At 51.3% G+C, this 60,948-nt stretch overlaps 1 protein-coding gene across 3 annotated transcripts; it reads left to right on the plus strand.

Annotated features, from left to right (window-relative positions):
• The first annotated feature begins 19,772 nt into the window (after positions 1 to 19,772).
• LOC114852981 (cadherin-6-like) lies at positions 19,773 to 60,679 on the plus strand. 3 transcript variants are annotated; one of them, XM_029145742.3, is made up of 12 exons: positions 19,792 to 20,236; positions 36,556 to 36,922; positions 45,347 to 45,641; positions 47,992 to 48,111; positions 50,798 to 50,965; positions 52,868 to 53,055; positions 54,867 to 55,120; positions 56,963 to 57,099; positions 57,197 to 57,318; positions 58,032 to 58,149; positions 58,231 to 58,482; positions 59,146 to 60,679. In XM_029145742.3, the coding sequence occupies exons 2-12, from the start codon at positions 36,686 to 36,688 to the stop codon at positions 59,646 to 59,648; spliced, it is 2,394 nt and encodes a 797-aa protein (XP_029001575.1). In that variant the 5' UTR covers positions 19,792 to 20,236; positions 36,556 to 36,685; the 3' UTR covers positions 59,649 to 60,679. The 3 variants fall into 3 exon arrangements, with proteins under 3 accessions (XP_055364466.1, XP_029001575.1, XP_029001576.1); XM_055508491.1 differs by having other exon boundaries at positions 19,773 to 20,236; positions 58,032 to 58,482; XM_029145743.3 differs by lacking the exons at positions 19,792 to 20,236; positions 36,556 to 36,922 and adding an exon at positions 42,189 to 42,229.
• The last annotated feature ends 269 nt before the right edge of the window (positions 60,680 to 60,948 follow it).

A 60,948-nucleotide genomic window follows, 5' to 3' on the forward strand; every position in this document is an offset into this window, starting at 1 on the left:
AGTGATTGGCAGGTTTTGGGAGATGGAGTAGACGGCAGCGATATGTGCATATACACACACGTACACGCTCACGCTGAACTTTACTAAAGAAACTTGTGTTTTTCAGACATTTGGTCTTTGGCAAAAGAAAAACAATCTTCCCGGCTTTTTGTTGGTGGTGGGAGTGTGATGCTGTGGGGACGCAACGCCGCTTTAGAGCCAGGGTGACTCCTAGGAAACGGCTGAGATAAACATAAAGCTGGAAAGAGTACGAGAGATGAACAGGTCTGACCTGAGACCTTTGGGTCATGAACCTCGACAGGTTGGTGGCGTTTAAGCAGCTTCCCCGCATCTGTGAACGTCACATTTCTCCAACAGCGTCGTGGTTCCACTTACGGCCGGTTAACAAACCAAAGTCCTGTTCGTTTGAAACCTGTAAAATTCCTGAATTAACGTGAGACTTGCTGGGACGTAAAATGTGCTTCAGAAGCCTTGTGCTGTGATAATATGAAGAGAATAACCTCGTAATCTGAAAGCCTGAGTGTCATATTGATTCAGCCGCACATGTTCCCCTGCAACAGCAGAATAAAAGACATTTGTGAGAATTAATGAGCTGATTGGATTATGATGCAGTGTAAAGCCCCTCATTCGGTTCCCTTATGAGGTAATAATGACACAATTTATTCATACAGACATGTTGCCAGATTAATTTTCCACCAATTTCCAACAATTATCATTATTGGGGGGATTTTATTCAAGATAAATGAGGCGAAGGAAAGTTTTGTTGGGCTCAGTGCTGATGAAAACAGACGGCGCTTCCTTATTAAGCACCACTTCTAATTTTAAAAGCGTTTCATTCTTCATTCATGAACACTTGTTTGTTGCGGTTGTCGTGTTTGTTGTTTGTTCCCACGGCTTGTTGTCACACAATAAATACGTCTGTTGTGCGCTTAGAGGAGCGCTAGCGCCGCACATGTGGTCGCTGCGAGGCTACGCGACAGCACAGCATCGTGATCTCCATCGGCGCAGGGCTTGGTTGGTTGCCGTGCCAACCGCTATGCTAGCACGCAGCTAATTGGACATATGTGTTGTTCTCTTGCCGCTGCTATGCATCGGCCTGCTGTCAGTCAAGTGGGCGTGCAGCCATGAATTAGAACGTATATACATCAGACGTAATAAGTGCGAGGCCGCTGGACGGGGCTGTGCTTCTGAGTGGGAGCTGCCTAATGAACTCAAAATGTCAGCGCTGGATTTATCAGTCTGCGATACCTCTTTCAGGCCTGCAGCGGTCCAGTCTTAGCGAGTCAAGCCTCTTAACCCTGTTTTGATGACTTCATAAAGGTTTTCCGAGCCGCTGCGCGACCCATCAGCCGCCTGCTCCTTAGGTCTTTTCTCCGCAGCGTTGACTCGCATTGAGTCCGGCCTTGATGTGCGGCGCCGGCGCCGGCAGCCGGAGCGGCTTCTGAACCCTTGTTTGATTCTGTTGTCGGTCTGGTTCTGCCAGGCCCCCTCTTTATTTTGATGCCTTTCAAGGCTAAAGATATTCCACCATTTCAAGACGTTCTCGGGCCTGTGTGTAATAACAGCCTGCTGCAGCTGTCACCAAGCGTCTCTTTGCTCCTGTGATGACTCCTTTAAGCACCTATTAATCGCCGGGCTCTCAGATCCTAATGGATTTCAAACAATCATCACAACCGATGTTTACTTATTTGTGCCATTGTATTTTTAGCGCCAGCGTGTGTTTGTGCCGTTGTTGACCTTCGGAGCTCTGGCTCTGCCCAGACACGGCACATCTTCCATCCTCTAACATGCTGAAGCTGTGTATATTCCCTGAGCCCAGACGCTGTCCAGCATCAGAGCAGATGCTCATATACGCGCTGCCTCCTGAAGCCGCCCTGCGCCGCATCCCCTCTCTCTCTTCCTGTCGTCGCTATAACTTTCATGTAAATGTCAGACAGATAAAAGCTCAGATTGTGGACTGGAGTCAAGGCTCATTCAATGTGTCAGTGCGTGTATGCACGGATGCGAGCGCTGCAGTAGGGTGTGGGACTGAACTGGGACGGCAGCAGACCCTGACTGCTGCGGTGAGGTTCACTAACCAGACCACCGATACAACGCAGAAAGAAAATACACGCGAACACACTCGCCTCCCACTCAGACTAATTAAAGCCATGCTTCTCGCCGGCCGGCCCGCTTCCCTCAGGTCCTCCCGACCCAGACTCGCCGCTAACCACTGATGCCCATGACGCGGCCCTCAGTGAGGGGCCGCCAGTCTGACCCCTGAGATGAGGTCACAGCCTCGCTCTCCGGGGGGTCAGGGCCACAGATGGGGCTCGGTCGCCCACGTCCACTCCCACGTTTGATCTGGGAGCCGCAGCCACAGCCTGAGTGTTTATGTTAACTCACAATGACGCGTTTCACCGAGCGCCAAGGATAATTACCGAGGGTTTTCCTCTATTGAATGGTAATTACAAAAGACAAATAGACTCGAAGCAACTGACTTCCTGAGTAAAACAGCTCTCTGCTGTTTTATGCCAGCGCCTACATTCTTGATTTCAAACTTTTCGTCCTGACCTTTAGATTAATGCTATGAATGCCTCTGACAATCTGCCGTTCCCAGGACCAGCCCAGCAGCTAAGGTACACAGCCTCATCGGCAGATCATCGCCGTAATTGACTTGTGTCCGGGTCTCGACTGAAGGTCACGCAGGCAACCAGACAGATGAGTAATTAAAATCTCTTCTGCTCTTTAAGACACTCATTGAAGTCCACCCTTCATTTGGAGCATCATTAGTCATGCTGCAGCTCACTCGAGGTTTAAATCATGAAACTTCCCTGGCACACATTTGCATTCACACACAATGTATAATCATTAGCAATATCCTAAGTAATTGAAGGTGGCACTTGGGAAATGGTTACCTGACACTGACAAGCGGAGGATAGAGGGCACTGTCAGCGAGGAGCCGAGCCTCGCTTCATCAGTCATAATCTGTCAAAGTGTGAAAGTGTTCACTTTGGCTCCAGCCACATTCACCTCAGGTGAAGTTAGCTGCACCAGGTGGAGGCTCGAGAAGCTCCTCCAGCGCCGTCACTGACCTGAAGCCTGAGACCAGACTGATTCAGTGGTTTGGTAGCGATGCTGCAGTTCTGCTTCATGTGTCTCTCCTTGCGACTAACTCATAAACAGAATCAGAGCACGCGGAGAAACCTCGCCTTCATCCTCTGTGCCGTTCCTTGGGTCCGGCTGGGTCCGGTGAGCGACGGGGGAGCGGTCACGGCACCGCAGCCTGCGGTGCTGATGGAGCGCGGCCCAGCCACTCTGTCGTCCAGCGCATCCTGCAGGGCACGCGTGCCCACGCACGGCCTGCAGCCAGCCCCCGAATCACCGGCGCCGTCCTCCACCAGGGGAAGCCGCTCCGAGGAGCCGCTCTCTGATCCGTCCGGTTCTGGCTTCAGGTCGTCTGTCCCACTGGCGGCGCCTACGTGGCAGGCAGAGCTCGCTCGGTTCATTTGAGCCGCTGGGCGCCATTTTGAGCTGAGGTGGAGTGAAATGACTGCAGCTTGGAGGACTGCTCCAGCTTGATGGAGGAACAAGAACATTGGGGAAATGGGTTTATGAGTGTAAACATGCTGATACGGGCAGCGCGGGAAAAGATCAGCTGAGACGTGGCCAGCGAGCAGCGGGAAACATTCCATAATGAGTAACGACAGGGAAGCTACTGGGAGTCAAACAGGAGTTTATTTGCCTGACCACCCACCTCTACCCCCTGCCGGACCCGCCACATCTCTAACCTGGCAGGATGACAGGTTACCCAAACTTTGTCCAATTAACAGGCTACATGTGTGAGTCCAAACCCTGGCTGGGTTCTAATTGGGCAGCGCCGGCCTAAATGAGCCAAACGCACCAAAGTAAACCTCGACTGGAGCTGACAGGCAAAGAAAACAAGCTGCTGGGCGCCAGTACTTACAGTATCGATGACTTGTCACATTAAATACGTCCCGTTTCGCCGCTCTGTCCACTTCCAGGCCTTCAGGCAAATTTAACAAAGACTTTGGTCCAATGCAGACGACAACGGTGCCGTGACGCATCTCCTTCTCCGTTAAAGACTCTCAGGGACCAGGAATAATATTAGGTCCAATAGCCAGAGTTGCTGGTGTGATGGAGTCACAGTTGATGAGTCATGGCGCATTATGTTGTGTGACTCAGCAGCGCCCGTCCCTGCGTCCGAGCCCAGGAATGGAGCGCGTGCAGTCAAATCACACTCTTGCCCTCTGACGGCCACGGCAGAAACCGCCGGCGCTACCTTCGCCAAGCGTCGGGGGAGGGAGGGGAGGGGAGGGGAGGGGGGGGTCCAAGTCCTTTATCTGTTCTCTCTCACTTAAACAATGTGGCTTCCCCGCCGTCCCCCCGCCATCACCTATGGACTTTCTCCCATGGTTCAGCAGCGGGGAGGTCTGATAATTGGTCGGACTGCTGCACAGTCAGAGAGACACTGTTCTTTTTCCTCCCTCATTAGAGACTTCCATACAGCCGCGCTGAAATCTCAATACGTTTTTGATTCCGCCGGCTTTGGCATTTGCAGATACGTTATTGACTGAATCCGTTCTGTCTCACGCCCGGGGACACGGACTGTATTTATATTTGATTTGTCGGGCGCATCTGGCATCGATCTGAGCAGAGATCAAACATGTTGACGGCGTTCTCTTTAATGTGACCACGCATCTGCATGAAGGTAATTGCTGTAACGTTGTGTCTGTTAGAGACGTTTTTCTCTATTGAACAGACCTCTTTCGTCTACCTGCTTCGTGCCCGCTAGTCCTGATCGAATGGTGGCTATGACTATAAATAGGCCCATAAATAAGCTCAGAGCTCACGGCTGCTCTTTATCACGTCCTATGTAGCCGTGGAAAGTCACAGGCTGGACAGGGACCCACACATGGCAGCTTGGCTTTTATGATAAGTTTTCTAATTATGAGATAATTATGAGGTGGGTGCCAGGGTTCATGGTTCAGTGTCTTGTCCAACCAACTGAGCCACAGTTTAAGGATTTACTCGTGGAACAGGCACCTAAATCGGGCTCCCTGTGGCTGTTTTGACGCTTTCCTCCTACACTATCAAGTCTACTTGACGACACAATGTTTGAAAATTGACCCAAAAAACACAGAGTCTGATCCTGATAAAGTGAAATTAACCAAAGTTGCTCTTTAACACGCGTCGCCCCATTATGATCCAGCCCAACAGCCGTTAGCTGTGATTATACGGGCGAGACGAGCCCCCAGCATGCCCCTGTTTTTGTCCTGCCATTTGCGAGGCCTTGTGGGATATGACTAATGGAGTGTTGTGCTTAAAGGATTGTGGTGTCTGGTGCGAGTGTTCCCTGGGTCGTGGTGAAGTTAATTACCTGGGATTGAACAGTTACTTTGTCCCTCTCCGGGGATCCCGTCAGCAGACAGGAGGGGAGAGCGATGCGTCTTGAACCGGCTGCATATCCAGGTCACTGTGGAAAAAACAACACCTCTTCTGTTTTTTTTCTGCTCGAACCCTCCTGTGTGTCGCTTTGATCTCTGCATATGGCTTAAGAGTCAGGCTCATTTCATCATAGCCATAGGACACCGATACCTCCCCAGGAGGAGATACTGGGAAGGTAATGGCTACTTCCTCGGCTTTGTTTACTTCGTGAAGGAGAGAAGAACTTTGTGCTATTCCCAGATTAATTACTTCACAAGGCGAACCATCGCATACACACAAGATTTTCCTATATAGTAATTAAGTTTTCTACACACGCCTTCATCAACTCTCTCATGATAAATATGCAGTTTACTGAGTTAATAGAGGAAGAGACACAGCTTAACATTATAAGTAATCTCTGCAACCTGACAACTTATTAAATCAGGCATTATCACCCACTATTACAATGCTTCATTTCATTTTAGTGGGATTATTGTCATTTAATTGCTTTTTTATCATTTGTTTTTTTCTCATATTTGACTTTTTATGTTCAACATGTTATTTTCTGTTGTGATGTCTAAAGTCTATGCAAACGACTTTACTCTTGTAAAGCACCTGAGGCATCAAGGAGCTGAGTCCTCCGGTTGTATGTAGTTAGCGTAATGGGTCGGTCCTGTCAGGCTTTGGCAGAGCTCGGACCCACATGCACAGCACAGAGACCACAGGCAGAACGTAGGTTTAAACGGTTTATTCAGAATCAGACAATCCGGGTCATGCACAGTTGATAACGGGGCTTCGGTACCGGTGGGGCAGGCGGGTTCGGATCCGGGGGCAGGCAGAGGTTCGGTAACGGAAGATCGCAGAATTACGGTACCGTGAGGGAGCAGGCTGTCTCGTCGTCGGGCGGTCAGGTTCGTTATCCAGGAGCAATCCAAGCAGCAGTACAGATCAGGGAGTCGGCAGGAATCAGAGGTCAGAAACGGAACAGAGTCAAGGCACATGAACAGAGTAACTAATTGCTGGAAAGTGTAGTCTGGCTTACAACGACCTGGCAAGGTATCCTGGGGCTGAGGGTGCTTAAGAACGCTGAGGATAATTACTGATGTGGACCAGGTGAGGCTAATGACGACCGGAAGTAAAGCTTGAACTCAGGTAGGTGGCAGGAAACCGGAAGTATAATGCAGTAACGCAGGATGTGACTCATAGATGTGACAGTACCCCCCCTCCTAGGGCGGCGACCACGGCGCCCACGGCAACCCCTCCCCCCCAGCCAGGGGTGGGCGGAGGGAGGTCTAGGAGGAGGGACCGGAACCGGACCCCCCAGCGGCAGGCTGGCGGGCCGTGGCGCCCCTCCCGGGGCAGGAGGCATGGGATGCGCCGCATGATATTCCCGGATGAGGGACCTGTCCAGGATGTCCCTGGCCGGAACCCACGAGCGTTCCTCAGGGCCGTACCCCTCCCAGTCCACGAGGTACTGGTACCCCCGGCCACGTCGCCTGCAGTCCAGGAGCTCTCGGACCGTGTATGCCGGAGACCCATCCACCACCCGGGGTGGTGGAGGTGGTTGATGAGGGGGCACCATGGGACAGGAGCGGAACGGTTTGAGACGACTAATATGGAACGTTGGATGGATCCTCAGTGACCTGGGTAGTGAAAGCCTCACCGACACGGGGTTAATTATTTTGGAGATTGTATATGGACCGATGAATCTCGGTGCCAACTTACGTGGTTGGCCCTGCAGTTTGAGGGTCCCTGGTCGAGAGCCAGACCTGGTCCCCGACCTCGTATCTGGGTCCTGGAGCCCTCTTACGGTCTGCCGCCGCCTTGTAGCGGGTCTGAGCCTGCATCATGGTCCGCCTGGCTCGCAACCAAGTCTGCCGACATCTGCGGACCAATGCATGGGCCGATGGAACGCGGACCTCCTCCTCCAGGGCCGGGAATAGGGGAGGCTGAAACCCATACGCACACTGGAAAGGGGTTAGGCCGGTCGAGGCGCACGGCAGAGTATTATGTGCAAACTCGACCCATACCAGCTTCTGTACCCAGGAGCCCGGGCTCCTAGATGCCAACAGGCGTAACCCCACCTCCAGCTGCTGATTAACTCGTTCAGTTTGTCCGTTGGACTCCGGGTGGTAACCCGATGACAGGCTGACTTCAGCCCCCACCAACGAGCAGAACTCCCTCCAGAACCGGGAGACGAATTGAGGGCCCCGATCTGACACAATGTCGCTGGGGAACCCGTGGAGGCGGAAGACCTGCTCCAACATGACCTGGGCTGTCTGCTTCGCGGTGGGCAGCTTGGGCAGAGGAATAAAGTGCACACACCTAGAGAACCGGTCTACCACGGTCATCACCGCTGTCTTGCCCTGAGATGAGGGAAGACCGGTTACAAAATCCAGTGCGATATGTGACCAGGGTCGGCCTGGAACTGGCAGAGGGTGTAACAGCCCGGCTGGCCGCTGGTGTGAGACCTTGCCCATGGCACAGGTTGGGCAGGCAGCAACGTACTCCGACACGTCCCGCTTCATGGAAGGCCACCAGAACCTTTCCCCCACCCGGAACGTCGTCCGAGGGGCACCTGGATGACCGCTGACCGCGGAGTCGTGTGCCCACTGAATGACCTCTCCCCGGAGCTCCGGTGGGACGAACAGGCGGTTAGGGGGACATGCTGGCGGCACCTGGAGATCCCTTACCGCTTCCCTGACGCGGCGCTCCACCGGCCATGAAACCGCCCCCAGTAGACACTTCGCCGGCAGGATTGTCTCTGGTTCCGTGGCCTCTTCCGGTGCTTCGTGAAGCCGGGACAGCGCGTCGGGCTTCGTGTTTTTGGACCCTGGTCGGTACGAGAGATGGAAATTAAAGCGACTAAAAAACAGAGCCCACCTGGCCTGGCGTGAGTTCAGTCGCTTGGCGGTCCTCAAGTACTCCAGATTCTTATGGTCCGTATACACCATAAACGGTTGTTCGGCTCCCTCCAACCAATGTCTCCATTCTTCAAGGGCCACTTTGACCGCCAGCAGCTCTCGGTCCCCGATGCCGTAGTTCCTCTCTGCAGGTGACAGTTTCCGGGACATAAAAGCACACGGGTGTAGCCTACCTCCCGCCGGGTCCCGTTGTGATAGGACGGCTCCCACTCCCGTGTTGGAGGCGTCCACCTCCACGATGAACTGTCTCCCTGGGTCTGGCATGTGCAGAATGGGAGCAGACGTAAAGCTCTCCTTCAGCCGTCGGAAAGCGGCTCCTGCGTCCGTCGTCCACTGAAACGAGGACTTGGCAGATGTTAATGCATGTAGTGGCGCCGCGATGCTACTGAACCGCCGGATGAACTTGCGGTAAAAATTGGCGAAGCCCAGAAACCGCTGGACGTCCCTGCGGCACTGGGGAACTGGCCATTCTTCCACTGCCTGCGTTTTGGCCGGGTCCATCTGGATTTGGCCCTGTGAAACGATGAAGCCGAGAAATGCTATGGTCCCCACATGAAACTCGCATTTCTCTGCCTTCACAAACAGTCTGTGCTCCAGCAGCCGTTTGAGCACCTGCCGCACATGAGAGACGTGCTCCTCCTTGGAGCGAGAAAAAATCAGGATGTCGTCTAAATACACAAACACGAAGCTATTGATCATAGGCCCCAGTATCTCATTGACGAACGCCTGGAAGACAGCTGGTGCGTTAGTGAGTCCGAACGGCATTACGAGATACTCGTAGTGCCCGTTGGGTGTGTTGAAGGCCGTTTTCCACTCGTCGCCTTCCCGAATCCGCACCAAGTGGTAGGCGTTGCGGAGGTCCAGCTTGGTGAAGCAGGTGGCACCAGACAGCAGTTCGAAGGCAGAGGACAAGAGGGGTAATGGGTAAGAGTCCCTGACGGTAATATCATTCAGACCACGATAGTCAATGCAGGGTCTCAGTGACCCATCCTTTTTGCTCACGAAAAAGAAGCCTGCTCCGGCGGGGGACGAGGATGGTCGTATGATTCCTGCCGCTAAAGCTGAGTCCAGGTACTCCTTCATCGCCGCCCGTTCCTTAGGTGACAGATGGAAGAGCCTGCCCTTGGTGGCGCTGTACCTGGCCTCAGATTAATTGCGCAGTCATGCTTTCGGTGCGGGGGAAGGGATGTGGCTCTGACCTTACTGAAGACCATGCGCAGGTCATGGTAGCAGTCCGGGACGTCCTTAAGGTCAGCCGCCTCTTCCCCTTCCATGCCCAACCCGCTCTGCAGGGCCTCTGGCTCAGGGTTGGACTGGAAGCAGGTGCGCCGACACTCCGGGTCCCACTCGCGCACCTCTCCACTCCTCCAATCCAGCGTGGGGTTGTGTCTCCTCAACCAGGTGTGGCCTAAAACAATGGGATGATAACAGGATTCTACAACTAGAAATGTAATTGTCTCTGAATGTCCGTCAGCAAATGACATGGAAACAGGGGCAGTGTGATGTGTGACTCTCCACAGTCTTCGCCCGTCCAGCGCCGCCGTCTCCACAGGTGACGCTAATGGCGCCGTCTGGATGCCCATCCGACCGACCAGCCCTGCGTCCATCAGGTTGGCGTCCGCGCCCGAGTCGATCAGCACCCCCTGCTGGATGGAACGAGCATTGCATGTCAGGGTCACGGTTGGAAGGGATCGTGCGGAGGCACTGCCAAGCATGGTCCGGCTCATCGCTACCCTCCGCGCTAGCGATGAGCCTGGTCTTTTAGCGGGCACCGCGCCGCAAAGTGCCCTGCCTGTCCACAGTACATGCAGAGCTGTTGGGTGCGGCGTCTGCGTCTCTCCTCCTCGGTGAGGCGTGTGCGACCAATCTGCATCGGCTCCTCCGCGTTTTGTGGCGCTCCCGTGCTCCTCTGACCCGGCAGATCAATCGCCTCCCGTGGCGGTCTCCTCGGACTCTGTCCCCGGTAGTGAGGCGGTCCCCTCGCCCGCTCCTCGTTGTGGTGCTCACGTTCACTGTTCGCCAGCCGACGATCGATGCGGATGGCCAGTTCTACCAGCTCATCCAGGCCGCTGGGTAAATCACGGCTCGCCAAACAGTCTTTAACCCGGCGAGATAATCCGCGAATAAAAACGTCCCCTAGAGCCGTCGCGTCCCAGCCGGCCTCCGCCGCCAGGGTCCTGAACTCAATGGCGTATTTGGCGGTCGTTCTCTTCCCCTGTCGGATATTCACCAGACTCTGAGCCGCCTCGCGGCCCGGGATGATCTCTTGAAAGATCTGCTTTAACGCCGCTCGCCGCGGCGGCAGCCACGGGGACCCGAATCGGCGCCTCCTCGCCGACGGTGCGCTGAGCCAGCCGACTCACCGCCTCCGCCAGGGTGGTCATCGCCGCCTCTTGCCGCAGAGCGCAGTCCGCCAGCTTCTGCAGCGCGTCCTGGGTTTTCTCCTCCTGCTCGCTGAGTCGCTGTCCTTGGGCGAGCAGCGCGGCACGGAGGGTCTCTACACTGGCTGGGTCCATGTCTGGCCAGATCGTTCTGTCAGGCTTTGGCAGAGCTCGGACCCACATGCACAGCACAGAGACCACAGGCAGAACGTAGGTTTAAACGGTTTATTCAGAATCAGACAATCCGGGTCATGCACAGTTGATAACGGGGCTTCGGTACCGGTGGGGCAGGCGGGTTCGGATCCGGGGGCAGGCAGAGGTTCGGTAACGGAAGATCGCAGAATTACGGTACCGTGAGGGAGCAGGCTGTCTCGTCGTCGGGCGGTCAGGTTCGTTATCCAGGAGCAATCCAAGCAGCAGTACAGATCAGGGAGTCGGCAGGAATCAGAGGTCAGAAACGGAACAGAGTCAAGGCACATGAACAGAGTAACTAATTGCTGGAAAGTGTAGTCTGGCTTACAACGATCTGGCAAGGTATCCTGGGGCTGAGGGTGCTTAAGAACGCTGAGGATAATTACTGATGTGGACCAGGTGAGGCTAATGACGACCGGAAGTAAAGCTTGAACTCAGGTAGGTGGCAGGAAACCGGAAGTATAATGCAGTAACGCAGGATGTGACTCATAGATGTGACAGGTCCTCACCGCTCATAGCTGTGACTGCGAAAGGTGCTTCCAACCTCTGGACCGGCTCCAAGAACTCTGCAACCCTTGGAGGTGACGAATCAATGGACGGGTGGAGAATACCTGCATGGGCCTGAAAGGTGCAATATGGAGAGGCTTAATTCAATTCATCCCAGATGTGTGACAGTGAGGGGCTAATGTGCCGCCTTTCTATCCGCCAGGCCGTTCAGTTACAGGCCTTAGGTTTGCTCCAGACAGCTTAGAGGATTTAAGGCGCTTGCAGAAAAGCAAACATCCTGATGATTTGTTTGGGAGTCACCTGGATGAAGCACGGCTGTAAATGCCAGCAATGCGTCACCGCTGCCTCAGATCGCGGAGCAGCATCAGACGGGCCGACGTGAGAAGCCATCAAACAGACCTTCAGCCTCCCTGCTAAAAGTGATGCGGCTCGAACATAAAGAGCCTCCGACACGGAAAAACCTGCAAATAATAAATAAAAGGCTGAGAGATGATTTAAAAATGGCTGAAAGCACAGAGCGAAATAAAAAATAAAATAAAATAAAGATGAAGAAATCCCTATGAGCGTTGGAGCGTTTATCAGGGGATATATATCCCCAACTAGTTGGCAAGTGTGCAATGAAGCCTGCCACAGTGTCACGCCGCACTGTGGCTTTTAATAGGAACACGGCTTAAGAGGCCCTTACATCTCTCGTTTCACTTGAGGTTGTCACTCAGTAATCCCTCGGTAAAGTGTAATGCCGCTGGATTAGCGCTGCAACCCCAGATTTCCAAATTATCATCTGAAAAACCCGCTGAATGATGTCGCTAATAGGAAGCAAATTATGCAAAAGGAGAAGAAGGCCATTTCCCTGCCTCCCTCCGCGCCGCTTTCAATTCGTCATGTCACTTCTCCTCCCCCCGCGCCGGAACTTTTGCAACGGGTAGATTAGCGCGCCGCTGTGCTCGCGTCCGCTGCTGCTCGCGACTCAGAAAAGACGGGAAAAACGTCCAGATGAATGTACGGCATCACAGGAGGATTTATTAATAGGGGGCAGTCTCAGTCCATCTGTGGCTGAGCTCAGGCCTAATCCTTCCCTCCGACTGAATGAGACTGTATAAATTCCCAGTGATGGCCCACGTCAACAGCTGCTGGAGTGGGTGGGGAGGATGAGCGCCGAGGGAACGGAGCGCGTCCAAGGCCTCCTCCCACCGTCCGCACTCCCTGGAGTCATCTTCACCACAGCTGAAACCCAGGCTGACCGCGTTTGTTTTGCGCGCTAAGCCCAAAGACTTCCAGTTTGGGGATAAAGGCGATTTCCGGCGGAACCCACACACCGAGCCCGGCTGCTCGCTGCCAAGCGCTCCACGCGCGTCCCTGTCGCAGTGCATCTCTGACTCAAACCAGCCAGAGTCGGCCCGGCCGCGCCCACGCCGCCATCCTGGGCTCTCTGTCCCCATCAAAACGCCACAAAGAGGCGCAGCATCGCGACCGCAGCCGCCGACCCCGCTCACCGGGAGCCCGAGGAGGAGACGGAGAAAAGGCTGACACGCCGTAGCGTTCCACTTCTTCCTCCAGACACAGTCAGGGGACGGGGGGGGATAAGGGGAGCGGCTTCAACCTGCCCTTGCGGCACAATTGGGCTGGCTGCCACGAGCCCTATGATTTATGACACCGTCACCATGTACACTGCTTTTCTCCGTGGCTTCACCGAGGGTCAGCGTGTTGTCTTTAGATGCCTCTATCTCCCGGCGTGCTCACGTTTAAAAAAAGAACAACTAATCTCCGGCGTCGGCGGACGTTTATCTGCAGCTAATCCCGCATTTTAGATATTCTTCATTGCCTTTGTTGCCCTGGACCGAAGCGGAGCGGCGGATGCTGCATGCCTACGTAGTCCTCAGATGTTAGCGGCAATTACCAGAGGAGCCTGCAGAGCCGCGTTCCGCTTTGAACATCACCTGCTGAATTTACACCGCCGCATATGCATGAAGCTGCAGCTCAAGCTCTGCGGAGGAGAGGAAACTCCCACACACCTCCAGAAAGTCTGCGAGAGGCTGAATTCTCCTCGTTTAATGGGACACTTTGTGAATGTGACATGACAAACTGTTTAGCTGTGTGGCTAATTCAGTTACCCCCCCCCTCCCATTCACAGGCTCATCCACACCTCGCGCCCCCACCAGAGCCGCGGCGCCGGCGCTCCAACCAGGACACGCTCCACTCGGCTGATCGGCCACGCTGGCGGAAGGTGGAACGGATGCGGCTTCGGAAAGGGGCCGGGTGGGGCTGGGGGGGCGGGGGAGCAGAGAGGTTCCTGCCATGCTAATAGACACAGGGTGCCACAGTGTCATGCAAATATGAACTCGCTTCGGCAATTGCACCAGTCCGTGCACGCCACTTTCCTCCATTGTGGGGATGGCCTGGAGTCTGCCGCTTTCACTTTCTGTGGAGCACGAGGCTCCTCCATCTGGGTCCGGGTGTTGTTTAAAATGCTTTTCAAACGCTTCACTGTGATTTAGTGAATGGCATAACTGAACTGGCTCCAAAGTGCCAGCTCCTTTTTAAAGCCACTCAGAGCGAGTGAGAAATCGCTTTTTGATGCTCGTCTATTAGCGTCTCAATAAACAGCAGATGATTCTCCTCAGTTTGGGACTCGTGTGGAAAGAACAGTCACATCTTTGCCACATTTCTTGGTCGGGAATGCGAACGCTAGCCAGGACGCTCGCGATGGAGGATAAATCTGTCTCTTGGCCCCGAGCTGCTGAAAAATATCCCCCGTTGACAAATGTGCAGATCAGCATGAGGTGTGGCTGCTTTTCTGTCAGCAGAGAATTATGTTGATTATTGCACAATGTCAGAAAAGCTGCATGGAGCTGAGAAGACGGGGGCAGATCCAGGACCAGCTATCGCTCTGCTTCCCTCTGCATCACACCAACCTCCCCTCAGCCCAGAGTAATCAGAAGGAGGGGGAACTGCGCAGAAATGAGCAGCTTGCGTGTATTTCGTCCCTGTATTAAGAAAGAAAGAGTTGCAACATTACTGGCTGAGAACTTTGTGCTGTGCCAGAACAAGAGTGTTTGGGAAAGTGCTAAAGGTCGCCTCATTATTGGGCATTACCAGGAGAAGGCACATCTCCTGTTCCCCATGTCCACGTACACAAGTGCACAGACCTTATCGGTTTTCCAGATTAGCGAGTGTCTTGCTGCCAACGCGCGGGTCGCCGCTTTAATTGGCTGCAGTGCCACGCGTTAACCACTGCGCCCCAATACACTGTTGGTCTGATTAAACAGTAACGAGTCATTGATCGCATGCACCGGCTGGGATGAGGCCGCCGCCCTCATCCCAGCCGGTGGAGGCAGATGGACGCCCACCCGACACCCTCTCCTCTCACAGGGGCGCCGTCCTCCGCTCTCGCCTCGTGTTGCTCAATCTGGGGTCTGTCGGGTTCTGAATCATGGCTGCAGACGTCGGGTTCGGAGCTTTAACCCTCCACCAAATGACAGATTAACAACAGGCTTCTCCAGTTTCCACCTGCACCCAAAGCGGGGCTTGGATGAGCACTGGGAGCGTTACTCCTCCACGTGTCCTCCTGGTTCCTCACATGTGCCCCAGCGGTTAAATGAGCTGGGAGACCTCCCGCGTGTGAACAGCCCTCTGACGCTCGGCTCAGGCCTCATTTCCAGCTCAGCGCCGGCTGGAAAAGGTGAGATGAGCGCTTCAGTGTCTTCCTGTGGTTTCTAAGCGGAAGGGGGATTTTATAGCTTGAGTCTTGACCCGCTTTCGTTTACCTTGGCTTAATCCTGCTGCAGCTTCTAGTCAGTATTCGACAAAATATCCCATTTCCACGTGTGAAGGATAAAATCTGCTGCTCTGCATCAACAGCTCGAGTGTATCGTCGTTAAAGCAGCGCTAAGAGCAAAGCATCAGGGACAACAATCAGCCATGCACCACAGCTAAACTTGTGACCATCAGCTGTTTTAAGTCCAAACAATGTTCTGATTCAAGTAACGCCTCCACAGATAATTTCATCATTTGCTGCAACGTGCCATGAATGGTTTCCTTGTGTCGAGTGTTGCTTTATCGACATCAGAACGAATAGACGAGCTTATTCAGAAAACGGCGCCTGATTTGCCACATAGTGAATATTTACGTCCTCTGAGGTGAACGGTCCAGACATGCTGCTGTTTTGATTTCTCCTGGGACTTGGGGAACTATGCTGAAAAGAACTTATCTTTTGCTCACAGAACAACAGCCGCGCTGCATCTGTGCGATGGCTGCTCGGGCGCCTGACTCCTCCTGCTCCCTTGTTCAGTTTCCTGTAGTGTATTGATCCTCTTCTAGGATTGTTTATAGGACTCCGTGTGTCTAAAAGGAGACCTATTGATTTCCTTTTTTGGGGTTCTGCCACGGCCAAGCTCTGAGTCCCGTCCATAAAGGATCATATAATAAAATAAGTCAAGCTAACTATACATAATGAGGGTCCGTGGAGAAACATACATTTGATTAGGATCCTGTGATCTTTGACTCGTGGCTGTTTTTCTTCCTGACCACCACTCATTTTAACAACCGGGGTCATGTGCTTTCATCAAAAGACCCTAAAGCACAAATTTGGCCGGTGCGACGTTAACAAAGAGGCATAAAAGTAGTAAACGACCATCCTCCTGTGTAATAGGAGCAGCCGGCATCCAGAGCAGCCGCGGTAATGATGACACACGCGGAGGAGAAAGTTCGATGACATGCGCGGGGCCAGCGAGTCCACGCTGGGAGGCGAGGCATCGATTGGGGCGGATGGATGAGTAACAGAAGCCGGGACTTTCCCACCGGAGACCGTCATCCGAGTCCAGTGACACATTGTAGGTTTCACCCGCGGCTGCTCCACAACCCCCGAGCACAGGTCCAGTTCGCTCATTCACGGCGCTGGGCGTGCGGTTGTGTAGTCGGGCCTGTGCGCCGCTGCTCCACCTGATACCTGCAGCCACAGCGGCGCTTTCCCAGCATGCTTCGGGAGAGGCCCGCCTGCCGCCCCGGGGGGTGGAATTTCAGCATATGCCTCGCGCCATATGGACGTTCCTGCGGGTCACGCGGGAGCGGGAGCGAGCGGCCATATGCCGGTCCAAGGAGGAGGAGGAGGTGGAAAAAGGTGCGGCACACAAAGGGGAGCGAGGAGCGAGAGGAGGTGAAGGCGCCGCTGATTTCAGTTCCCATTAATGACGCGGAGCGAACAGGAGAAGCTGACGCGTGCGTCTCATTCCTCTGGATTGTTGCTCAGAAGCTATTAAAAAGTACATCAGCCGACACGCTCCTTCATCACCCTGAACATGAGCGGGACTTTATTCCAGTCGTTTCCACGCACCCACCCAGACCCCGGCGAACACGCTGTTTGAATAGTGTTTCCTGTTTACTGAGGGGAAAAGGCAAACAGCATAATGTGACTGCTTCTCACAGATTTATGTCCACGCTGGGAACCGGCGGACTCGGGTCCGGAGCGGCTCGGGGCTGGAGAACATTAGCGCGTTGCTGCTTTTCGTCCTTTCATTATTTCGGCCGCCTGCCCGCATTCACTTTAAAAATGATTCACGTCTAAAGCGGCCTGAGCGCCAGGCTGCACATAAATCAGCCCACCTGTAAGCGGCGGGTCCGGCCGAGCGGAGGCCGGGGCTCTCACCAGGCGCCGGGACCATAGCTCATCGTGTTCCCCCTTTATTGTCACTTTCACTGGGACGCTGGCAAGGTGAGACGCAGATTAATGAAACGCCGATCCATAAACACGAAGCCGAGGGTCCCAGCAGCCAACGAGGCTGGGTCTTCAGCAGCGTTTCCTCTCTCTGACAAATCCTAAAGTATCTGAGCTGTCAGAAATAATAGGAGTACAAATGTGTGCTGCAGTCGCCCTCCGCATCCTCTGTCTAGCTCCGTGCCCTATAAATGTCATTTTTCCATAAAGTAGCCGAGTGTGGATGCGGAGGAGAATCTAGGCTGCTCTCGTGTCAGGAAGTACAGATGTTTTAGAATAAATTGCCTTAAAGTGACCATTTTCCTGCAATATAGCGCGCTGACGTTCATCGCGGACGACGCCACATCTCTGCCGCGGTCGGCGTCTCGTTGGACACAATCGCTGCCCGTGCGCCAATTTCCCAGTTGTGACGTGTCTACAGAGACGGGCTGTTAAATAAACTGCACCAAATGCTGCAGCGGCGGCGGCGTGAGCTCGTGGAGCGGCAATGATGCAGTCAAGGGCAGCGGTCGCTCATCCCGGCCTGATCTCCTGATAGAACGCGATGCCAAATGCAGACTTCCCCTTGGCTCGCTGCATTCTGCGCTAAAGGCGAGGGCTTGATGTTTGGTCGAGAGGACAGGGCGGCAGCAAAGTGGATGCTTGGAGCGCTTCCAGGGATTAAACTCATGAATCCAGCAGCAGCCAGTGGTCATCATGACACAACCGCTGCATGGGTGGTAGGGAGCGGGCCGTCGGACGCGTGCCTGCATGGCCTGGACTCAGTTCCAGGGCCGCGACGGGCTGTTCGCAGCATTTATGTGGACATGTGATGGGAATGGACGTGGAGAAAATCACTGCAGTATTTACAGTGTGGGTTGGAAGCCGCGATACAAAACGTTCTCATATCCTGATTTGCGTAGAAGTTAATGTGGATTTCTCTTAAAGGTCAACTCTGGCTTAAAGGTTGGACAAACACTCATGAATCATTAATTTGCCAGCTTCACATGATTAAAAAAGCTCACCATATATTTATATGTTAAACGTCACCTAATATATTTCTATGTCCTGTATAATGCAGCCAATGCTCTTCAGGCTTCATCAAGTGATTTTCGACAGCATCTTAGGCTCCGACAGCGTCAGCAGCAACTGCAGCTGCTTCTATAACACGCTTCCTGCATCGTCCGTGTTGTTACAGCACACGAGAAAGGGAACGGTGTCCAACAGAGTCGATCTCTAACTCTGACTCCATCGATCATCAGCCGAAACGCATTCGACGTTGAACCAAACAAAACGGGAAACTGCTAAAACTGATATTTCATCTGAAATTGTGAATAAGTAGCGGCAGTGCAATCAGTTTAATCACTGGCTTTCACGTTTAATGATGTGAGTAATGAGTGTGCACAGGTGCTCCCAAACCCACATTCTGATGCAACCGCGTGTCAGACTGAGGAACAACAGCGTCGTCTAACCTGTGGCTGCTCGCTGCCACCGCCTCCCGCTTGCCAAGGAAAATAAAAACCCCGTCCACAGAGGAGATTTTTGTCAGATTTCAAAGATGTGACTCATTATGCATTTTGAAAACTGGAAGCATCTGACTCACCCTCTTTGAGCGGAACCGTGCAGCCAGTCGAGCTTTAAAGGCGACAGAGAGACTTTCATGTGATGTCTTTCATGTCAAGCGCTTTATTGTGAAATCATCACATGCTAAATGCTTTTTTTTTACCCCTCAGACGTTTGGAATTTATGTTTGTTTTCATATTTCTCGCCTTGGGAAATATTATAAAATCACATGTCAGCAGCGTGGATTTCACAAAGGTTATTATGGGGTGCGTGTTGGAAATGAGATTGAGACGCATGTGGGAAACAGTACAGTACACGGCGCAGTGTGTGGTCCAGAACAGCAGACGGGTCGTAGCTCATCTCCAAAACGTGGCATCGTGACTTTAACCGAGCAATTTTCTCCACTTCTTAACATCTAATCGTTTAATAAAGACGCGCCTGCATCGCAGCAGAAACAGTGTAACATGTCCTTAATGTAGCAGTACACACACACACAGAAAATGACGGATTACAGTGTAATCTGGTGACGGCAGGACACTGGATGAAGCATTTATGAGCTGCATTAGTTTGATTACTCTTCAACCACAACTGACCGGGCAGTAACTTTTATTTCAGAGTGATATTTTAGTCCGATATATTTTTAGTTTTATAATTTTGCAGTGTTTTGAGATGATGATGATGATGATGATGATGAGGGTGTTCTACATCCCATTATACTGCATTTGCTAATTTGCCGCTCATGCTGCTATTTATATTAAACTTGGCTCTCGTTTAAAGGTTGAGGGGTGGGAACAGCTGGATGGACTAGTTTCAGCAGCGGCACCAGGCTGATCAATGTGCGGTTCCGTGCGCGGAGCTGCTTGATTGAGTCTCCGGCTGCACAGAGGAGAAAGCACAGATAAGGAAATCAGTGGAAAGTGGTGCAGGCTGGACCCGCGTGGCACATGATGGCTCCTCGTGCTTTTATCCACTTACTTCATACAGCGGTGCAAATTGAATTAGTGGTCATACATGATCTATGATCTGCGCGGCGTGAAGCGCGAGGCTTTGGCGTAAAAACACCCTTTCACCGACTGACACAACCCGTGACTTTGCAACTATTAATCAGCGGTTACGCAAACGCAGAATCGGCGCATGCACCGACACAAACAGCGTTCGGCTCCCGGTGAAAGCCAAACTTGAGCCTCGCTCGGCCGCTGACACGCAGCTCCGTCACTTGCGCTCTAACCACTCGTTCTTCCATCTTCCTTTTGTTTTTGTCCGTCGCGCGTGTGCGCGCGCGTGCGCGTGTGTCGGTTATTTCCTCCCCTTCTCCTTTGCCGCCGCGCTGTGCTGGGGGACTGTGAATGGCAGCCAATGGGAGGGTTGAGTCCCCTCAGCCTCTCAGCCTCCCTGACATCCACAGCGAGAAAGTGATGCAGCGCGACTGAGACGCGCAGTTGAGGTGGAACAACGGGCAACAAAAGCTGCAGCGAACGGATACACTTGGCTCCGACGGGCTCCTTTCGCATCACTGGGACCATCTTCGTCTTCAGAATAAACTTCATTATCAGGTGAGCGCGGCGTTTTGCTTTTATTTATTTATTTGCGCCCCGTAACTTCTATCCGCCGTGGAAATCGGCTCGTTTGTGCCACATTCGCCGCTCCAACGCGGAGCACTTGCACTCGCGCTCCGTTCCAGCCCGTCATGAAATGTCCGACCCGGGTTGTGTTATTCTGCTCGTGCGCACTAATTACGCCTAAGCGACACAGTTGCGTCGCTAGGTCTGGCACGAGGCTCGCACAGCTCTGCTATGGATCCGCGCGCAGCCGCTAGTGGACACAAATCCATATGTGTAATTAGAGGAATAACTTCGGGCTTCGAATTGGAAATGAGTTGGAATCGGAAGTTATTTGTATTCACGCTCACATCTGTTCGTTCAGCTCATAACGGGGCTCCATCGATCGCCAGCTAGTTCATTAACTTTTATATTTCCCTCACTGTTTCTGTGCGCTATTTCTCCTTCACGCGTCGATGTGGCTCTCGCCGCCGCCGCCGCCGCCGCGTGCCCGTTTGCCGCGAGGCGATGCGGGCCTGCTCTCTAAACTAAGGCCACCGTCCTTCCTTCATTCTGTCACGTATGAAACTTCAGGCCTTTTTATTTCCCCTCGACGCTCGCCCGAGCGTCCCCGCGCAGCCGGTCCCCCTCCTCCCCCTCTCCAGCTCCATCCCTCTCTCTCCGCCGATGCTCTTGCTGCAGCCAGTGGCAAATCCACGGGATGCGAATCGATGCAGGTGGGACAGCGTGCTCTGATAAAGGCGCTCCACTTGTCTGTCTGCGGTCGCCTGCAGTCGCACTGTGATGCTCTGCTGCTTTGTGTTGTTTTTTTTGTGTGTGTGTGCGAAGGCCCAGCTCTTTTGGAGACGCACTCCTAGACTTGAGTTAAGCTCTGAAACGTGTCCTCCAGCAGTTATTGACAGCAAGATGATATCTGTGATGTGGCTGTGAATATTTATGGGGAGGAGGGGGGGGGGGGGGGGGGGGGGGGGGGGGGCTGCTGAATAATGCAGTGCTGAAGTGCCGAAGAATTAACTTGGCTTCTTTATTCTAAAGTGGCAAAGTGAAAGGAGGAGCTGTGACGATGCTGGGGAATAGATGCGGTGCTGGGAAGTTTGGTGTCCTGCCTGTTGCCTGCAGATTGCTCCACGCTGTTTCCTCGCTGGCTCAATGTGAGCCTGAGGTAATTTGCCCACAGGCAGCCAAGAAGTTGTTCGGGGGAGTTGTCAAAGCACCCGGGGACTGTTGTGCAATGATCGCTCCTCGGCACACATACTTTTTAAATTACAAACATGGGCTAATGCCTGTCAGGGGGGGCCTAGCTAATAACGCGGGCTCCGCCACAAACATTTGTAATGAGCCGGTGAACTCGGCCGCTTTTCAAGGCGGCGGCTCCGTCCTCGCCTTTGCTGGAGAGCGGCATTGGTGGAGGGAGATTGTCTGAACCAGAACAGGTTTTGTGGTCCGGGTTTTTCACAGGCGGGTTTGAAGTTCAGAGATGAAAGGGACAGAGTAGAATCTGTGGCTGATCAAAGTCGTACAGGAAACACGGCAGGTTGTGAATATTTAAAGGCCGTGCAAACAGAGCCCTCCTATTGGTGTGTGTGTGTGTGTGTGTGTGTGTGTGTGTTGTGGGGGGGAAACGTACAGCGCACGGTGTAGGTGTGTTTATGGTCCGAGGATGACGACGTTAAAAGCAATACTGCCAAAGCGCTTTGACGGCGATGGGGATAGACAGATCACAGCTATCAGCGCTTTTCCCGACCCGAGCACAGATGACAGCAGACGGTCCCTCATACAGTACCTCCCCTCTCTGCGGGTCGTGTGCAGGCAGCTCAGGGAATCTTCCGGCTCCAGCGCGGGTCCGGCGCCCGGCTCCCGCCCGTGCCTGCGAGCGGCGACGTCACGGGATGGTGGGTTTGCCCTGCGGCCGGACGATGTTGACCGGTGACCCAAGCTGATTACATTATTTGTGCTCCAGATGGGCAGCATCATTTTGATGTGTCCCGCTCGTAACATTGAGCGCTGGAGTCCTCGGCGCAGCATCTGGACTCAATAAAATCCCATCCCGGCTCTCCCCGTCTGCGTGGGTTCGGGTACTTGTTGAGCGCCTTCGCTTGGTCTGAAGCCCGTGGCAGAGAGCCCCCCTGAGCATCGCAGTTCAGTAGATGCACCTTGATTGTTTGAGTGCATTAGTCATGGTCCGTATGATGTGATAATAAATCACCACGTTGTTTGTACTGCGAGCGCTCCGGGATTCCTCCAAAGATTTCCACGTGCCAAACATTTATCTGGAGATGCTACTGTCTGTGTCAGCCAACTGGGCTTCGCTCCCTTCTTTTGTTTCCCTCGCTCCAGAACGGTGCCCTCTGCTGTGTGGGAGAGACTTGTTATGCAGGGGCAGATTTGACTTTACCGTGACATTATGTGTTGTTTCCCGAGGCTTCCTGTGACCATTAGGACACGTTCCTCAACTGTGTCCGTCTAATGACACAGATTCCCCTCGGAGACGCATGTTTACAGAGGATTAGGAGGCGTAGCGGCACAGAATCAGAAACGGTGACTTCTGGGCCCCGTCCCGTCTTCTACCGACGGCGCCCGTCGCCACCTCTCGCCCGGAGGTCGAGCCGAGTCCCAGATTGAATTATCCTCTAACTGAAAAAGCCTGGAGACGGGGTGCGAAGCGGGCGGCTCTTTCTCAACGCGCTCCCGCACGAGGGATTTGAGAGCTGGACGGCGGCCAGCGGAGTAGAACGTCGCTGCGGAGTCCGTCTAAATCCCCAAAAAGGCCCGTTCTGCTCCGTGTGTGCTGAGAAGATGAATGCACATGGATCAGACGATTTGCACCTCACCTAACAATGGGTAATTATCTCTCCGTGCTTTGTGCAGGAGAACTCCAATTACACCGAAATACACTCATGAAGCTATTTTCAAAGTCAGAGATGCGGCGTGCGAGGATGAGGCTGACAGGATGTAGTGCTCGGTTTAAGAGCGGGGTGGAAGCGAGGGGTCCGGCTTTAAGGGCGACGCCACTATGAAATCACTTACATCCGTGTCTGTGGGGCGGGAAACACAACCGCTTTCTGCCAATGTTGAATAATGCAGCCCCGCCAACAGCTTTTTTCTGCTTCTTCCCCCTCAAACTGTGGCTCAGCTCCACAGCTTTTCTAATTATGAAGTAGCTGAGAGATGGCTTCACAGCTTTGATACTGTGGTGGCGAGTGGAAGCTGGCTGAATGGCAATCGGACTGAATCACCAACAGAGCCTGACAGGCCCGCGGAGTTTAGCCGACATATTTGCTAAAGTGGCATGCCCACCTACCTATTGAGTCACGAGGCGCGGCCGCCGCACGCACCTCCACGCGCAGACACGCACACGCCAGCAGACAAACACGCAACAAAGAGGGACGGGATGCAGTTCCCCGCACGCTTCTCAGCACAATTTAACAAGATATATTAGTCACCCAGGAGGCAGCAGAACGCCAGGCATCCAGCGTGCAGCAGACTGCAGTCTGACAGTGTGAGATAGTGATTTACAACAAAGCCCTGTAGAGCATGGCACAATTTCAGAGTTGCGGAAATGACACTGGTAAAGCAGGGGCATGAAAGTCTATCCACCAGCCACGTCCCGTTTCTTACACTGTTTGCCCCGGGAGGGCGTGACAGACCCGGTGATGTGGCTACCGCACGGCGAGCCCGAGGAGCTGGAGTCTGTGGGGCGTCTCCAGGAATATGAGCAGAAAGTAGCGGAAGGCGCCGTCAAGGACACGCGCCGCTCCCGCTTTGGTAAAGTTGAGGTGAAATCGATTTCCTGACCCCGCGAGTGTACTATTAGGCTTTAGATTGGATTTAGAATTAAGTCTCTATATCCAATATGTGGGAGAAAACAATAATCATTTAATAGTGGAAATCACAGATCCAGATCACTATCGGAATTTAATCAACTCTTCGTTGGCTCCGGGCTGATCTCTCCAGCAAATTTTCATGGAGATTCGCTGTGGAGTTGGCCGACACCCCGCTGACTCCAGAACAGGGGTTAGAAAGCAGCGCGAGTAAGAGCACAGCTGCTCATTTACATTTTAATATGAGGAAATTCAGCTCAGATGAGACCTTTATGTCTGAATTACATCCTGGGAGCATCTCGCCTGCGTATACCAGGAAACCTCTGCGTTCCGGCTTTCACAGCAGCCCCCCGCAGCTCCCGTGTACCTTTCTGTCCCGAGGAACCCGGTGCAGGAGGAGCGAGCGTCGTGTCCGCAGGTCGCGCCTCTCCCCTCTAGTTGGATTCCTGTCTGATCGAAGCCCGGCGGCTTAACTCGGGCTGCTGTAAGTGGACTGAGGAACGCTAAACAGCGTCTGGGGGGGAGGCTGCTGAACATGACAGCCAGTTAATAATAGAATGGAGGACGAGCCAGAGTGTGAGTGTGTGTGTGTGTGTGGGGGGGGGGGCAGCATTGTCAGTCTGACTTTTAGACTTTTGTAAAGGCAGAGGACGTGTAGTATTGACTGTGGGATGAGGGGGGGCTAATGGGGGATCAGAGGGTCCCGCCGCAGGACGGGGGAGGAGCCTGGGCGCCGCTAACGATGCTCACGCCGCTCCAGGAGGCCGTCGCTGTGAGAGGTGTCAGCTGGAGGCAGCGCGGGCTGCTGGGACATTACCCCCCCCACCTGCCCTCCCCCCGGCACCAGCAGCGCGTGATACATTGCGCGCGTCGCTCTGTTTGCGCAGCTCGGCGCGTGTTGGCGCACGGCGAGGCTCGTCTTTGTGTGACTTTTAGCGTGTCAATTTTTCTTGGCAGCCGCGATGGCAGAGTGATGTGATTTTCCCCTCTAACGGCCTCCAGGAGTAATGATCCCGGGGATTGCGGATGACGTGTAACACCTCAACCCAGCGGGCGCTGGCGCTGCGAACGCCTGTCCTTATACGTTAGGCTTGAGGGAGGCTGTTGTCTTGGAGCCGCTGCCGTGCGCGCGGCTCCTCCGTCTCCCAAAGCTGTCACCTTCACGTGGGCCGTCCTCCCGGGATAATGCTCTCCTGTCTATACTGTGAATGATATCTGGACTTCATTGTGGGGCCGTTTCCTCCTCTGCGCTATTGTCCCGCAGAATGCCTTTGTGCGTTTTCCCTTTTCATTTCTTGGTGGAGCTACAATGTGCGAGCAGCATTCTGAGGCGCAGTAAATGAACAGGCAAACACATCAGCAAAGGTCCTATTTACCTTCAGTCCCCAGAGTGAAAAAGAGAGGTTTCTGCCATTGTTCTGCTACCTATCAAAAGATTGTGATGGTTCACTGTGAACGAAAGGAATAGAAGGAGCCCCACCACAAACTACCTGCCGAATCAAAGCCTACGTAGCATTCTGGGACTCTATATTCTCCGGGGAAGGACACAATACAAGCTTTCTGCAGCGACACGGGACACGCGGTACTAACAGCGCGCTCGGGGAAGCGGGCTGAATAATATCCAGGCCATCTCCCCGACAGTAGGGAAAACCTGTCCCCTTTGAGAAAAGGTCACTCTTTAAGACACCCGCGAGCCGCGAGAGCGCTTTGACACGAATAACTGACAAAGCGACGTGTGCGGGTCTCAGAGGCCTCCAATTACTGTTTGACGCCGCTGTCCGTCAAAGACAAATGGGCCAGGACCTGCCAGGGGACTTCGGCGTTGCCAGAACCGGCCGCCTCGGAGTCAGCCCCGGTGCCAGCGGAGCTGCAAGCGCTCTGCAATAATTGAGTTTGATCTAATGAAGGCGATGCCAAACTTGGGTTATTGTTTGCCCGAGGACAATGCGAGCGAGTCGGATTCGTTGTTGGGAAAGATGCCGGGGGGATTTCTTTGAAATGGAAAAATTGCATTAAACATTCCATTTGTATTAATTATACTATGCCTCTCATTAGCAGCGGCGCTGCTAGCAGCAGCAGCAGCAGCAGCGCTGCCGGTGATACCGGGCTTAAAGCGCCACTGCCAGCAGGAATATTAGAAGCAGCCATCCGTGCCCGAGGCGCAGCGAGAACCTGTGATGTCACTGAGTGAATGAATTCAGCTTTATTCTGAAGCATTGTGTCTAGACCTTTGGTCCTACGAGACATCAGTCACTCAAGTTATTCACCACTAGATTCAATTAATCATAGCCTTAATTCAATCCGATGGTCGGGCCTCCCGGCTCTGAGCCTCTAAGTGGGTTTTAAGAGAGCTGGAGCTGCCGGTCCTCCAGCAGGCGCTGCCTGTCTGACGGGCTTTAGTGACACTCCAGGGGTCAAAGGTTAGACTCACAGAGGCAGGTGAAGTGCTTGCTTGGGTCTGGAGCAACCAGCAACACGCGGCCTGTACGTTCCGCCTCCCACTCGTCAGCCGCCCACCCACACGCAGACAGGCGGGCGGGCGAGCGGGCGGGTGGGAGAGAGGGAGGGAGGCAGGGACGATGTGTGCGCATGCAAACACAAAGCACAATGTCAGAAGTCGACCTACAGAAGAAGCAGGAGCTGCTGAAGACCAGTGTGGATTTCCTCCGTCTCATAAATAATGGACGTCGGCGAAGCATCTGTCAACTTTTCTGTCAACCCTGTTCCAGATGGGAGTCAGACGGGCCGGGCCCGAGCAGCATGTTCCACACACATAACAAACCTCCGTCTAGCGCCTCACGCCCTGTTTACATCAGCGCTGACACCTGTACTCACCTACATGTGCTGATTTATTAGGTCCTGCACCTGGAGCCGTGGCTTCTCGGACCTGCTGGCCACACACACACACACGCACACGCACACACACACACACACACACACACACACACACACACACACACACACACACACACACACACACACACACACACAGACCTCCCCTTACTTCAATAAATAACACCTCCTGTGCTTTATCTAAATACACGTATACCCCCCTCTCTGGCTGGTTCGTGTACCTAACGTTAAACACTCGCTGTGAGTTCCTTTCCACTGTGGCCGCGGAGCTTTGCGCTCGCTAAGTCATGGTTCTTGGCATCTGGCTCAGACAATTCTGGGTGTGTTGTCCCCGGGCACGAGGCCAGGAGAGGGACGAGGAGCGAGCGAGGGAGCGAGCGAGCAAGCTCAGGGCTGCTTGGGTCTGTCTGTGGCAGCTGGGCGGAGGATGAGTGGCTCAGACGCTGCCGGGTGGCGGTTACTGTACGGTTGCTTTATGGACTAAAGCGCCGTCTTCCCCGGCCTTGTCGTAATAGAGGATTCAGCTCATAAAGCGGCATCATGATTTGCAATAAGCAGAGTTAGGGGAGAGTAATGAAGGTGTAAATCAACGGCGCCGCTCCTTTTTCCCCGTCTTCTTTTAATCTGACATTGGCATCCTCTCTCTCGCTCTCTCTCTCACTCTCGCTCGCTCGCTCCCTCTCTTTTTGTTCTGTCTGCTCCCACCTCATCTGCTTCTTCCCCCTTTGCAGTAATGGAAAGCCTGGCACTCTGTAATAAAGCAGAGTGAGCAGCAGTATTAGTAAACAGTCTCTGCAATCATTCAGCCAAGTCCAACTCCTTTATTTTGATTGTGTGTGTGTGTGTGTGAGGAATTTCATACCCACGTATGGTGTTGGGCTTGTGGGCGTGGGAGCTAATGAATGAGGATGAAATGAGGAGTATTTAATAGCAGCCTGGGAGAGGCAGCGACTATTTGTCGGGCCTTGCTCATAAGAAGCCTTTGTTTTCATTATTTCACCGCGGCCGGGAACAAAAGGGCTCCTCTTTTCAACGGCAGCGGCTTCAGAATGTAGATGCAAATGCTGCTGCTGCGGCTGCACACAGGCGTCACAGCGAGGACGGGACCACACAGCCGTCTGCCGGCGCTCGCAGCGCTCGCTGCCCTTTCCCCAAATAGAGACGTCATCAGCATTTCGAAATGGACTGGCCACTTGGATCGGAGGCAGTCGTCAAAAGAGAGAGGCTTCCAATACTCCCGAGTTAAAATGCCTGGCGAGGAATCATGTTAAAATTTCCATTCCTCGCTCCAAATCGATCGTATGGGTCCCTGCTCTCCAATATCCATGGTCACCTTTGCTATAAAGGAGGGTATTACTTCTTTAATGCAGCGGGGCTTCATTCTGTGACCAGTGAAGAGAGGAAGGAAAAGAAATGTATCTGGTGACCTCAAAACACAAAGAAATGATGGCTGGGGATAATGAAAGAAAGTGGCCTGAATATATCGTTTTGCCAGTTCATGAGCAAGATTAGTTGCTTGAAGTCCGCCCATGACATTGCTTTGAATTATTTTGCTGGTGTGCCTGTTTAAGTCCAGGTAGCCTCTGTGGACACGTTAATGCAGTATTGATTGTTTATCTGTAATAACACCATGCTGCTGCTGCGCTGGCGACATGGGTGACGGGAGGCGAGGGAGGCGGGGGAGGGTGCCGCGGGTGGTACGGCGCTGATAGATAACGCACTGTGCCCGCTTTTGACTGGTGGCTGGTGATTGTGAATCTGTGGTTAAAACGAGGCGGCTGAACACATCCTATCTGGCACCAGTCCAGGTGTGAAATGGGAAATAGAAACTGGGGCGAGGACGTCGGTGCAATGTGGCCGCCGCCCGATAAGCCCGTATCCAATCTGCCGCTCCCGCCGCCGCAGTGACTGTCCGGCGCCGGCGCCGGTGCCGGTGCCGCGGTCCACCCACTCGCACGGGCCTCCAGCCCATACGACCCTCCCCGACCCGGGGCCCGTCCGCCGTCCGGCCAACTCTCCCGAGGAGCTCGGTAATTAGGAATGAGCTGGAAGCCACAGCCGCCGAGCGAAAAGGTGAGCGTGATTAAAGATGTGTGTACAGCAAAGTTCAAGGGGTGCTCCGCCGGCGTGCGGGCATATTGAATCGTGCGTCCGGGCAGCGCTCGGGAATCAGATGCGAGCGCGGATCAATCTGGCTTATTTGTTCATTAGACTCGTCCCGCCGCGGCGCTCGTTCCGGCGACAGAGCCGCCGTCCCCCGAGGCCGACGAGCCGAGGTAAATAAACATGAGTCCCAGTTAAGGTCAGAGCAGATCATGGCCGTCTGTTGTTGTTCATCTCTGAGGACTCCTCAAGCCCTTTTGACGTGACCGGGCTGAGAAGCGTGCAGAAGGACCTTATTTTGGCGGCGCTGGAGGAGGCGTTCGGATGCAAAGCCCCTCTTCATTTCTGGAGCGGCATCGCTAACGAAATATGTATTTATACGACACATTTGAATTCAGACGCTATTACAAACAGTGTGACTTATTCATACGCTTCTTATTATTTCCATTTGTTTTGTTCTCCAGCCGAGGCCGAGCTTCCGCTCCGACGCCTCGGCGGCTTCAGCTGGGTGCAGTTTGGGAGAATCCTGTCCAATTTACGGCGAGTCAAAAGCCTCCGTCTCCGGCGTCGGCGCGAGTGGAAGCTTCTGCTATTAATAATGTAAAAACAGGTGCCGCTCGCTGTCGCCACGTTGGTTTATGGTGGGTTTCCAGGAAAGGTCATTACTCTTAGTCATTTTCGCCACGCGGCCGCTTTTATTGCGGCTGTATTTCACTCCGGCGACGTCTTTGTTTTAGCTCCATGTATTATTTAGTGTTGTGTGACAATTGTGTTTGTAGCTGTCTTGTTGCTGACCCGCTGTTACAGTCGATACGCGCCTGAATGGAAATGTGCTTCCACGTCGCTCCCTCTCATGTAATTGTCACAATGGGGAGGCTGAGATAAACGTGGGAACACAACTCTTTCACTGATTTTCAATTCACGGCGCCAGGTTTGACCTTTGTGTAGTTCAATCAATGCATCTGCTTCCAGACACAAACTATTCGTTTAAAGCTAACGCTTGTGACGCGGGCTAATATTGGACCGGGGCGATATTATTAAGAGGTAAACAACGGTATCGATGGAGAAATAACAGCTTTTTAATTGCCCGCTTTACTTATTGGTGTCCTTCCTGCACCGATGCAGCTCGGGCCTCGTGTTCCAGACTTCGCGGGGTTAAACGAACAGAGAAGCTCAGTCTCGTGCTTGACTGCACACGGCAAACACTTGGGAAGCAAAGCCTGATTTGCATAGAGACGGAGGCTCCCATAACCACTAGTGTATAATCACAAAGACCACAGTGGGGAGAGCAGGAAGCTGGCAGGCCCTTCCTTTGAGCCTCCTCCCCCCTCCCATCCCTCCCCCACCCGCTCTCCCATTGTCAGCCCCTCACAGGAGAATTATGTTAGACCACACGGCTGCCGGTGACAGAATGTGCTCCGGTGAAAGCAAACAGCCGAGGACGTCTCATCAACGCGTCACCCAATGAATGCCATTAGGCTATTATTCCTTTGCTCCTCGTGTGCCCATTTGTTCTGCCGTTGAGCCACGATGACCACATCTGTTGGCCACCAGGGTCCCGGGCAGTATTAATCTCTGCGAGAGGACATTTAGCGAAATCAAACCTCCATTTATTAGCCCCTAGTGCAGGACTGTAGAACTGGCGAGGGGAGATAATGACTTTAAGCTCCCATTTAGTCAATTAATTCTGAGAAGAGGAATCAGACTCTGCCTGCTAAAAAGTGAGTCTCTGTTGTTTATGATGACACCGTTTAAAAGGCATATTTCAGGGCTGAAAGTCGTTGTTTGGCTCCGGCGCTGGAACAAAGCGATGCCACGCTAAGAGAATCGGGAGTGACGGACGAGGAGGGGCCGGTCGGACTAATGTGCGCTGAGAGGGTCCTCTTCAGCTGTTATTTTCTCTAGACGGTAAACACAGCCACCAACACTGGTGCAAGTTCATTGCAGCCCGTCGCCGGTTTGGTCTAAAGGAGGAAAAAGGGAGAGTGAGCGAAAAAGACAGAGGAGAGTGGAGAGAACTGGCAACCGGCAATTTAGCCCAGACTGTGGAGACGTGAAATCAAGTGCACTAGAGGAAGGGTTAGTTCAGGAGCCCTCTGCGGGCTCTAAACTGGGCCACGCCGACAATGGCCGCCAGAGCGTCAGACTGAGTGATGCTGGCTCTGCTGAATGATGGCGCCGTGGAAATAAGTGGAAAACAGGGAAAATAGGGGGCTCTCATTGACTTGGCCCAGATTGTATGATTTATATGGGTTATTTGCTATGCATTTGGGCAGCGAGGCAAGGTAATGTGTTTGCAGCGAGCTCTGGAGGGGTGCAGGGGGACGCCTGCGTCTGACGGGGCCGCGTGAGCTAATTTGTCTGGATTATGATCAGGAACGCTGTTCCACACCATTCCAGGGCTTTGAATCCCGACGCGTGCTCCTGCTTCGGCTCAGATTTCCTCAGATATGTTAGAACTTTGCCGGTAACAACCTTTAAATGATATTGCGGAGTTCAAATGTCGGCGTGAAACCTAATGTGCTATTTAGAAGCAGAGAGGGGACTTAGAGCCGTTAGCTAAATCTTGCCGCCGTCCCGGCGCCGTAGGTTGAATCCTAATGCCGACTCTGGTTCTGCTCTACGGTGCTCACACCCGGCTCGGCTTTGCATTCCAATTTGACTGGGGATTTTCTGCTGTTTATTCACCGGCGTTTTATGATGATGATGATTTTTGTCCTCGTCAATCCGCAGCCGCGCTTTGTTTTGCGGTTCTATCCCCCATCTGTCTAAAAATCTCCTCTTAGTGATCCGTTCCCGGGTCCTAATCTGCAGCGGACCGGGCCGCACCTATTCCTGTCTAGACGGTTTCTCAACTCAGCTCCAGATCGATACGTATTGACGGGGTTCGGCAGGATTTCTCTTTCCGTGCGGTCACATCTGCTTCCAGAGGTGCAGCGTACACGCAGGTTGTGTTTTGTTTTGAGACACAGGTTCATCCAGATGCAGTCATTTGCTGTTGGGAAGTAGGTTGTGAACCACTAACCCACATGGGCCATAAGACAAATGACGAGCCCCGGATTTGGGTCGGGCGCACACTTTCCCATTTCACACTCGGAATTCACTCCTGCTGAATTCCTCCAGCGAGCGGCGTAACATGGATTGTGAATGACACCTGCTCTGAGTCTGAGACCTCTTAACAAACTCAGGCTGAAATGAGGAGGAGGAGGAGGAAGAGGCAGGAAGGAGGCCACAGAGAGCAGGAGATGCTGCTGCGACCAGCAGCTGACACCTCCACACACAGTCGCCTTTAAGGGCCTCCTCTGCGGATTGCAACACGACCACGCTACCTGTGGCACCGACGCCAAACCCTCCCCCTCCTCCCTCCCCCATCCCCTGTCTCCTCCCTTGCTCGACCCCCTGCCTGACATTCTCCTCTCTCACTTTTAATTGCACCCCCGGGGCTCTTTCTGGGTTGCTGTGGATGTCTTCGGATCAACGGGCACGATAGGGTGCTTTGCCGTGTCGCTCATATCCCTCGTTAGGAAAATAAAAAAATAAAAAAAGCAGGAAGAGAAGGTGAGAAAGGTAGAACAAGTTGAGGAACATGGAGGAGGGAAGAAGAAGAGTAGGGGTCACACCCGAGTCTATTAGCTATTAGCTAACCAGACCAGATATGCATTGATGAATGCATTTGTGTCTCTTTGTGTCGATGGAACCAACAGATAAATCCAATAGCTAATTGTTCTGGTTCTGAATGTTTTCCCAGGCAGTTCTTTGAGTGTACAATCACAGGGCACTCAAAACTCAGCAGCAGGCGCATTAATCTCGCTTACCCAGCACCCGACTCCACACACAAGCCTTATTGCTGTACGGCAACGCCACACAATCTGTGACAGGCAATTTAAAGCAATTTACTTTTTTCATTTCTTCATCAAGCTTTTTTTTTTATCCTAATGCAATTAAATGGCACATGACACGAGGCACGGTCGGGCCAGACGGGAGAGAGGGTGAGACGGAGGGAGGGAGAAAATAAAGGCAGCCTTGTGCTGGTTGTAAACACTGCCTCTTAACTGGGAGAATATAATTATGGTGTCATGTTCTATTACACACCTTCATTATGACGACGGAGCTCCCGGAGAAAGCGAACGGGGAAACGTGAAACCTGTGGCTCCTCAAAAATCGCAGGCGGTGCTTGCGTTCGAGGCGCCCGTCGTTCGGGGCTTCTCACCGTCGTCGGCGCCGGTTCCGCGTGTTTGAAGCATCGGGTCCGAGCGTCAGACGATGTTGACAGCGCTGTAACCCGCGGATGCTCCCCACACGGCGCCGTAAAGAGGCGGCCGCTCTGCCGTGGCCGCGGGGCTACATGTGGCTCTATAGCGCTCTTAACCCGCCGTGGCATTTTTTGACGTGGCAAAATAAAGCTTTAGCTGCCTTTTTCCTGCTTGTGCCGCCTTGTCAAGAGAATTATCGGGGCAGGGTGCTGTACAATATGGCTTCCAGGGTGTGACAAATTTGGTCAAGGGGCAAGCGCTCCCTGGGGACAGCGGAGCCCTCCATACAGTGGAAGCATTAGCTTTCCACAGTGACATTATGAAGAAATCTATTGGAAATGCTGGCGTTCCGGCGCTGGGGGGGACTGGAGGTAGAAGGCTTCATGAGTCCACCCCAGAGACCGCCTGGTATTTCCAAGCATGCTGAAGCCTACAGCAAATCAATAGCTCAAGTCCCACATGCTCCTCGCCAGCGTCAATTAAGTAAATTCATAAAGTTGAGTGTGTTGAGAGCTGGCGGAGGGGAAATTAAATGGGAAAAGACAAGAGACGGGAAGAGAGAGAAAACGGGGGACGTCCACCGGTCGCATGGAGCTGAAGAGAAAGGGCAGAGCAGCGGTCAGAGCGAGGTCCGGCTCACTTTCACCTGCTTCCATCAGCACACGCGCCGCTGACCCCAACCTCCCCCCCCCAACCTCCCCTCCACCTCCCCCCCGGTGCTGAGCCAGGCAGAGGACACATGCAGATGCAGGCTTTCAGCGAAAAGCCCCGCGTTAATGCGCATCAGCTCGGGCCGACGCAAGCAGAGTCGGCAGAGGCGGGGGGGGATGGGCGCGGGGGAGGGCAGGGGTGAGTTAGAGGGTGCCGGGTGAGGGCGGGCCAGAAAGTGCAGCGCGCGGGGGAAAAGAGAGGGGACCTGCCTCATCAGGGGAAAGCAGGGCTGCCTCTGGAAGACAGGTAGCGTAATGGACGGCTCGTCTGCTGACGCCGCCGCCTCTCACCGCTGTCACAGTAAATACGCCTGATACCCAGAACCACAAGCAGCCGGGTCACGTGTAGAGCCCGTAACGCAGACCTGGGATCAGCCGGCGGACACTGAAGGAGGGGCTGGTTCCGAAGCTGGTCCCAGTTGATGAGTGAGTCGGGCCTGCGTCACAGAGGCAGCTGATATCAGTCATGTGGCTCATATGTTCCGTTGGAACCCTCTGCTCCTCCAGTACTTTCAGAACCCTGGCTTTGTTCGGGCCCGCGAGGACTCTAACTGCGGCACAATGAGGTGCATCTCAGCGCCGCAGATTAAAAAGCGCCGCGGCTGACAGTCGACGGGCGTCTTCGCCCTCGGTGCACTTTGAAATGGGCCCGCAGGAGTGAAAGTAAACAACGCCGTCAAACTGTCTTTATGAACCCCTGGAACAAACGGAGCCGAGTCGCTGTATCAAACTCTCCATTATGTTTTGAACCAGATCTTCTCTGCCGCAAACAGCTTGACAGGCTGGCGCTGGAGTGAAATATGCAGCTACTGTATTTTGTTTATGGAGCCGACAAAGACGCCCAGCTGACATCAAAACCCCCGCGTGAAAGTTACTACAAAGCCGTCGCAGCCGATGTGGTGAGACACGTGTTCATACGGAGCTCAGCGGTGGTTCTGGGGTTCTAAAGATACTAAACTTAGCACCGAATCCGAGACAAAAAAAGGAGGTGCGCCGCGGGCCCCACCTCTCCTCCCGCTCCTCTTCCCTCGCTCCGTTTCCCCCCAGCGGGTCCGACGTCCTCCGCAGGCGGGTCGGGCTACTTAATTCATGTCCAGAACCGTCCCCGCCTCATTCCTCAGCAGCGAGACCCCCCCCCCACCCCCCCCTCCACTCCCTGGCCTTCGTCCACTCTTCTGAGCGCGTGCGATACAGGAGAATGTTGTCGACGCTCCCCAGCGACCCGCTGATAACCCTCCCACCGAAGCCCGGCCCAGCAGCGCCGGCGGCCTGGATATCGCCCAGCCTGCAAGGAATAATGAGAACAAAAGCACAATGCATGGCCGTGGTTCTTCCCACCCACCCTCCTCCTTATCCGCCCTGCCTTCCCTTCTCTTACATCCCCGCACATTCTGCCTTGGTCTCGCTCCGAGCGACGGCAGGTTGCAGGGAGACGGGAGAAGGTGGGAGAACCGACGGAGGCTCGGGGAGCCCAGATTTTCTGCTGCCCACATCCAGGCCCGTCTCTGCGCTTCGCAAACAGTCAATTTGTTCTGTATCTTTGCACTGATCTTAAGGTAATAAACTGGGGGCTGACATTGCCCAGGGTCTCCGCTGGCATTCGGCCGCCCGATAACAAAAGTGTGCCGAAGCAGATTATTTAGAGAGATAGAAGCAGACGCTGCACATCCAGCCTTACACTCTATTAGATGTTGATTCGGAGCTTAATGCAGATAAAGTAGCTCGACACATGCTGTACAAAAAAGTCTAATCTGATATTTATCAGGTTCTGCAGCTCTCAGCCGCCCGTCAATCAGATGGATAACGTTCAAAATACAGTATGTGTGTGGGCACGAATGAGTATCTGAGCTTGTGCGGATGTGAAGCCAGTCGCACAAAGGGATGTCGGGATCCACTTTCATCACTTACCTGCAGTTGACTGCTAAAAACTTTAGGCTTCAACTATGCTTTTGTTTGAGACACAGGTTACGTTTCTTGCTTTTCCTGGTTCCCTTCAGTAAACAGAGAAAAGCTGCAGGTCTTAACACCTTAGCAGCTGAATTCCAGCAAAAGGTTCGCATTGACATATTTCTTTGATAAGTGAGTCGGCAAATGAAAGAAAATCGCTGAGTCATCCTTGGGCTCTTTCTGGACAGTCAGTTTGGGGTCAAAGTGTGTGAAGGAGCCGGGGAATGAAAAACACGGGTAGAAGGAGCCCAAAGCTGAAAACCTGGAGCCGACGGCAAACACAAATAATCACCTGGAATCTGAAGGCTGCCGGCAGCGACGTGCTTCATCTGCGGCGCATCTGCTTGTTGAAGTGCAGCGTCGTCTCGACTCGGGATTGTGTTTGCTGAGTGAAGTGGAAACTTTTCTAGTTTGAGGAATTGAACTTTCTTTCTCACGTCAACGGTTTCATTTGGGTAATCACAACCTCTCTGGGCCTGAATGGCCCCACAGGCGTGTTTAACTGTGTGTTTAACATCTTACGCTGGGCCTGAATTTGTCTCTGCCGCCGATGACGCATCAGCGCCAGCGCTTGTGCAGTAACACATCGCTTCGTATTTGACGCCTGTTTCCCTCTGTTGTTCCAGGTGCCGGCCGCTGCCCGCGTGACTGAGGAACCTCTTCTGCTTCTGCACATGACAGCATGAGGACCGATTCCATTCTCTGACCGCTGGACCCAGAGCGACCGGGGGACGACCAGGCCGTGGCGCCGCCGCCATGGATAGAAGGAGAGCGTGCGTGCTGATGGTGCTGTGGGCCGCGGCCCACCTCAGCTGCCCGGGCTCCGGGCTCAGGGCCCTGCGGAGGACTACGGGGGGGCGCAGGGGGGCTGCGGGGCTGACGGGGGAGGACGCCAACGGGGTGCCGCTCAGGCGCTCCAAACGGGGCTGGATGTGGAACCAGTTCTTCCTGCTGGAGGAGTACACGGGCTCGGACATGCAGTACGTCGGAAAGGTAGTTATTACCTCGGCGCGAAAGCACCTCTGATGACACCACGCAATGAAATCAAATGATCATTTAGCCCAGCTCATATCCAGACAGAGGCTTAGAGGCCTCGTACCTAATGTCAGCAGGTCTTCTGAGACACGTACCTTGAGGTTTATGCTCATATACCTTCTCTAAGACTGTCAACCTTTGCTTCCTGCCCCTGCTGTCCTGACATTTTGAACTTGACTGATGAAAATAAAACTTAATATCCACAATCTAGCATTTAACCGGGGCGGTGATGCTTTGTTGCACTGACTCACTCACACTGTGTAGGAAGCTTTGGTTCAGAGCGGTTCCGTGTTCTGGTGAAGCGACTGTGAGCCCAGATGAGCATGGAGCTCTGGCTCCTCCGTTTAGTGGATCAGAACTGATGACTTCAGGAAGCAAGAGTCTAAGTGTGCATCACACGTTCAGTCGCTCTCCTTATCCAGTGGATTTTTCCTCCGTTGCTATTGTTTGTTTATTCTGCCGGGATTTCGTTCTTTCCCATTTCAACACAAGTTGAACTTTTTACACGCCGACATTTGGGTTGCTATTTTTGTTGTCGTTCATTTAAAAATGTCTGATTATGTTCTGCCCTGTCGATACATATTTATGAAGACTGAGTTCTGCTGCTTGTTTTTAAAAATCCATCCCATCCATCAAACCAAATGAACGCACATTCACCAGATATCGCCTCATTTGCATATTACAGTCAGACGAACAACATCGGAATTTGTGGTGCAACAATTTTGGGAAAGTTTAGTTTCTTTAATATCATCAAAACACTGGTGGCACCTTTTCTCCTCGCAAGGCAACACTCGTGTCTACACTGGAAGGAGGAGACGAGCTCTTAATGAGATGCTTCAGAACAAATGACGTCTCGCGCACTCGTGTGTCATTCTGTCTGTGGCGATACAAGAATCAAGCCGTGGTCTCATAGCAGACACGACACCATCCTCTGATCGGCTCATTCTCGTGTATCGAACCTCCGTCCGTCCGTCGTCCTCGGGCTTTGTTTGCTGCTGGCTGTCCAATGTGTGTAGCTTTCTGCCTGCACAACGTCCGCTCCACTCACATCAAGCTTTGCCGAAGCGTCCGTCTTGTCCTACAGTAAAATATGACTTCTCCTAAGGTATTATTTGTCCAACACAGTGTCGACCCAGATAACATTGGGAGATGCACAATAAGATGGGCCAAATAATTCTTGCTTTACATGCAGCCGAGCGGAAGTCAAGCTATCTGTCTCCTCTCCCAACCTACTGTAATTGAGGAGATTGTGAGGCATCGTGGCAAGGTCAGGACGGCTGCGGGGGAAGAAAGGCGGTTTTGTGCGAGGAGCTGAATGGGGGCCGGTGCTTTGCATTCCTATCGCGTGTCCACGGAGGATAGAGTCGTCCAACCAAATGAGATTCTGCAACATACAACCTCCCCGAGTGAGCGTTGACTTTCAGCCCCGGCCTAACAGGATTACAACCGCCGCCATGGTCGGAGGCGAGCGAGAACGTGGAGGAACAAAAAAAAAGTTGAAGGAGGAAACAGAGTGAATGAAGATGAAAAGTAAGGAGCGAAGCGCGATCCCACCACGTTGTCTTTAGAGAGCCGTGATTGATGCGCCACTCGACTCACAGCCAACGGAGAATGGATTATGTTAGTGAGCTGTACATGGAGAGAGCCAGAGGCCACGCGGGCTTGTTGTTTCCGCCGAGAACATGCAGCTGGGCGCTTTCCACCACTGCCTGCTCACCAGCCCGTTGTCACACTGCATCGCAGTACAGGCAACTTATCTGATTGCAATTACTGTTTGTTAATTGCTAGATAAAGTACAAGTGATGAATGAGGCCCTAAAGGGAATTAACGGCTTTTGAGCCGAACACATGGTTCATCGTAGAGAGGGACCATCTGCATCTGTATCTGCAGGTGGAGGCCATATTTTATTTTGTTCATACAATGACGTGAGCCATGAGGGAAAAATGGAAATGACTGCATGCGAGCCTTGAAAGAAAGGGGTTTGTCATCGCGAGTGACATCATGACGAACCGGAGAACTCGGCGTGGAACAAAACCACTTTTGTTTGTGGTGAAAAGAATGAATTGGAAATAACACAATGGCAGGTTATTATAAACAAGGGAGCAGCTCTTGACACACAGTAAAAGACAGAATGATGAAACGCACTCGAATTACAAAAATCCCATCTACAGTTATTTGGTAAACTCAATCTCTCCCGCCTGCTTCTTTTTCTCTTTTCATGACGACTTTATTGAGTTGTGAAGTCCTAACAAATGAAATCGCAGTCTTTCCTGAACAAGTGTAACAAAAGCAGCTGGAAACGGGAAGGAATTAAGGAGCGCGATGGGGATGAGGGAGGGAGGCGGCGTCTTCCTGGGGAGCTGGTTGGCTGCTAATCCTGCTAATCTTCCTGTATCGGCCAATGGATTTTTGTGATTTTTCCTGCAGGAGGAGAATCACACACTCGCTCTCATTAGCAGGCGAGCTGCAGAACGGGCCTCCGAGGGCCCCGGCTGTCACTGGGGGAAAGAGAATGTTTGTTTATTTCATTATTTCTTACTTTACCAAAGGGCACATATCCAGCGAAAATGGTTAATGGCCTGTGGTTGAAGAGTGTTTGTGCTGCACTATCATATCTCATAAAGTATTTACAGCGCTTGATAGGCCCCAGTGGTTCTTGGCCTGGTGGGCAGACTCCTCAATAGTCCCTAGCAAGTGAGCAATGTTCTATGCATGCGAACAAACACACCTGCAAACACTAGCCTCCAGTGATGGGCTGGAATTCAGCACGAGGGGAGGAAGAGGCAGATGAACACAGACATATGAAGCGTCCCAGTGCTGTGACTCAACGGCGGAGGCAACCTGGGGGGGAGATTTGAGCGTCTTATGGCAGCGGAGTGGAAAGGTGCAGGGATTTGTGTGTTTGTTTGTGGGGAGTGGGGTGATTTTGGGTCTGTGTTCATGCACCCCCCCACCCCCGCCGCCAGCTGCTCACCTTGGCAAAGAGGCAACGAGTTTGCAATATGGCACAGGCTTGGCTGTGCCCGCGCCATGGCAACCTCCGCGGTCCCCAGCGGCGACCTGGAGCACGCGTTGGCAGCGTTTGTTGATTAGGCGATAAGTTCCCGCCCCGTGCGCCGGGTGGGGGGGCGTCTTCGGCGACGCTCTTCCCCTTCGCGGCGCGAGCGGCGGAGGAACGGGTGCGACGAAGTCGCGCGGCGACGGATCCCTGCGAACGCCTGTCTGGCGAGGGGCGAAGCGATGTCTGAGGGAGATGCACTAACATGGCACCTTGCTCATTCTTTTTGTCCCGCTGTCACCTGCCCACGGTTTCAGACACCTGCTGCTAATGTCATGGTGAGATTTATTCATTTTCTATAATCAAACAGACTTTTTCTCTGCATCCCAGTAATTCTTGGCCAGCTTGCTTTCAGATAAGTTGGAAATTAATATGACAGCAAAGCGGGGCTGGAGCCAGGTCGCTGCCCCAGGTTCCCCCTGCAGCCAGATCGGCCCTGAACAAATGTCTCATCAAAAGGAAACAAAAAATTTCAGGTTCATATTATTATCTTGTAGTTCTTCTCATCTATGCTTTTTGACTGAATAGTCTGAAAAGTGTTTTACAGCCTTTTTAATTTCCACATATTTTGAAGTTAACATATCTGTTAATCTTATTCTAAATTTAGTCATAAAACCTTCATGGAAATAACAAAAACCTCCGCAAGCAACTCAGTCTCTTTCCAGTCCAGAGATATTTTGATTGATGAAATATCTTTTGCAAAGAAAACATTGATTTTTGTGAAATATCTTTTTGAAAACATGTTGAAATTGTTTTTTTTTTTTACACCAGCTGTGTTTTACACGTCGATAAAGGAGAAAATAACTTAATGCTTCCAGCTGTTAAAGATATTGAGTCTCAGAGAAATACCAAATCAGGCTTTAAAAGGCAAAGTGCAATTTGTGTGCAACTATAAGCAGCATCTCAGGTTGTTAAAACCCTGAGTTCCCTGCACAGCACTGAGGACACGACCCCAATGTCCTCATTTGTATCCTCGGCCCTGTGGCAAAGTAAATACAAACTGTAGAGAATTAAAAGACAGGATGGTGGCAATTATGCACAGAGGCACAAAACACAGGATGTTCCATGTAGACCACTCGGACATGTATGTTGACTTGATGTTCGTGGTGGATGTTAATTTGCACCTTCATGTCTGTGCAGCTCTGGCCGCATCTCTCCAGTTTACACATCATCACACATTTGACAGGCTATTTTTGTGCACAGTCTGAGGCTACCATCTGGCTACAGAGAAGGCAGACAGTTCTCGGCAGGCCAGGACACAAGGCCTTAAAGGCTAACTGGCTAATTGCCCTAGCAGTTCATTTCCAGTGCCAACTTTTTGGCCTAACTCAAGTGAAGAACAAATGGCGACCAGATCCCGTCTGCACTAACATTTGCTGCACTTGAAGCTGATTAATTTCACAAAGACAGCTCGCTTATAAGTTCTTACACACAGATGTCTGATGAGTACCACTTCACTTCTCAGCCCACTTCAGACTGGGAGATGAAGTAGGAATAGAAATAAATACCTTCTACTGAGGAAAATGCCAACTATTGAAAACATTATAGCATCACTTAACAGAGAAGGCTAATTGAGTGGATGTGATACATATAGCACAAGATTGACAGTATAATAGTTTTAGTTCACAGAAAAACTAAATCCTTTCAAGTCATGTTTGTCTGCAACTGAATCCTTAACAAATCAAAACATGCTCTTTCAACCTGCTTTCAATGCAAATCATGTTGTTTCAAGTATTCTCTGAAATCTATTTCTGTTAGATGTTAGTTTTCTTTATTCTCATAAATGCAGCTGTTATCCTACAGAGCGTGAGGCTGAGCCAGCAGGCGTAGACCTGCCCCTCCCACTGCTGATTACCTGGATCAGGTGTGTTCAGCCAATCAGAGGCTGAGAGTGCAGAAACATTAGGTGTAATTAAAAAGTGTAAAGTGTAATTAAAAACAAACTAAACTGTGAACAAACAACAAAGAAAATACAAGATTAAATTGCAAACATTTTATATTTCCTACAGGCAATATACAGTAATCTACTTCAGAAGCATGTTTAAAGGTAATTTAAAGTAATTACGCCAGACCTGCACTACAAACCTGTCTCCCCCTAGAGCAGAAGACTCTTGGTACAGTCCAGGCCTGGATAAAAGTATTTAAGCTTTGTAAACCCTCATCCAATCTTTTCCTCAGATGATCAATGACCCTGCACCAGCTCAATGGTAAATCATGCTACATCTTCATTTAAACTCAAATCATCGTGTGCCGTGTCCCAAAATAAACTAATACTTAAATCAGGTGTGTTGTATTTTTATTCTGTGAAAGCCGCTTTAGATTAAAAATATTAATATTACATAAAACAAGCCATAATATTACATTAAACAAAAGTATCTGTTGAAGTATGAGGTAGTTAGTTAGCATGAGGTTGCATTAGCTAGCTTGAGCTTGAAATAACTAGCATTAGCTACCATTAGCTTGCCTTCCTTAGCTTGAGCTTACATTAGCTTAGTAAGTAAAACCTAAACTATATTACAACCCACTCCAGCTTTGTTGACTCAAAGTTATTCAACTGCATGTTGAGCTCTTTCCCAGCTGAAGCCATTTAAGCTACTGTAGGCTACGTTCTTATGTGCTAGTGCTAGCAAGCCTTGCTTCCCGCTACCAGCAGACGAATGAAGCTAATTTGATTTATACAACTAAAAGGCTTTAGGGCTAAACCAACAGCATACATACATATTGTGGTTATATTTTTTATAAGTGGACCCACGTTGTTGGATCTTTAATAGTTGGATAGGTATCCGCGTTTTCCATTTTCACACTCTTGGTGTTCAGTGTTGTAGATAGATTTTCTAGTTTAACTTCTTGCAACAAAAAAAAGGATATTTTCCTTAATGTCGCTCTATTTCTTTAGGAAAATAAGGCCTATTATAGATGGTCATTGTGGATTTTTAAGTGTCCTCTTTCTTGGAAGGACCAAATGTCTTGGTGTTAATGGATATAGCGTCATGCTCTCTGCCTTTTTTACGATTTGGTACCGTAGGAGGGCAGAGGAGAAAAGGCTAGCTATTGATGCGCCAGGGCATCTTGGTGACCACACTGAATGCACATGTGGCTTTCTTTTCTCCCCCTGTGACAGTTTAATTGTATTTTCAATATAAATTGATCCAAGGGCCATTGTGAATGCACGTTGAGCTGCCACATTGATTTCCAAGTGAAGGTTTTTTTCCCTCCTCTCTTAATTTGAGTAGAAGGGCAGCAGTAAATTCTCCTCACCAGCAAGGTGGGCAACTGGGAGGGATGGGGGTCACTGCGGCGGGCGCTGGGGTTCGATACTTTCAGCCGGCTTGTAATATCCTTCAGGCGAGTGAGGGGGAACCTCTTCAGAACCACAGGATCCTTCTGTTTCCATAGAAATGACGGTCGACGCAGCATATGTCACACTGTCTATGGCACGTCTCAGTCGAAGGCAGAGGGCTCGATAGTTATTAACTGAAATGTCGTGCCGGCAGAGATAGGCAGCTTGATAGACAATCAGAGAAAAGGACATTGCAGCTATAACAGCAGGAGAAAGATAATAATGTTGAAGTGGATTGTTTTCAGCCAACTGAGTCTCTGTTTGGGAGCGCGTACTGTAAAGCCCAACAGAAAACAAATAAAATTCTGCAGGATATTCTCCTGGCTTGGTTAGACAGAATAAGCAAAGAGGAAGGAAAAAAAAGAGTTGTTTTGACCAAAATTCAAGTGGGTAAAAGAAACATTGCTCCTTTCGATCCTAATCCAAGAATGCTAGAATTTAGCAATTCACACTACTGGCTCAACAATTTGGGGAAATGAATAAAACCCTGGGTTTTTTTGTTGTTGTTTAACCAGGCGAACAAAACAGTGTTAAAGATGCTAATCCACAAAGCTGTTCATCCCACACGCGCCAGCACTGCCCCGATAAAACGACATGAATTAGTAAAGCTTCCCGGCACCTGGGACGAAAAGCTTTTTTTAATATATGATGAGAAAGGGCGCCTCCACCTCCCTCCCTCAGAGCCTGACTGCTCGTAGGCACGAACGGAAGCGGCTCCGGTCCGTCCGACTCAAACGCCCCCACCGCTTGGTCGGTCAACAAGGCGTCCATCACAGATGTCCCAGCGCCGCGTGGCGCTGGCTGCGCTTTGCTCTTCACGTGTGAGCCCATGTCTGCAAACATGCGCCCTCCTGTTGCCCTTTACCTCCCCTTGCAATTATTACCATGTCCTCGGTTATTAAAGGGGGGAAGAGGAGTAGGCGAAGCAGGGAAGCAGTGGGAGGGGAAATGGCTGGACAAGCTTTTGATGAGTTCTCTGAGATAAATATGTTGGTGGGGGGGGCGCGGGGCGCGGATTTGGTGGTGGAATTAAAATGTCAGAGCATGCTAAGCTGCTGTTCATGCAGGAAAAAAATTAAACAGGAGATAGGAAGGGACACAAATACTAATGAGGAGCTCTGTGGACAAGTGGACTCTGGTGGTCCTCTGGCGTGTCGGTCATGTTGCTGATCCATCAGGGATTGGCAGCCGCGCACGCACTCACGCTGGTACTTCACAGACTGCGACCCACCGGCGTTCTGTTTTACAGCTCTGTGAAAATGCCACCGTGGCCCCGCAGCAAGAGCGGACGCGATGACAACCTGCGCGTGACAATAGCAGTAGGAGCTTTGTTTCCACTGCTCCGGCTGCTGTGGCTTTTCTTCTTGGCAGCATGCGAGTTTCACAGAGATGAGGTGAAGCCACAAATGTGTATCGCCGCTGACAGTTTACTAAAGATGATCTGAATCTGTTAAATAACACCAAACGCACTTATCATAGCTGTCAGTGTTTCTTTGCCAAGGCCCAGATTGGTCAGATCGCTGATATGAGCTGTGTATCAGAGAGACTTAAGTGAAAAAGTGTGATTGTGCTTTGAAATTAGATTTTTGTTGACATCTTTGGTACAAAGTGCTTTTTTTTGCTCTCCACTTTCTCTGAGATCAGCCATCAATCAAAGCCTGCAGCCAATGCTTTGATGTTTTATTTTTTTTCCACATTATGCAAATGAGCTGACTGTGGCTATTTCTGATCATGCTACCTGGGAGATGTTTTTCTGTCCCTGGAAAGAGCTACCTGACTCTTGGTCTTCATAAAAGCAAATTAAGCGGATGTGAAAGCTTTCATTAACCGAACTTTCAGTTACTGTTGTGCTATGACAATTAGCAATAAAAAGCAGCAAAGTGGATATTTATTAAATTGAAAACACCACAAACTGTCACTTGAAGATGATGTTGCAGGAATCCAAATCACGCCTCAGCGTCTTTTCCCTTTTTATATTCTCCAGCTGCACTCAGATTCAGACAAGGGAGATGGAAGCGTGAGGTACGTCCTCACGGGGGAAGGAGCGGGGACCCTCTTCAAGATAGACGAGAAGTCCGGGGACATCCACGCCACCAAGCGGCTGGACCGGGAGGAGAAGTCCTACTACATCCTCCACGCCAAGGCCGTCAACCGCTTCACCAGCGAGGCGCTGGAGGGGGAGTCTGAATTCATCATTAAGATCCACGACATCAACGACAACGAGCCGCGGTTCACCAAGGACCCGTACATGGCCAGGGTCCCTGAGATGTCTGACATCGGTAGGTAGCTGTAGAAAACACTGCTTACAGTCACTTACAGTAAACTGGACAGTAGTTTTTCTAATAATGGAGAAAGCACTTGGCAACAGTGGAGGAAAATAAATGCTCCAGCAGAAGCAGGCGCAGGGTGGGCGGCCATGTGCCTGGATGAGGGGAGGGTTAGGCAGCGAACGATTGGATATTATAAAAAATTATATTTAGCTTTTTTTTGTTTTGAGATTTTAAGAACTAAAAGAAAAAGATGTAGATGTCAGTAAAATGAATCTATTGTGTCAGTGCTGTGCTTTAATGGTTACAGTATATTATTATTATATTTAATGATTAATACATTGATTATATAAATTGCTAATATCTATGTTGTTAGACTTTTGTCAGTGCACATTGAATTAATCTCCTGCTTGGATTCAAAAAATTGAATTTTTATTTAAGTCTTTAAGTTTAAGTCTGGTATTTATCCTCTGCAGAGCCCTGAATCTCCACATAATGACCAACGATCTGTATGTTCTAATAACGATTACATCAAAATAAGCCAATATTAATAGTTCAGCAGCTTTGTGGGAGCTTTGTGTTAAACCATATTTATCGATCTTAAAGCAGACAACGATTAAGTGTTGACACGAATGAAAGTGTGAACGTTCGGGATTAAAAGGCTTATGATTCAAAATGGATAGAGACGTTTCAAAACGCCAGTCTTACTGGATCAATGGGACTTCATCAATCATCATAACGACGTGAGTCCACAAAGAGGCCCACTAATTAAAGCAAAAAGACTAGGAGCTGTTTTATGACCAGAGCATAAACACAGTGAGGCGTCCTTGTGACAGCTACAGCGCTGCTGGAGAGAACCTTTCAAATACACTATTGTATCTCATTAAGTGTTTAATTCAATTACCAGTATTGTCAGCAGCAAATAATGGCCAGTTCTCCTTCTATATGTCGTGTAGTGTACCACAGCATTTAGTCCATTGGTGCTGCCGTTTACTCATGTGATTCAGCCACAAATGAAAGTTTAATTCACTGCTCGCCGTGGCCTCCACTGCTGCTGATGGACGGACGGTGGAGAAAGGCTCCTGATCGATACTCGCATGAAAGCGTGGCGTGAACGGTTGTTTCTGCCTCGGGGACTGAGGGCCGTCGCTCCTGCAGCCCAGACATGTGACAGAGTTGTCGCTTGGTTCAGCGACCCCCAGAGAGTGGCCGGCACTTATCTGAGGGCAGCGTGGGTGCCCATGGCAACAGGCGAGGTGTGATGTCAGCGCTCGGCAGGGCATGTGTTCACGAGCGGCTGCGTCAGGACACTCGCCTTTAAATGTGACAGAGACTTTGAGTTTTATTATAGTCTTCTCTCCCGGACGCTTTGATGCGTGTTCTTTGACAACCGAATGATTACCGTTGAGGTAATTTAGTCCCTCTGCACAAAAAACTGTGATTATTTTTGACTTGTTTGTCAGAAAATTCTTCTCTCAAACGCTGAAAGTCGGCAGTGAGGTAGCTGTTGTGGATCAGTGATATTTTCTAAAAGCCGCCATGTCAGAAAAGCCTCTGTGAGTCTAATTCCCTAGTTAAAGGTATTAGTGATCAAGGTTGGTGAACTTGCTGAGGAATCCTCCCGAACTGTCACTTAGACCAAATCAGAAAACCGCGCTCCTTCTCTCCAGCGCTTCGCTCCAGTTTTTATCTGCAGCATCTTTCATCCTTACAAATCACATCGATTCCAAGGGAGGGACACTGCTCCGGCGCTCACACATCTCCACTGACACCGAATTAGTGAAGTTTCATGGGGTCGTTATCCCATTGTATCGCACAATTCTATATTTATACCACTTTGCCATTAAATATTTCTACTCAATTAATTTTCTTCTGCATTTAATGAGGCAACACTTGGCCCGCAAGGCGCCATTTGGGAGGTAGCACTTGGCTAACCGTTTCCCTTTGTTCTACTGAAATGGGGCCTCAGCCTCTCTGGAAGAGAAAATGGATCACAGTCGTTGCCGCTATCAGATATTTGGCTTCTTAGGCACACTAGATACACTAATAGGTTTCTTGGGGTTTGCAAATAGCTGGTATCGGTGCTGCTTGTATGCTTAGAGAGATATACTTAGAAAATACATTAGGACTTATCGATCTCTCCAGAAATCAATCACGTATAAGGGTATAAGTGGCCGAGGACTAAAGATTGGTTTGGGTAATGCAAAGGGACAGAAATGATCCGTCACAGTCCGCGTGATTAAAAGAGGATCCCACACCTCATCACAGGCTGCATCAGCTTGGCCAGTTATCCAGCAGCACTTTTCAGCAGCGTTGCAGATGAAGTTGATGTGAGTGATGGCGGTGACTCTTCCTCCCACAGGAACCTCGGTGATTCAGGTGACGGCCACGGACGCAGACGACGCCACGTACGGGAACAGCGCCAGGGTGGTGTACAGCATCCTGGAGGGGCAGCCGTACTTCTCTGTGGACCCAGAGACCGGTCAGTGTCACGCTGCTCTACAGATGGAAAGGTTCTAACAAAAGGTTCCTTCAGGGGCAGAGAGCTACAAAGTGTTAGACCTCTGTCTCTGAGAAGTTATGGCCTGTTTCCTACTGAATCAGTCAAAACCTGGTTTTAAGTTTTAACACATTCAGACTCAGAAAACAGATCAAAATCAACTTTTCTACATTCATGAAACTAAGAGGTTTTTTTTTTTGGAAGCGCTGAAATATTCCCATCTCCGATATGATTAATTCTTTTAGCAGAAATGCATCTACAGGATCAAAGTGAACACAGCATTTTGATGTCGGTCGTGCAGAATCAAAGGGCAGACGCCGGTTTTCGCGCAGTCATCATCTTTGCAGCAAATCTTTACACTCAGACGAGGAGGAATCCAACATGGAAAAGACGTGTAGGCTCCGCGGAGCGGCCGGGAAGTCTGCTCGCACCGAACATCCCCTCCAAGCGTTCGTTACGGTGGGCGCTCTGGGGAATGTAACAAATTACTGGCGGAGGCAAAGCGGGCTTCACCCGCAGAGGAAATTAAAACAATTCATCACTAAATAACTCCTGGAATGCTGGAAATTTCCCCTTAACCGAACCAAAAATAACAACACGTCTGGCTCCTCCGCAGGCCGGCTGGCGAACGGGGGATTTGTAGCAGAGTGACAAATCACCAGCCCCAAAATCTAGCCGCTTGCTAGTTTTAATCATTAATGTGCGCTTTGGAACGCATCCGGCTCATGTCTTTTTTGGTTAAACAAAAGGGGAAACGACAAAAGAAGCCATTTGCAGATTAGTGGAGGGATTAACAGTAATATGGTTTATCCCACGTGGTGCGTAAGCTGACATTCCCGCTTACACAGAGACATGCCTGGACATCACATTATAAGTGGGATTTGTTTCTGCTCTGCTCTGTGTGTGTCGCTCTCATTAAGCTCTAACAAAGGTAGACGGGAGGCGCTGCCTCCCGGCAGCTCGCGGCGCGTCCTCAGACGAGACGGGCACCGAGCCGCATCCTGTCGACGCTGTGCTTCCGCCGTGTTGCGCGTGCGAGGGAGACGAGAGCCAGTTTGCGGGGCCTTTGAAGAGCGCGGGCCAGTGTGATCTCCGGCTCTGCCTCCTCCTGGCGGTTTGATATGCAGCGAATCGTCTGCTCAGACTGAAGTTTGTCAAAGCAGTTTATTTAGGGTTGAAATTGGGCTTTTTTTCATCTGCGCGCTTTTCACCTGCTTCTCTTTTATGAGGCGTCAAATTCAGGCGTGTTACAGCAGACAGGCTCTGATGGGAGACGGAGCGCACCTTTTTGAATGCGCTGCCAATTACCGCTTCACTCGGTGTCTGTCCTGACTCCAAACTAGAGATCTGACGCGTCGGAGCAGAGAAGTGAGCAACCGCGGCGGCACTTGAAAAGGCCGAACATTAACGGAGTCTTAATTCCAAGGAGGGAGCGGATAAATGATGCCGGATGCATTTGGATGTGAAAGCCACGCTTGGAGAATTAAAGTTGTGCGCTGTGGTTTTTTAGTAGATTGGTCCTTTGGTCCACTTACCAGTTAAATCATCAGAACACAGACACTGAAATTGTTCTCCTGGGCGGCTCCCCAGCGCCGCGCTGCAAATACTGAGCAGCACAACTGACCTTGCAGTGAGAAAGTTTTTAATTATCCGACCTGGTGATGCACAAAAATGAATTACATTTCTATACTTTTTTAAAATGTGTGTTTCGGCTGGACAGTGTGAGTCGTTTAGAAGATGAGTCACTGCTGAGCTGCAGGTTACATTAATAATGAATCTGTCTTTATGCCGCAGCCATTAGCAGCGAATGCGCCCATAAGGCCTGATGAACCAGGTTTCATTTAGTCTAAAAGGAAATATTAAAACGCTTCCCAGACTCCAAGGTGAATGAAATCTAGCCTTGTTTGAAAGATGGAGAAATTCAGTTGATGAGGAGGTGAATTGAAGAAAATCAGCGATATTCAGCTGAAATACAATGTCGACAGGTGTGTCGTTGTGAAACCAGGTATTCCGGCTTCACAGCAGTGATACTATTGCACAGTGCTACACTAGAAGCCATTGGAAATAAGATCAAACCGGCAGCAGGATCAGAACCAGGCTCAGGGCGGGAGTTTACAGAGAAAAGATAAAGATCATTCTGCTGTTGTGTGTTGATGCTACTGTTAACGTGATGCCGTTCCGCACTGCATTCAGCAATTTAACAAAGTGAGCGTCCTTCAAAAGCAGCCCTACATTGTAAAATACCTAATGCGCAGCCTAATCGAGTCACCACTTCACAGTTTTACTTTGAAAAAGAAGGTTCAAACTTTATATTTTCACATATATTGAGGCTTGCTGCTCGACAGCGATGCTCTTTTTGTGATTGGCTGAAGGGTCAACGAGGTCACAAGGCCCCCTCGAGCTGAGCATCCCTCATGAAATGCTTTCAGTCAGAGAACGTGAAGAGAAAAATGGCAAATGAGCAGCAGAAGTGGTTCAGCGCTTCAGTTTCTACACTGCAAATGGGTTTTCCAATTACTGATGGATTTGTTTCTTTTTTAATTTAATGAAATGGCACGTAATAGAAAGAGACAGCGATGAGCCATGGTGTCCGCACACGTGGCACACGTGGACTGAACCGGGCTGGAGGAACCAGCCGCTGATCTGGTGAATCTGTGTTTGTCCCCAGGCCTCATTAAGACGGCGCTGCCCGGCATGGACCGGGAAGTCAAGGAGAACTACCAGGTGGTGATCCAGGCCAAAGACATGGCCGGACAGATGGGCGGCCTGTCCGGAACCACCACGGTCAGCATCACCCTGTCCGACGTCAACGACAACCCGCCGCGCTTCACCAAGAGTGAGTAGGAGCAGGCAGCCCCCATCTGGTGTCGCTCTCTGAACGAACGTGGATTATTGCAGGGAGCTGTGGGTTTGGTGCCTCTTAAAGGCAGCGAATAATTAAATATAGAGCCATATGACAGAGCAAAGGGTCCTGCAAAGTGCATCAGATCGGCCCTGTAATCCCCATTAAATGAAGAGAGTACACTCGCTGGGTTTTATCTCCCTGCTCTTCTTCTGTCTTTGTCTATCACCCACTGTTAAGTCTTTCCGCTGCCGCTTTTTACTCCATAAAACCAATGTTCTCAATTTAGAGTGCAAACGTCTCCTCGGTGCATTTATTTGCCCCCCACCCTCCCGTCAGTCATTAATCCTTCCCTCTACTTTCTCCTTTCTTCTCCCACCCCCTCCCTCGCTTCCTCACGTGTATCCAGATCAAACAGGCAGATTACCGGTGTTGTCTAACCCACCTCCTCCACGCGCCGCCACGCTCTGTACGGTGGGCGACGCACGAGTGCAAAACTCCCAGCGTTCCCCCATTTATCAACGCTTCCTCACCCCAGCTGTGGGGGAGGATGTGGGAGACGGACGCTGTCATCTCAGCCTCAGCGGCAGTGAATGAGCACGAGGAGGAGGGAGGGAGATGGATACGACAGGGATGGAGGAGGTGACAGGAGGGGAAGATAGAGGAAGAAAGAGGGCGACTAAAGAGAGACAGCTTGTGATAGAGAGAGAGGGAGACAAGACACAGGGTTAGACTGAAGGAGGGAGAGGAGGAGGAAGAGATATTGTAATGGGACACCCAGAGGAGGCAGAGTGTCAGGAAGCGATATCATTGTTGTCTGGCGGAGTGATGCCTCTTCTTTTCCTCCCAATGCTAAATACCTGTTAGCCTAGGGAAACCTCCCTCCCCGTGTGTGTGTGTGTGTGTGTGTGTGTGTGTGTGTGTGTGTGTGTGTGTGTGTGTGTGTGTGTGTGTGTGTGTGTCAGCGTCAGGGAGACCTGCCGACTCAGGCGTTGCCAAAACAGTGTCAGCATGTTTTATTAGCGTGTCAGTGCTGTTTGTCTCCGCAGGCTGTGTGTATATCACGCCCGCTCCCTCCTGCAGTCCAGCTATTTATTTAAGCATACGAGATGCAGCCGGGCCGACAGGCAGCCATCAATTTATCTCCACCTCAAAACCAGGAAGTCATTGTCCCCGATTCAATAAAAAAAAAAAAAAAAAAGGAGGGAGTCGTTAATTTATGTTGAGCAAATTGGCCCAGAATTTATGTCTCAGCCGAAACTCTGAGTTGTGTGTCAATAGCGCTTGTAGCAAATTAAGAGAAAAGGCCAAATGTGTGTTTGCGAAATGAGAAATGTTTTACCGCAGATGAAATGTCGGAGCCGCAGCTGATCTACAACCGTTGCGGCACTAAATCTCCCACTCAGTCGCTGCTTTTCACACTCTCTGCCTCCCCGGCTGCCTCTTGTATCGCCGCTCTCTGATTGGCTCTGACTCACTCTCTCCCTGACCTGCTCTCTTCAATTCCTGCTCCCTGACTCACCCACTTACAGTCTTTCTTCTTTTGCTAACAGGGTCATAAAGAAATACTCCGGTTAATACACTCGTCGGGTGTCGGGGGCTGTGTTGTTTCGTTTTCCCCCCGCGTCTTGGTAAATGAATCTCGTGGTGCGTCTTAGGGTGTTAACGCTGCTCGATTAGCCTTTTAGTTTTCATGAGATCCTAACAGAAGCACTGATTCGACTAAAGCCTTTGCATCTGTGGAAATAATGGACATGAAAAGCAATATAAAGGGAAATAAGCCTTGATTTCCACGCACCTGCTCACACTCTTAGCCTTTTCTTTCCCTCAGTCTCTTTTCTTTTTTTGGTTGCTCTGATTGATCGCAGAGATGAAACGCGTGTCTGTTCCCTGCAGCTCTGTACGAGTTCAGAGTCCCCGAGACCCAGGAGCTGGGGTCCGAGGTGGGCGCCATCCGGGCCTTGGACGCCGACATAGGGGAGAACGCAGAGATGGACTACAGGATCATCGGCAGCGACGGGCCGGGCATGTTCGACATCGTGACCAACAGGAGCACGCAGGAGGGCGTGATCGTGCTGAGGAAGGTCAGCTGCTGGTCGCTTCATGTCGTTACGCTGTGGTTTCAGGGGCTGAACGGGCCATGAGACGAGACCAGGTGGAGACCTCTGCCCACGTGTAAACGCGTATCAAGTCTAGCTTGAGTCCAACAAAACCCTCCTCTTAACACACAGGAAGAAACAACAGCACAAACTTGATGAAGCCCAAACTTTCCTGCATCCTCACAGCGTTATTAGAGTCCAGCTCTCCCACCACAGTACATACACAGCACAGAGTGAGCCCCGCTTCCTCTCGGCTGAGACCAGGGCAGCAGTATCGACGCTCGGTATGGATCGCTGTGGTCTGGTTCTGATGTATTCAACAGAATCTGGCAGTTGCCTTATCAAGCGCCTCCTCTGCAGCCCGCGATCGATGGCTTCCATCATGCCACCATTAAGTGGAAGATGACATAATTGCCTTTTGTAGCCGCGGCGGTGCTGTGGTGAGAGCGGAGTGCAGAGGGGGGCGAGCGTGCCCCAATTCTGAACCCTCTAATTAAATGGGCTTGTCGAGCGGGAGTGTGTCCCATCTCGGCTCGGAGCGGCCCTTCAAAGCCACATATTCCTCCCGCTGACGTGCGTCTCCCCTCTGCCTTAACACCAAACGACAAAGGAATCAATGAGTCACATTTTATTGTCGTTCATGTGTTCACAGAGGGGCTCGCTCCATCCATCCGTATTCCTCAGGCCTTTCATTCGCCGTTTCCAGTGATCACGGCGCGAGCAGCCTTTCATATGTACAGTAGGCAGCCGGCATCAACATAAAAGCTACAGCAGACAGCTAAAATGCAGAGTGACAGAAAACAGCAGCAGGAACGAGCCACTAATCATCCCCCACGTCCATAAATTAGAGCATATAAGAGCAGCGCGCAGCGGATGCAGGATTAGACGGGATCACGCATAAACATAACACAGCTGTAAATACGAGGTGGGATTACTGACCTGCACAAGCCACCAAACAGAAGGCGGGTGTGTCCTGCAAATATTTATCTCTACCTTTTATCTTTGCATTATGTCAGCGTGCGCAGAAGGTTGTGATACAGACGTAGCAGCTGATGGAGTAGGTTTAGATGCTGCCTTTTATGCTTTTTGTAGGTTTAAACTGCGGGATCAACATTTTAAAATGATCATTAATGACTTTTTTAATTATCAAGCATGTAGGTGATGTTTTTATTAATCAGTTAAATATCCGTGTTTTTATTTCAGAACTTATCCGATTCCATCTTAAAGTGAAAAAAAACACGCGCCACAAACATGGGTTTTCTTTGGTTCATATACTAATCTGACGAACTGATCTCTTTATTTAACGAGAAAAACAAAAGCAAAATGAACAGATGTCACCAGGCAACGGTGATTGATTGTTTCACGGAATGTGGGAATGAGATCAGGAAATCAAGTTGGGAAGCACCGACGTCAGAGGAGCTGATTAAAAATGAGACACCACATATGTGTGATTTGAAGTTCACAAACATGTTTCTGTGTGTGGGTCTGACGTGTGCAGCGGCTCATGTGCCCATCAACAGTCTTGTTAGTGTCCTTGAACACTAAGACACTGAGCCCCTTCACAGGCGCTCGTTAGACGAGGAGTCGCTCTAATGAATAAAATCCCAATCTGACCCCAAATTAAATGTGGCAGGATGCTCGGAATGGAGATTAGTTTTCCCCAAAATCAACGGCCGAGCGTGCAGCCGCATACAAATGTCTGAAAGTTATTATTAAGGGATGAAGGAGAATGAAACAAAGCAATGTGAAGCTCCAGCCTCCTGGTTGTGACCTCTGGCCTGGTTTTGCTCCCGCAGCCTCTGGACTTTGAGAAGAAGCGTCAGTACAGCCTCCGCGTGCAGGTGGAGAACGTCCACATCAACCCCCGCTTCTTCTCCGTGGGGCCCTTCAGGGACGAGGCCACCATCAAGATCGTGGTGGAGGACGTGGACGAGCCGCCGGTGTTCGAGCGGCCCAGCTACGTGATGGAGGCCAAGGAGGACGCGGCGCGGAACACCGTCATCGGCTCGGTCAGCGCCACGGACCCGGACGACAGGAGCAGCCTGGTCAGGTACACGGGCCCACACGCTGAGCCGCTAATCGAACGCGCTCCATGCAAAAATGAAGCTTTCCGTGAACTGGCAGCGATGGCAGCGGGGTCTCGAGCTGCACCTCTGACACAGTCTCCAGGACTTTCTCATTTTTATGATGTACTGAGGGAGTTGGCTCTCAAGGTTGAAGTTCCACCGCTTTATTGCAGATGTCAAATACGATATCATTCTCTTTTATCGCCCATCATCGGGGCGGTAGCAACCCCTTGGCATTTAAAGCCATGCGGTGGTGGAGGCGAGGGGGGGCTTTATTAGCTCCCACAGCTCGGCTCTCACATTTAGGTAGATGTGTTCAGGATGCACAGATTCACAGAATCAGTCCAAGTCTAGTAAAAGGCGGCCTTCTTTCTGTCAAGGCTGTTTGAGGAGAAAAGCTTTATCGTCACAAAAGACATCTGGAATCAGTTCTAGGACCTTTAATGTGCACCTTCACTTACTGGGCTAAAATTAGGATTCTCTGTCATTCATCCTTCATTGCTCTGGATGTGCTGGAAAGAATTAAACACTGACAAATCTGCTGCCAGTCATCGGAGAGAACTCGACCAAAAGCTGCAGAGCTTCACTGTCTTTGGTCGCTGCATCTCTGAAGCCATGGTGATTTGCATGTGTCTAAAGGTCTTCCTCACTCTATATTTAGCTCAGGTCAAAGCGGACACCTTGCGCTACAAATCCCCAAATCAATACTAGATGCCCAGTGACTCCTGGAGAGGCTGCGGTGAGCGGGTCAGCTGGTGCAGCGACCGAGGATGCTCGTCCAGCAGCCGGCTGCATGCTGAGAGCAGCACTTTGTTTGCCCGCGCAGGACGAGGCGGCCTGTTATCTCCCTGACATTAATCAGGGGAAGGGTGAGGCCCAGCCGGCTGAATTATTGGGAATATTAGAAAAGCAATTAGTAAAGCCCACGGCCGACGCAGATGTAACGAGTTGAGAGTTGCTGTCGCGCCGAGTGGAGGAGAGGCCGGCGAGAGATGAGGAGGGAGAGTTTAGATAAAGACGCTAAAATGGTTGATGCGGGAGGAGGGGGAGGCGAGGGGGAGGATCTGCCGAGGGAGGAGAGCGGCGCGCTGGTGCATTGAGAGCTCCGGTTCATAGTCTCCCCTCAGGGGTCTCCTTCCTCTTACGCCGGCCCCACTGATGCCTGCTACTCCATTAATCACACTGATGTATCACAGTAGTCTGGGAGGCAGAGAAAAACAACACGACTGGATAACCTGTTGGCTCTCGCCTCTGCGGGTGAGTGTGTGTGACTTCAGACCCTGGCATAAATCCGTCATCACCGCAGGACACGCGGTTCCACACCGTTAGTGGGAAGAATGCGTAGTATGTTGAAGAATGCCTCCCGAGCCTCCGCGGCTCAGCTGGATCTGGCTCCGCTCGTGCCCGTCTGACTTCTGTGAAAGCTAAAGTGGATCCTTCAACTGTCGGGAGGAAACGAGCTGCTAATTTTCACAGGATGTCACAGCGTTTTTAAAAGTGTGATTTCGTTCCCTGGCAAATCTGCCGAGCAGCCCCAGCTGTGCTCCATCCTGGCTCGGGTGGCGGTGGGGTCCAGGGCGGGGGCCGATGGAACCTGACAGCATCGGCCCAGCGTCGTATCACAAAGGCCGATGACACGCGTTGTTTTCTTGTGACTGAAGCTTCGTTCTTTTGTTCCGGTGGAAACATTTTGATAAACGCCGATTCTGTCGACGCTGAAATGAATCTGTGTTCGTCTGTGACACAAATAAGCTTCACTCAGACAAAGTGACTTCGCCCAGCATCTTCCTGTGAATGCTCCACCCTGAACCCGTGTTTCTGTGCAGATACTCTATTGATCGAAACACGGACATGGACCGAGTGTTCAACGTCCATGCAGGCAACGGGTCAGTGTTCATCCTCCGGGAGCTGGACAGAGAAGAACACGCCTGGCACAACATTTCCGTCATCGCCACCGAGTTCAGTGAGTGTTAACCCTTGATGTGCCGTTTGAGCCTTTATCTGAACATCAGCTGTGGTTTGATTCAGTGCCATTTAAACGCCCCTCCTCTGCCTCCTAGACAACCCGCGCCAGATCAGCCGCGTGCCCGTCTACATCAAAGTGCTGGACGTCAACGACAACGCGCCCACGTTCGCCACCAACTACGAGACGTTTGTGTGCGAGAACGCCAAGGCCAATCAGGTCGGTAGCAGCGACCGCCGCGTTCCTCTCGGACAAAGTGCTGCGTTTGCGTTTGCTCAGCATCAGCGTCTTGCAGTTGGCGTTCCAGCTCCTAAACGATGTGACACATCAACTCCCACAGTCCTCAGCTTCAGTATCACTTGTCAAATTTCACCTCACACTTAGATCTGAACCAAATGTTTTCGCAGCAGCGGCGCCGGCCCGAGTGTCGCCGCGTCACATTCAATGTCTGACTTCCTTATCTGCTCGCATCAGTCAGTCACTGTATTAAAACGCTGATGCTCCAAAGGCTCCCACGTGTTTAATGCTGCTTGCCTTAGTCTGGATGAATTCCAACGCCCTTAACCCTAATTACCAGCCGCTACTTCCACCCTGGAACAGGCTCGTACTGTTGCTGCTTTGGCTAATTAGATGGTTTACAGCTAGCGTTGACCCACTTGACAGTTTATACCGTTACACAACGTTGTGCTCATACAGACAGCAGCTCATCCTCGGATGTCGCTGGTTGGTTGAGGCTCGTTTTATAGCTGGTGATTGACTGGATGAGCCAAAAATGATTTTAGCTTAATTAATATAAAACAGACACGTTTGTTATTAAATGTATTTATTGTTTTACAGACAGTTCAAGCAGTTCATAGTGTTTAAGATGCAGTAAGGCGACTGATTTCTCCACTGTCGGCTGCTGGGTGTTGAAGTGTCTCTCTCTCTTTCAGAGGATACAAACCATTAGCGCCGCAGACCCTGACGAGCCTCCAGGAGGACACCGCTTCTTCTTCAGCCTCGCACAGGAGGCTGCTGGGAAGGCGAACTTCTCTGTTCGCGACAATAAAGGTAACACTGGTTCTGTGGCTAAACCACAGAGACCTGAAGCAGCACCAGTTACTAAACGTGACCCACACGTGATGTTTCCAGACAACACGGCCTGGATCTTGACCCGGAGGAACAGCTACAACAGCCTGCAGCAGAGCGTGCACCACGTGCCGGTGGTGATCTCCGACGGGGACTTCCCCATGCAGAGCAGCACCAACACGCTGACCATCCGGGTGTGCACCTGCGACCGCGAGGGCAACATGAAGCTGTGCAACGCCGAGGCGCTGACGGCGAGGGCGGGCCTGAGCACCGGCGCGCTGGTGGCCATCCTGCTGTGTGTCATCATCCTGCTCAGTGAGTGACGCACAACGCAAACAACACGCCTGCATTTGTGTTTCAATTCAAGCTTCATTCGGCCGATAGATTGCAGCTGCAGAGTCCTAAACACAACGAGGCCGCACCTCTGACGGGCTAAAAAGGCAGCTTTGTGTTTCGCTCCTTAATTTGATTTATCACTTCCTGTGGGTGGATGGATCTGCCAGTGACCACAGCTGACACGCTAATCTGATCTGAACAGCAAAACACTGGGATTTACATAAATCTCCTGCCTGCTGCACATATTACATTGTAATATTGTTAACATAGCAAATATACAGTGAATAGCTTTTAACATTATCAGTTCAAGTTCAGGAGACTCAAATATTTATATCTAAGGCCAGTTTTCTGTAGCGCTCGTCTATGGAGAAGCGTTTGAAAACAAGACTGTTAGGTCGGCTTCATATCTGTAACTTGCCCTTGTGATCTTGAGCAGAAGTGGCCCTGAGGAGCAAAAATACATAATGTATTGTTGTGGTAGTTGAGTCTGTTCTACAAAGTCCCTGAACATCAGTGAAGACCCGTGTTACAGCAACAGTTCCCTCTGGACACTGGCCCCAAGATCAAGGAGCGCGAGCAAAGAAACAATGGCCTAAGTCACCAAAGTGTTATTTGTCATCTTTGTTTGTGTTGTCCCCGCAGTGATCGTGGTGCTGTTCGCTGCCCTGAGGAGGCAGCGGAAGAAGGAGCCTCTGATCATCTCCAAGGAGGACGTGAGGGACAACGTGGTCAGCTACAACGACGAGGGCGGCGGCGAGGAGGACACGCAGGCCTTCGACATCGGCACGCTGCGCAACCCGGAGGCCATCGAGGAGAGCAAGCAGCGGCGGGACATCGTCCCAGAGACCTTCTACCCCCCGGTGCGACGGCCGGCGCCGCCCCCGACGCGCGACCACAACGGGGACGTGAGGGACTTCATCAACCAGCGGCTGCAGGACAACGACAGCGACCCCACGGCGCCGCCCTACGACTCGCTGGCCACCTACGCCTACGAGGGCAGCGGCTCCGTGGCCGAGTCCCTCAGCTCGCTGGAGTCGGTGACCACGGAGGGGGACCAGGACTACCACTACCTGAGCGAGTGGGGCCCCCGCTTTAAGAAACTGGCGGACATGTACGGCGGCGACGACAGCGACAGGGATTCCTAACGAGCAGCTGGCGCACGGACGACGACGAGAGAAATGTGAAACAAACACGTGTTTGAACTTTCGGAGGGGGAAGCGCTGGTGGAGGGAACCGGCCCAACGGACCCAGAAAGGAGCACCGTTTGTCCAAGTGCCCTTCGCCACCCACCGCCATTCACGTTGCACCTCCACGTGAGCAGATGTAGGCTTTGTGCGTCCGTCAGTCAGTGTTAGTTGCGTTGTTGCGAGGGCACCGTGGCAGGAAACTGTGTGTGAAGACTTATTGTGTGTGTTATATGGGTTCGTACACGAGGCCCAAGTATATCTATACTGATATTTTCATTGCGTTTTTCCAAAGCTGCCTGTGATGGACACACTCAATCTGCAGTTTTGTAAGCCAACAGATATGCCTATTATGTATTTTTCAGTGTTTCTGGGACAGAACCATGCTGCATATAGTGAGTTGTATCTTAGCTTGTGTACTTCTGGTAATATGATACAATACGCTGTACAGTTGATTGATTTCTATGGTCCCAGTGTTTCCCCTCCTTCGGCAACAGCTCCCTCACATTAGCCACTTACCCACTGTTGGGCCACAAGTGCCAGGAGGACAATGTGGCACCGGCGCGTCTGACGAGGACTCCCAGCACGGTTCTGGGCGGATCGGCATTAGTTGGCAAGTGGCTAATGGGTCATTCCAGATGAAATTGACCAAAGCACCCACTGTCAGAAAAATCTGAAAGATTTCATGATATAAGCTACATCCAAGTTATGCACTAATTCCAAATTCTACCCTTGAGGATTTATGGTTTTGAAGCTACTCACATTTTTGGTGCATGTAGAGAAATTGGAAATTTGGCCAAACATTGAACACCTATAATTACCTCATTTTTCAAGGTAGAAAGCTGATATATAACTGATTTAATGCTAGTTATGGGATTTGTTGACTTTAAGATGCTTTCAATAGTTTGGTCAGTGCATTAGAAGCTGTGGTATTAGACTTCAAATGTGACCTTTGATTTAAAAGAAAAAATAAAATGTTTTATGCCTTTGTATGTATTTGAATATTACTTTAGCCTAGTTTCTTCATGGTGTCTCATGTATATTCTTTTCTGAAGCCACTTGTAGACTAAAAAAATGAACATTTAAAAGCTATCATACCAACTTTAAACTGGTCTTCAGACATATACACACTTGATGATTTTTTGTTTTAGGTGACACAAACTAGACTAAGGTGCTTTTCTCACAGAACACTTCACTAACGCTTTTTCCTTTGACATCTCATACCATTTTGTTTTGTTTTTTACCACAGACTACATGATTT

Source organism: Betta splendens, chromosome 4 (genome assembly GCF_900634795.4).
Source record: "Betta splendens chromosome 4, fBetSpl5.4, whole genome shotgun sequence".
NCBI lineage: Eukaryota > Metazoa > Chordata > Actinopteri > Anabantiformes > Osphronemidae > Betta > Betta splendens.

Bases quoted from the DNA above. Each gene is read 5' to 3' on its own strand.
- LOC114852981 (XM_055508491.1), top strand. From the start codon at position 36,686: ATGGATAGAAGGAGAGCGTGCGTGCTGATGGTGCTGTGGGCCGCGGCC. The intron at 53,056-54,866 runs GTCAGCTGCTGG...TTGCTCCCGCAG, and splicing joins GCGTGATCGTGCTGAGGAAG to CCTCTGGACTTTGAGAAGAA. The intron at 55,121-56,962 runs GTACACGGGCCC...GTTTCTGTGCAG, and splicing joins GACAGGAGCAGCCTGGTCAG to ATACTCTATTGATCGAAACA.